The following is a 71258-nucleotide window of genomic DNA, read 5'->3' as shown; positions in this document are numbered from 1 at the left end:
CTACCGAGTACAAAGCTATTAAAAATATGACCTTTCTATTTTTCACACCTTGGCAAAAAGCCAGATAATAACTTTGTTTGACTTGGTTAGTATGATAGAGTGCTTATTCAGATGGAAATAAAATGACTTTTCTTTACTGGAAATTATACCTTCAAGTCTAGATGTCCATCATCGATGCAGCATACAGACAGACACGCTAATTCAGGCCTGAAAGCAGCCCAAGCTGCTGACGGAGTAGAACCTTTCCATTGTCTCGAGGGGGAAAATGTATACTTTTGTACAGATGTCACCAACTTAAAGTTGTAAAAGGTAAAACTATTGTTTTAGGACAAGAAAAGTATAAAAAGGTGATTATACTATATTATCAGAATATCAAAATGCGGCTTTATTGCAGCCTTAAGAGCAAAATAATATTTTCTCCTTAGACCACCATCTCCTCCTTGGGACTTTTACACCAAGCAAAGCAAATACATTTGGATACACCCATCCAGGTTTTAATTTGAACATTATAAAATTTAAAAAACGCAGATTTTATTTTCCTAAATACTGGATCAATTTTTGAAAGTTAGCAAAACCTGGAAGTGTTGCTATTAGGGCTTACAATGAGTGAAAAAAGTATTGGGATTTGTTGTCTAGGGTTAGTAGGTTAAGAAAATAGGTTCCTTAATGTGCATCTGCAGGGAGAAAATGTGTCTATTTCAGGATCTGTGGAAGAATTGTATACAAATACTCTTTTTCTTTGGGGTGCAGGCAAATACCGGGTCTCTAGGGTTTCCTTCACTGTGAGAAACCATGTAGTAGAACCGTGGTATTGGTCCTGTTAGACTCCATCTACTGAGATGGGTTATGTGGCAGATTGGTAGAGAACAACAAAAAAGTACTTTTTCCAAGGCCTGATTACTCTCTTTTTATTTTTTGCTATTGGAAAATGGTGCAAACTTGAAAGGGTGAAAGGAGGAAGCAGGGGAGAGTTCTGGAAGGAATTGGAAGGCACACCATGCCCTCCAAGGCTCCTCTGGGCATGCTCTGTCCATGGATGTGCCCTCCCCTCCTGCAGTGCTCTGCTTGTCGGCTGCATGTGTGGACTCGGAACGCCTGCCCTTTGCCAGGCGCTGCATCACCTCCAACCGTGAAGACATCGTTCAGACCCAGGACTCACTGGTCATTGCTCAACTGCTCTTCCCTTGGAGGTGTGACTGAATGGATACTCGGGGCCAGAGGTTTGTGCCGTCTCAGAATGGGGGAGTGTGGAAGGTGCATGTGGCTCTTCTCACTGTTACACCTCACCTAGAGGGGTTTTTCCTAGCCCCACACCCTTCGGTGTCGTGGATCCAAAATGTTAGTGACCAACGGAGTCTACCTCTGCCAGAGAGCATGGCTAAGGTTTCTTTAAATAGGAGGCTAAGACATTTTCAACTCCTCAGCCCCTAGATATTTGTCAGAGAAGAGGTCATTTTCCTGAGGGCCAGAACCCACCCATGTGGAAATCGGGGTGCTCCCATTCGCAGGGCACTGATGGTGGGAACACACAGAATTCACCAGCATTCCCATGTCCTTTGCATCTGTCATTGGGAACCTGTGGCCCCCAGTAATTTTAGACCACCAAGGGTGGAATCCCGTGGGAGTGATGATTCAGGTCACCCCACCAGTTACAGTTAAAGTCTCCCCAGCTGAGGGGCTGGCAAAGTGTAGGGGAAATTTTACAAATCTGGTGGCAGGAGAAAATAAGAAGTACACATTTAGACTTTGTAATCTGCTTCAGAACTGAAGACAGTGGCAGCTATATTTTAAGCTGATTAACTACACCTTTCCCCCATTTTTCTTGTCACCCTACAGGAAAGACATTGATGGTGGCTTACGTTTCAATAGAGGACCGCAGTGGGAGTGTAAAATCATCATTCAAAAATACCTCTGCCGATGGTACTCTGTGTTTCTCTTGTGTTGAAAACTTGAATGTTTCATCCAGGAAACAACAACAACAACAACAACAAACTAATGAGCATGGAAAGAAATGAACAGTGCTGGGGCTCTCCACCTGCCTGTCCAGATGCCATCTCCATGGTTGCCCTCTGCTCTGCATCCTGCAAGCTGACCGCTGAGGGTTGCCTCACTTCTGGGTTCTGCTGGCTTCAGGCAATCAGCATTAGCAGGCTTATTTCGGGGGACAGTGTAGGGACTTCCTCACTGGCCTCTGTTCAGCCCTTGCTATGCTCCTCCTTCTGAGATCCTGGCTTCCTCCTGGATGGCTCTTCTCCCTTGACAGTAGAGCCCCTGAGTTCAGATAATACTACCTCCCTTCCCATGAAACATCGCTCCCATCTATTACACGTTCTGGGAAGTTCACCATCCCTGTCAGGCCCCCGAACATTTACATTTCCTTATTTATCTCTTAGAGGATACCCTATTTCCTGCTCAAACTGGTATGCCTAACTTCTAGTCTTTGTTCTAACATATGCCTATAGGCCAATCATATAATTGCTCTGTAAATTTGAAGAAAAATGGACTTATGTCTGAGCTGTTTTTAAATTTAAGATCTCATGATTCTAACTTTATTTAAAAAATATCCATCACCATTAGTATCACCCCCTTATTGACATTCAACAACTAGAAATTATAATTGGTGGATATTATAACATTTATTGTTTATCAAGTATTTAAATTGTCCTCTAGTGGCAACAAACTTAAGAGAATGAGAAAATTCTATTGATCCTGAAAACTCAGATACTTATAGGAAATGCTAATATAGTCAATCATAGAAAAAGTTGCCATCATTTTTCTTTTTTTAAAAAAAGACTTTATTTATTTATTTGAGAGAGAGAGAGAGACAGAGAGAGAGAGAGTCTGAGTAGGGGGAGGGGCAGAGGGAGAGGGAGAAGCAGACTCCCTGCTGATCAGGGAGCCCGATGCGGAGCTCGATCCCAGGATCCTGAGATCATGACCTGAGCTGTAGGCAGACGCTCAACCAACTGAGCCACCTAGGTGCCTTGTCATCATTTTTTCAAAGTAATTTTTACCTCTAACAAGGCAATTTTTCTAGGTATCAATGCCACTAAGTTTTAAAATTAGGTCACAAGTAATGTTACCTACCAAGGCTGAGGTAGTTGGTGATTAACAGTTGTTCAATGAATTAAATAAACAGGGTAAGGGCTTTGTTTTAGTAGAGAGTACATTGCATCAGGTCTAATAAGACCAACAGAAAATTAAAACTACTAAAAATAAACAGTAGGCAGGACTCCTGGCCATGGCCAGTTTAGGGGATAATCTAATCCTTTCCTCAAAAAGCTGCCCTAAAACTGTTTGCCCCCCACACCCTGCTGCTGGTGGAGGTTCTGCCAGGGTAGGACAAGCTGTGAAGACCTGGAGCCTCTTGATTGTACTCAGTGCCTCAGTTGATTTGGAACAATGGATGACATAAAATAGACAGCAAAGGAATTAAAGTGGTACATTCAATCATTCAAAGAAAGATCTGAGAAACAAAAAAGGCAGGAGACACAGGGAAAATAGTAAAATAGCATAGGTAAATCCAGCCATATCAATAATTATGTTAAATATAAATGGTCAAATCACCCAAATAAAAGGGCAGAGATAATCAGCGCAGACAAATAAGGATTTAAATATAAGCTGCTACAAGATACACAGCATAGATTCAAATAAATTAAAAGAAAAAAGAATGAAAAAATGCATACTATGCAAACAGTAGCCCTAAGAGAGCTACATTTGCTATATTACTAATTAATAGAATGATTCAGTGGAAAATTAAAAGTATGTAGAAGACTTAAACAATGGTATAAACCAATTCAACCTAATTGACAAATATATTCTATATAATAACTGTGAGTTCACATTGTTTTCAAGTACAAATGGAATATGTGATAGGATAGACAGTGTGGTAAGCTATAAAACAAATTTCAATAAATTTAATAGGACTGAAACCATACAAAGTATATTCTCTGGCCACAACAGAATAGAAATCAGTGAGAGAAAAAAATCTGGAAAATCCCCAAATAATTCAAAGTTAAACAATGCTCATCTGGATAACCCATGGATCAAAGAAGAAATTACAAGGGAAATTGGAAAATACTTTTAAGCCAATGAAAACAAAAGTATCACATATTAAAATTTCTGGAATGCAGCTAAGACAGTACTTAGAGGTCAATTAATAGTTTTAAACACTTCTATCAGAAAATAAGAAAGTTCTCAAATCAGTAAGCCAAACTGCCACCTAAAGAAAATAGAAAAAACAGAGCAAAATAAAGTAACACAGAATAAAGATTAAAGCAGAAATCAGTGAAATAGAAAGTGAATAAAAATCAAACAAAATGACAAGTCTTTAGATAGACCGATCAAGGAAAAAAAGACAAAATCCTCAAATTATTGAAATCTGGAATGGAAGAAGGAACATTAACATCAATGTACAGAAATTAAAAGGATCATAAGGGAATGTTATGAGCATCTTTATCCCTCAAAATGAGACAACTTAGATGAAATGGGGTAATTCCTGGAAATGCACACATTGCCAAAGTGACTAAACAAGGAACAGAAAACCTGAATAGACCTATAAAAAGTAACAGAATTAAACTAATAATTAAAAAGATCTTTCCACAAAGAAAAGTTGAGGTTCAGATGGTATCACTAGTGAATCTATTAAATATTTAAAGAAGAAATAATTGTCATTTTCCACAAAAGCTTTTGGAATATCAAGGAGGAAGAAGCAACTATTACCTCACTCAATAGTTCCCATGTTTACAGATGCTAAGTACAGAGATATGACAAGAAGGAAAACTATAGACCAACATCCCCCATGAGTATGGATGCAAAAACTATAAACAAAATATTATCAGACTGAATCCTGCACCATATAAAAAGGGTATGTATATTAAGACCAGGTGAGATTTATTCTTGTATTGCAAAGTTGGCTTAAAATACGAACATCAATCAATATAATGCATCATATTAATCAAATAAAGGTCAAAAACTGATCATCACAATAAATGTAGAAAAAAAGTATTTGGCAAAATCCAATACTCATTCATGAGAAAATCTCTCAGCAACCATGAGCAGAACAGAACTTTGACAATTTGAAAAAGTATATATATGAAACCCACAACTAATGTCATAGTTTATCATAAATGATTGAATGCTTTCTCATAAGGGCAAGAACAAGGAAAGAATGTCCACTTTCTCATTATATTCAACATTAAATTCAACATTATATTGCTGGGTCTAGTTAATGTGATAAGCACAAAGAAACAAACAAACAAAAAACAACCAAACCAACTAACAAATAAATCAAGGCATCCAGCGTGGAAAGAAAGAAATCAAACTCTTTTATTTGCAGATGGCAGTATTGTCTATGTGGAAACGTAAAGGAATTGATGGAAAAAAATACTAGAATAAGTGATTTTAGCAAAATTACAGGATACAGGATTAATATAGACACATCAATTGTGTTTTTATATGTTAGTAACAATCTCTGTTTATAAGAGCAACAAAAAATAAATAATTAGGAATAAATTTAACAAAAGGGCAAGACTTGTATGCCGGAAGCTACAAAACATTGCTGAGGGAAATTAAAGGATATCTAAGTAAATAAAGAGACATTTCATGCTTATGGATTAAAAGACTCAATAATGTCAAGATAGCAGTTTTTCCCAAATTGGTTTATGGGTTCAGTGCAATCCCTCTCAAATCCCAGAACACTTTTTTTTTTTTTTTGTAGAAAATTACAAGTTGATCCTAAAATGTATATGGAAATAAAAAGGACCTAATAACCAAAATGATTTAGCAAAATAAGAATAAAGTTGGAAAACTTACACTGAGTGATTTCAAATTTACTGTAAAGGCACAGTAATCTAGATAAATTGAACAGTATTGCGTGTTCAGAAATAAATACTTACATTTATGGGGAACTAATTTTTACAAACGTGCCAAGACAATTCAATAGGGAAAGGATAGTCTTTTCATCAATCATATGATTACATGCAAAAGAAATGTACTGAGACCCTTACCTCACACCATACACAAATATCAACTCAAGATGGATCATAGACCTAAAGATAACATCTAAAAAATTAAAATTTCTAGAAGGAAACTTAGTAAAAAAGCTTCATTAGTTAGAACTTGGCAAATAATTCTTAGATACAACACAAAAGCACTATCCTTAAAAGGAAAAACTTATATGTGATCAAAATTTGAGACTTTCAAGTTTCAAAAAACACCATTAAGGAAATGAAAAGATAACCTTCAAATCGAGAGGAAATATTTTAATTTTTGATATCATATTTGATAAAGGATTTTACCCAGAATATATAAAGAAACTTACAACTAAATAATAAGACAAAATCCAATAAAAAATGAGTAAAATTTTGAGTAGTGATTCCTCCAAAGATGACACACAGACAACAAACAAGAACATGAAAAGATGCTTAATGTCATCAGTCATTAGGGAAATGCAAATAAAATCATAATAAGATAGAACTACTCTCCCAGTAGCCTAACTCTGACTAAAAAAGACAGAAGACACCAAGTATTGGATAGAATATGGAGATACTGGAAACCTCACGCATTTCTGCTGGGAATCTAAAAAATGTACAGCTACTTTGGAAAATGGTTTGGTAGTTTCTGAAACAGTTAAATATATTCTTGCCATAGAGCACAGGAATTCCACACCTAGGAATCTGCCAAGGGGGATGAACACACATGGCTGTATCGAGACATGAAAGGGAATGTCTGCAGAGGCACTGTTCATTATAGACGAGAGCTGGGGTCAATAAGAATGTCCATCAACATTGAGGGATAAACAAAAGGTGGTGTATCTGTACCATGAAACACGATGCAGCTAGTAAAAGGGGTGAACTTCTGATAGGCACTACAGCATGCTGAGTGAAAGCCGGTAGATGTAAAGCACTGCGTATCATCTGATTCTATTTATACGAAATGTCCAGAAGAGGCAAATAGAGACAGAAAGTGGATTAATGGATGCTTAGGGCTGAGGGTGGGAATGGGGATTGACTATGAGTGGGCATGAAGGAACTTTCTGGCTTGGTGGCTGTGTTGTACAATAGGATGGTGATGGTTGTTCAACTTGACACATTTCCTAGAATAGTTGTACACCCCACATGGGTGGATCTCAATGGTGTGCAAGCTATATCTCAGTTACCCTTCAACACAGCAAGTGCAATCTACTGTGGTTTGTATTGTACCACTCGCAGGCCACTTTTACTCCAGCAAGAATATCAACAGTGTTATTTTGGGAACGCTTTTGTTACAAAACCAGATTGCGCATAGCCCACTTGAGCCTATGTTTTTGTTACCAACCATGGGATTCCATTCTTGGCACCAAATCCCACCCCCTCCTCAGACTTCTCTCCTTGCATTGCTCCTGCAGAGGGTGTGGTTTCTGCCTGGAGCCTGCAGCTCGCATTGTTTCACCCTCATGGCCTTTGCTATTGTTAAAGAACAAGCAATTTTAGCGGAGATTGCCTGCTTTATGGGTGGGTTTCGTGTCTCCTTGAATAGATTGGAAGCTCAAGTGCAGACCCAGGGACTAAGCCTCTTTGGTCCTTAAGGGTATCCAGCATGCGGCGAAGACACGTCCTAACACCAGCTGATATTTACAGAGCATCGATGAACGATGGCATCTACTCTTCAAACAACGCTATTGTCCACTCATCCTACTCGGGATGCAAATGAAGGACAGCAAGGAGAACAAAACTACCGCTTTGCCCGTGGTAACTCAGCTGGTCGAAGATGGATCAGGATAAGAACCTGGACAGCCTCCAATTTTAACCACTAAAGGCCGTTTTGGATTCTCCCCACCATTTCTGATGGGGCTACAGGTGTGATTTGAATCACACTGATCATATGCATTATGGTGCCACCCTGCCCTCCCGTCTACAAATGCAGGCGGGGCAGTCCCGGAGCTGGTAGTTTTCCAGATGGTGCTGACGATTCTCCGTGCGGCAAAGCACACACAGCGGTGAAGCCTCTAATCACAGACCAAGTGAACCTTTGCGAGGTTATGACAATTCTCTACCTTGGAAAATAATGTTGATTGATATGTTTTTAAGAGACTGACATATGTAACTCTTTATTAAAAAATTATTAAATAAATCCTTGAAATAAAAAGGCAGTCATGTAATTGATAGTTATGCACTGCCTGACAGCGTAATTATTCATTACCAATATGCAGGAACAAAATGACTGCTAATTTCATCTTCAGAGTCTGTAAAGGTAAGAAAGTACTTTAAAAGGAAGTAAACTATGAAGAGAAGCCAGCTTTTGTAAGTGCTTGAGCTTTTTCTTGACTTGGAATATAAAATCTAAAGGTTAAGTGACAGGTGATGTCATGCTCTATGTATTTAAGGAGAGGCAAGTGACTAATTAAAAACATGTATACCTCAATAAAAATTAGAACATAAAAAATATACATGGAGAGAGGTTTCCAGCACTTTATTCCCACTGTTGACATTTTTTTTTTCTGAGCCCTCTGGAAAAATGTGAATTTATCTGTAGCTGTTCAGAATTGGCAAACTGCCTCCGTACATTATTCAGAATTAACGATGAGTCCTGAGATCTGAATCCCGAGAGACATTTTCCTAGCTTGTTTTCTGTGATACAAAAACAAGTCTGGCGTTAAGACAGCGGGGTTTACGGACTTAACTCAGGTGCTGGGTCAAGTGGTTGCACTGAGGCCTAGGTCAACCCTTTATCCTCACTGGGGGGAAAATACCCTTCTCCATGAGTAACTAGAATACTGGCGGTCAGTGTAACATCCAGACCAAATGACCCATCACCAGTGGCTGGCAGCGTAGGGCTGGGCCCGCAGGAACCAGCTTGCAGGGACTTAGGTCCGGGCCTCAGGCCATGGGTCGGCTTGATGCAGCCATGGGCATGTCTTGCTGAGGAAATAGGACTCGGGAGGGCTGGCTCTGTGTGCTAAGGTTACATTGTGGGGCCATGGACCGGCATGCGTTGGGGGCCCCACTTGCCTCTTTAAGAATCAGGGAACTATGAAGAGTTTTAAAGCCTAATCAAATTGTCATTTAGCAAGACTAAGCTGGAGGCAAGATACAGGGCTGGGAAATGTGGATTTCCAGCACGACTCCACACCTGGTCTGCTGCCTTCAGCCTGTCTTGACCTTCAGGTGTGACCTCCTCTCCTGCCTGCTTGCCCCTCCTCCTCCACCTGGGGCTGGCTGCACAGACAGGAGTCAGGCCATCATGGAGGCAGACCAACTTCAACTCAAAATTGCCCATTGCTCCTGGTATTTTGTGGCCAAACCTGGGCTCAACAGGAAAGAACGACCTACATGGTCTGCCGGGGCCACCGGGAAGGTGGGTGGGGTGGCCAGACTTCCTGGATGTCCTCCCTCGATGTGACCAATTAAACCTATTCACAAGGTAGCCTCCGTATTCTGAACCTGCCCAACCTACATCTAGGCTAACGAGCTTCAAGGGTCTGCTCTGCTTACTTATCTCTGTTCTCATTCATCAAAGTCCGTGGCGTGCCTCCTCCTAATGACTTCCTTCTCCCTGCCGTGGCCTGCCTCCCCTCTTTGCCCACCGGTGCCCGGGTCCCCCCACGCCCTCCCACCAGCGGCTCCCGAGCCTCTGCTCGGCACACGTGCGAGGGACACTCGGCACGCCCTGCAGTCCACTCCTCCAGTGGATTGTTGGCTCCGAAAGGACTCGGGCTGAGCTTATCCATTTTAATAGCTCGATGTGCACAAGAAGGGGTCGACGAGCTTTGGATTGATTTATTGATTCAGAGGCTGCTTTTCTAGCCAAAGTGACTGAGGATTCGAATCCTGGAAGACTGTGTCACAGAAGTTGAGACATGAGAGGACCTGGTGATCACGGGGCCCTGGCCCCATTTCGGGAGGAGGGCGGATCCGTGCACTCAAAAAGATTGCCTTGTCTTCCACCAGCTCTTTCTCTTGCTTGCCTTTCTGTCCCCATTTCTGTTCTGTCTCAGCACCGTCTCCCCTGTGCTGGATCATAAAGGGCACAGCCCGGTGTCTAGCAAAACGACTATGATTTTAAGCGTCAATCTCAGGCTCCGTGCAGACCCTCTGTCAAAGTATAAAAGCACAAGCCTTTTCATAGAAAATGTTGTATAGAAGTTCAGCCGCACAGGCAAGTGTTCGGTTCTAAAGCTCCTGATGGAGTTGTCGTAGGAGATGGAGACGTCAGGACACTGGCTGTTTCACAAGATGCAGCCGCAGCGTGGGGGCAGGTCTTCCCGCCAACCTGCTCTGCAGCTGCTGTCCCGTTGAGACCCGGCTGACCAGGGGCTTCCGTCCTTCCCGCCAACCACTGGTCCTCCAGTCCACGGACTAACCGACGTAAGACTGTGTGGAATGCAGCTTCCTAGAAGCCGGCTGTCTTCATGACCACGTTTCTTCTCAACGAGGCTTCTACTACAGTGTTGGAAACGCCGAGCCCTGCGCTGCGGCCCAAACGCCCCGCGTGGGCAGGCTTCCCCGACCTTTCTCTCCTCCCCCTGCTGCTCCTCTCTCGCTCTGCTCACTTCCGTTGGGGTCTCATCACACTGTGGCCCCCTAGTATGTGCTCTACGTGCTGTGTCTGTAGCAGATACTAACGTGCGAGGGACGCAAACCCGTCCCCTTCCACCACACCATGCTCACCCAGAACACGGGCGTCCTGCACCAGCTCTGTCCCCACCCCTCCCTGCTCCCACCCTGTGCTCCCCCCATGGGCCCCTGCAGGGGTGCAGTAGTCCAGGCTGGGATTTACTGAGTCATCTACATGAGGGAGAGGCACGCGTCTGAAACCGACCAGTGTGCACTACAAGTGATAGGACGTGGATTTACTGCCAAACTGGTTTTCATACATAGTGACAGCGTGTTGGAAGAAGCAAAAAGTGAGTTGTGCCGGCCGGTGGTTGTGAGGTGCTGGCCGTCTCTACATCCAGATGCTGCTTGGCCACAGGCGGAATCTCATCAGCTGTGTATGGTGGGTACGCTCACTTCCTCTGGTAAAGCTCTGTGGACTCTGTAGAATGACCAGGACCAACCATCAGACTTGCTAGGAACTCACTGGGGTGCTAAGCTTGATGACCGTGTAGGGTGCCAGGGAGCAGAGAGCAGGTGGAACAGGTGGGGACTGGCCGAGAAAAGGAGAAATCCCGCTACGTGGCTGCCCACCCTGCGCGACCGCACGGACCCTTCCTGGGTCAGCTCGGACCTTCTCCCTGTGGACTCCAGGCCCAGGGGAGGGCCAGCAGGCCAGCATCCCCCTGCGGCTGGGGGGGGGGGGTCCTGCTGTGGTTGCGTCATGGGAAGGTAGGAGGCTTGGTGGATCCTCCAGGACGTGGCTATCCTCGGAGGGCACTGGCGAGCAGGGGCGAGAGTGAACATATCAGGAAGCCGCGTTCCCAGGCTTCCTCTTGCTCTTCTTGATGCGCTCAGGGGGAAAGGTGCACTTAACACATGCATCGTGAAGGACCAGCGGGGCCTCATCAGTGCGTTATGATAACCGAGCGTAAATCCTCCGCACGATGGGTAGTTCCATGATTAATTGTGCTCTGCCGACATTAGGCTGCGTTATTATCAGCTGCTTGCTGTTCAGCACTTCCTAGGCTGTTAATTATTGTTGTGTGGCTCTAAGGAATGTTTTCAAAACATTTTGGAATTCTGCTGCAGTGAGGGCACGGGGAGGGATTTAATAAACCACTGTTCTACATGAAGAAGACAAACAGATATTTTAAAACAGGAAAATAATTTAATTACAGCTTTTGTCCCCAAGCTATTGCCGACAAAAATGGATTTCTAACATGCCACCGAACGGCAGAGGTGACTCTCAGCCACCCTGGGTTCCAGTCTGTTCCGCGCACGAGCGGGGACGGACCGCTCCGCGGCAGGGGAGGTGAGCCAGACCCAGGGCAATGGGCTGGAATCCTGAGGGCCTTCAGCAGGGATCCTTACGTTGTTAACCAGCCCCTCCGCAGACCGCCGTGGGCCCAGAAAGGCTTCACTGGCGAGTCCACTTCTCTTCTGCAAATAATGTGCAGATCAGACTCCCTCCAAGCCTGCTCCTGGCTCTCTCCCTCCTGCTGGACGCTGGTGTGCCCTGCGGGCCGAGGCTGCCCCGGGGCCCTTGTGCTGGTCTCCAGGGTCTTCCTGGGGTTGGGGCTTCCCTTCCACATCAGTCCCTGCTTCTCTGGTTCGTGGCAGCGCCAGGCAAGCTGCCAGAATTTTGCTTCGTTTCGTGAGGGCCTTGGAGACCGGGGTGAGGACAGAGTATGGCAGAAAAGTACAGAATTTTGATGTTCTCCAGGCTCTGCCATGAGCCAGATGGAGGCCGCCATCCTTGAAATGGGGAAGTTCCTTCATGAGGAAACACATCAGACCCCGCACAAGCTCCCCACGAGCACTTTCTTCCCAGCGTCCCCAAGTGATGTGTGGTCCAGGGTAGCATGCTCCTTTTTACGGCAAGTTTTGTTTTTAGATCTTCGTTGTCTCTCTCAAGTCACATAAAGACCCCGACTCGAAAGCCTCCCCAGGGTCCACACCGTGTCTGGGCCTGCGACACAGTGCTACCTCCACTCTGGAGTTCTTCCTGTGGCTTTTACACTGAAAAGCTTTCCTAAAACAGTTGTGGGCTCATTCCTTATAATGGGGTTTGTTTAGAACCATCGTGTTGTTCTGGTGTCCACAGTGGGTTCTAAAGGATTTTTTATTTTTTATTTTTTTTAATTTTTATTTATTTATTTATTTTTTTAAGATTTTATTTATTTATTTGAGACAGAGAGAATGAGAGACAGAGAGCATGAGAGGGAGGAGGGTCAGAGGGAGAAGCAGACTCCCTGCTGAGCAAGGAGCCCGATGCGGGACTCGATCCTGGGACTCCAGGATCATGACCTGAGCCAAAGGCAGTCGCCCAACCAACTGAGCCACCCAGGAGCCCCTAAAGGATTTTTTAAAAAATATTTTATTTGTTCTAGAGAGAGAGAGCGTGGGGGGGGATGGGCAGAGAGAGTCTCAAGCAGACTTCATGCTGAGCGAGGAGCCCGATGAGGGGCTCGATCCCACAACCCTGAGATCACGACCTGAACTGAAATCAAGAGTCGGACACTTGCCCGGCTGTGCCACCCTGGCGCCCCCACAGTGGGTTCTGACGCATCTTCTCTAACTTTACCTCCTCTTCCCCTCCAGCCAACCTCATCAGGTCCCGGCTCCTCCCACGAGTAGCCACAGGCAGCCACGTATTTCCAGCTGTGTTCTCTCCTTACCCCTCCACGCCTGTCCGTCCCTTCCGAGGCCCGGCTCCGTCTGTCCCCCTTTGTACGGCTCCCCCTAGCTGTTCCATCCCAGAGGGTCGTCTCTCTTCTCCAAACCCCTCTGGGCTTGCGATTTGGGACACACAAGATGGCACAGCGCAAGTTCTTTCCAATGACTCCAGGAGGGGAGGGGTTGGGAAGCGCTCCCATGTTGTGTCCCCCGCTTGCTAGCGACCCCGGAGGCAAACAGAGGGGTTGCTTTCCAGAGGCTGCTCTGTGATCCCACAGGGTAGCACCACCGCCTCACCCATGGCACTCAGTGGCTATCTACTGCAGGAAGAGCATGACGGTAAAATAAATTCCACAGAGAGAGTGGGTGTAAGGGCGACGCCAGGGTGAGGACAGAGGGGCTGTGGGCCTTGCGTCAGACCTCCACGGCCACTGCATGCTGCTGGCCAAGTCCTACAGCTCATGTACAAGAGGTGACCCATCGCTAGGTAGTTGGGCTTCACGCGTTCCAGTCCAGGAATAGGAGATACTTAGTTCCTCACGCATTTCACAGATATTCACGGCGGGCCTGCTATGGGCACGGAGCGCTCCAGGTCGATGAATTAGATGGGTGGGACTCCCATTCCAGTGAGGGTGGGGCACATGGTGAGGAATGCTCTGGAGAGGGAGACAGAACACACGGAGGGGCTGGGGAGCGGGCGCACGGCTTGGCAGGTGGAGTCACTCACCTTCGTGTCCGGGCACGTCCTGGGAAGAGCAGTAGGACAGGGTCCAACTCTCTTCAGTGCTTACAGTAAACTCTCAGTCCCGGGAAGTGGGTTGTTTGCACTTCAGAACAGAAGAAGGGACCTTGGCCTTTACCCTGGCTCAGCTATTTGGGTCTTATTTGTGGGCAGAACTCTGAGCTGGGGGTGGAGGAAGTGCTTTGTGTGGTGAGAAGAGGCTGTGAATGTAGGTAGTGGTCCTGGATGTGTTGATTTACCACGTGCTTTCCCGGGGAGCCTCGTGCCAGGCTGTGGAGTGTCTACAAAACCGGGCAGGAAGGATGGGCAGGTGGATAGACACATAGACAGATGGAGACAGACGAGTCTGGTGACGTTTTGTCTTTTTCTTGGTGACTTTCAATAAAGTGTAGCACAACACGAGGCTATCCACAGTAAATATTCTCCATGCCCCTCTGGCTGCTTCATCTAGGAGACTAGGACTCCCCCCGTGTGCCCTTATAAAGCAGAATATGGCATGGACGTGGTGATTTGTGAAAGCAACTGTGAGAATTTTATCGGATTATTATAGTTATTTTGGAAGTCATTTTGTGTCACAGAACTTTTAAATAACAATTATTCTCTGCTCTGAAATTGCTACCAAAATTGTTGCTGCGCAGGTCTCGGGGGCGGGGCTGGCCACACGTGTCGTCCCACAGAAATGTGCCTGCGCATTTTGCAGTGGCAGGACTGAAAGACATTTTAATGAAAGGCTGTTGGCTTTCAAAGTTATAAATCTGAGAAGCGTAATTGCTTTTTTTTTTAATATTTTATTTATTTATTTGACAGAAAGATAGAGAGAGAGGACAGGTAGGCAGAGAAGCAGGTCAAGGGAGAGGGAGAAGCAGGCTCTCTGCTGAGCAGGGAGCCCGATGCGGGGCTCGATCCCAGGACCCTGGGATCATGACCTGAGCCGAAGGCAGATGCTTAACCGACTGAGCCACCCAGGCGCCCTGCGTAATTGCTTTTAGCAAATATCTAAGCTTCTAATAGGGCCATAAAGGAACCCCTAACTAGATGAGAAACTCATCCTTACGTTAAACATGAAGAAACACAACCCAGAGCTTTCCAATCGCGTGCACACTTGAAACTCGTGCACACTCGGGCACACACGTGCTCACACACACACACACACGGACTCCAACCTTGCACATGCCCACATGACTGGTCCTACGCAGAGGTTGGGGGGCTGAGTCGTAGCCCCCTCGGAGACAAGTCTGCCGGGCACGGCCGGGATGTGACCGACCACAGACCCTAGAAGTCCGGGCCTGACAGCGAACCCTCTGAGACCTCTCCAGGACACCTGTACGGAGACCCCTCCTACTCACCGACAGAACTGCCTGGGTGGCTTTTTAAGGACCAGACACCTGCCAGAGCAGCCGTTACAAGAACCAGCTGCCGCGTGACGCCCCTCCCAGGGTAGCCTGACAGCCGTCTTACCCCCCCATGGTCTGGAGTGATTTCCAAAATGCTTCCACGGGAAGCCCTGTCACTGGCCCCTCTCGACTGGCACACAGGAGAGACCAGCCTTCCAGCCGTCCTGACGGCTTGGGTAGCCTGGCTGTCCTGGGAGGCACAGTGACGGCCCTGGGACTGCAGTCCAGCACAGCTAACTCCAGCTGGCATGCCTCTGTGTGCCCATGGCTCTTCCAAAATCGTGATCTGAAGCCAGTGGGAGCATCCTTGGGGTCACAACATCCGTTCAGCCTCGAGGGGGTTTCTGGGTGCAGTTTTGATTGGGCTTCCTGCTAGCATGGAGTAAGCAAGACCTCACCCTTCCCCATGATCTGTACGCTTCCTCTACCCCCCTGAGTGGCCACGCAGTGGCCGTGCAGCTCTGCACTTCCTGGGGCCACAGTGGGGTCCGCCACATCAGGCATCCACTTGGGGGTTCCTGCTCCGTCCTCCCTCCCTGTCCCGTGTCACCATCAAGCACGGTCCCCTGAGTGTGTCTCCTCCTCCTTCAGCACCTGTTGTGTATGGACGCACACATGGGGCCGTGCCTGCTCCACAATCAGATCCCAAGTGACCCATAACTGCCCTCAACAGACTAGCTTAAATTTCAACCCAAATTTCAGCAGAATTCGACTTCAGCGTGTTATATTTTGAAATCAGGGCACAGACACAGCCCATCTGAGATGTCTGGTAAAGGAAAAGCAACAACAGGGACACTCTTCTGAAATTCTCTATGTGCCCGGTCCAATTTAGGCAGGTAACAAAAGTGATCTCGAAGACCTGGTGATTCTCAACCCTGTTGTTCTAGGAGAAGGACCCACCAGCGACCCTCCACAGTGAGTGGACAGCCTGCTGGTCCCAAACCAGCAACATTCTTCCGTGCAGCCCACTCCTCCCGTCCAGGAGGGCCTTTCTGCCTTCTGAGGTTTGCAGGTTATAATTACTCCAGTTGTAGATGGGGGTTGAAGGTGGTTCTGCCAAGTATGGACATACACTCAGCAACATTTTTGCACTGAATTTATGTTTATCACAATATTTCAGATTACTTCAAGAGCTTCAGAAGAACACAATCTCCACACAATCTTCCTAGTTGACATGCTTTAAAGAGGCGTATGCACATGTAATAGAAGTGTTTTAATAGAATTCATCTCATTACTGGAATGGCCAATACTGGCTAACTGAAAGCAATATAAATGTGCAAATATTCATTAATAATCCAGCTTTAACTGGCTCTAATAAGCTTTTCATAAAAACCAGTAGTTACTCTCCAAAACAAACACTTCTTAATTTTTTGGTCTATGTTCATTCTAGTCAATTCACTGCCACAGCTGGATGCAGTTAAGCAAACCAATCTGTATTTATAGAAGCCAATTTTCGTGGAAACCCTGGAAGGCGGGTATAAACTTAAACATTCCTCCAGGATCCGACACATATTAACTAAAATACGTGTATCTGTAGAACTGAAAGATCAGGATATACACTGGAAGGGTTTATGGCATCGTTACAGTTTTGCATTTATGTTACGTTAACACCTTCCAGTTATCACCCATGGTTGCTAAGGTTTAAGAATATACAAAATTTTAATAGGTTATTCAGAGACAGATCATCTCCATTCATTATTTAAACCTCTTCCCAGGGTGAAATGTTCCTACGTGGATTCATTCAGTAACAAGATTTTGGAACCCATCTGTCTGCAAAGTGCTGGGGATGGAGTAGCGAGCTCGGCAGGTGCAGGGCCTGCGGGAACAGGCGGTGCCTGCTGCTCGGCAGGTGCACCTTCCGGACGGCTGATAAACCATCTGAGGGACCTCCGTCTGAGACAGGGAGGAGCCCAAAGATCACGTTCCCCGTGCTTCCCCCCAAAGCCCTTACGTCAGATTTGCCCTTGGAGAGAATCAACCTAAAGGTCGTCCCACTCAGACATCCCCACCTCTAAAATTTCCAAAGAAAAGCCTGCACTCGCTGTCCGCTGAGACCCATTCCCGCAACGGGCAGTGTCTCTCCCCTGCAAGCCTCACACTGAATTCAAAGCCCTCCTGCACCCTGCAAGTCTGTTTCCTCCCGGAGCAGAGACAGCTGCTCATGTTTCCCTCACAGGATTAAGAATCATCACCAGGCCACTCCCCATTTCTCTGCATTTCTCGTGGGGGGATTCTGGTCGCTTTCATCTTTCCTGAATTTCCCTCGGAACAGGCTTTGGCTTTTCTCTGAACCTCTCTCCGTTTTCGTCTCTGGACGGTTCTTGGTGTTGGTATCAAAGCACCGCTCCACTTACCCGGAGGCCTCTTAGCGAGCAAACGAGCCGCCGGGAGCCTTGTGCGGAACCCGACCTTGGTGGGGATAAATAAAGGCCGGAGGTGTGTACCCGTCGCCGCTAGGAGGCTCACGCGGGGAACTCGCGCCCTTTCCCCAGGGGGCTCTGAGGGGCGCATTCGGAGCCCTGCCACTCCTTCTCAAGTGTGATTCTATATTAGGTAGGGGCTTGCAGCCTGCGTAAGGTGAGGAAGAGCTCACCGGGAGCCGGGGATCCAGCGGAGCCGCGGGGGAGCTGCGCGGGGGCTGATGGGAAAACGAGGCGGAGCGGTAGGCGCGGTCTCGGGAAGCCCGCCCGCCAGGACGGGCCGGAGGCTGCGGGTGAGATCATGTGAGATCACGTCACCGTCGTGCCCGCCAGCAAACTCTGAGGAGGGGGTATCTGAACTTACTCAAGGCGAATATATATACATATATATATATATAAATGATTTCCGTCCAACAAGTTTTGGTTTCGTTAGTTTAACTTTTGCGCCTTAAAGGCACAGTCCTCTTTTTCCGAACGCTGCCATTAGGATTTAACGCTCTCTCGGCGTTGAGAGGCCGTGGTTGAAATCTCTGACGTGACTGAGCGGAGCCGGTGTTGCTGAAGAAGCCGTCTCACCCCGAAATATGCAGAGGCTCTTACAAGGGGCTCTGCTACGGATCACACCAGGCACTGTCGGGGGTAGTGTATGCCCTGTTTCTAGGGCACCCTTTTTTTTTTTTTTTTAAGATTTTATTTATTTATTCATGAGAGAGAGAGGCAGAGGGAGAAGCAGGCTCCCCGTGGAGCAGGGAGCCCGATGCGGGGCTCGATCCCAGGACCCTGGGATCGTGACCCGAGCCGAAGGCAGACGCTTAACCATCTGAGCCACCCAGGCGCCCTAGGGCACCCTTTTGATTCTGTATCTTGCTGGTCCTGGGGGCAGGAAAGGGTAGAAATTTCACGACCTGGGCCTCTACGCATGATGCTCGTGACAAGTGTCATTCTTTAAAAGTACATCTTTCCTCGATCAGAGCTGTGATCACCCAGAGCTTCCTCCATCTGGATGGCCCAGGGAAGGTGCCGGGCTAATGGACTCTGCTACACTCTGGAAAAGCAAACGTGCTTTCCTTCAGTAGATGGTGAAGAGTATTTCTCAAGTAAGTACATTCCATGTAGAGTTTTAAGGTTTTCAAATACTTTTACGTGAACGAACTCATTTTTCCCCATGATACTAAAAAGTGAAGCAGTCAATGGCAGAAAGTAGGGAAAACATTCCATGAGGTAACCCCACGTCCTCTGTCAGTCCAGTCTTCCCCTACGACCGGTATCCCACCCCGAGGACGTGGGTGTCATCTAAATCTGGTGTCATCCTGATTTTCCTATGATGCTGTGTTAGTAATTTCTCTCAGTAACTTGCCTCCTTACGAAGCCGGCCCGTCAGAGGACCTCTGATTGTTCAAGCAAAGCAAGCCGCCTACCACTCCAGGATGCCTCCTTACGCACTTTTGCTACTTCTCTGAAAATAGTTTGAATCACAGATGCCAGATGGAAAGATAGAAATTAAAATGGCAAATTTATGTGTCTGGTTTTGAAAGAAAACCAGCAAATATTTTTGCAGGATGAGCAGGATGAGCAGGGATAGTTGGAACTCCTTCCACCAGCTGATAAAGCCTTTGAATTTGGGGGACAGAATGGGCCTTTGGTGACCTTGGAGGTTGTTGTCGACCTGGAGGAAACTTTGCAACAAGGAGGGAGGTTGTTCTGAGCCTGGAGGGAACTTTGCAACAATGAAAATTTTCCTTTCCAACTTCCAGTGGCTGCCATGATATTTCCTGAATTACCCTGTCAAGTTCAACACCCAATATAAATGAGGCAACTTTTAATCATTCCAGGAGAGACGGGCGACAGATGTAGATATAACACTTCAATATATGGAAATAGCCTTGAAATGTCATTAACTTTTGAATTAACAATGAGCCTTGATTGTTTGAGAAAAGGTGACATATTTCCCCATTTAGAGTTTGGGACAAGAAGTTAATTTAAATGCCAAAAATACATATATTTGAGCAACTTGGTGTCAAATAAATCTTTTAGCATTAATATAAAAATGGCATTTATAAAAGCTATAATGAATATTGATAAAGGCATGCTTTCTTAAACAGTTTTACTCAATTGAGACCTTATAAAGCTCAGTCTATTGTTCTACCTTCATTAGTATTTTTTTTTCCAGGCCAATTATAGTGAAGGAATTATATTTTGAGCTAACGTTTCTCAAGCGTTGACTATGGGATGAACATCGTTCTTTATGCCCCAGGTGCTTGGAGGCAGCCGATCATTTTACTATCCTCATTTCCCAGGTCAGGAACGGAGACCTTGGATCAAGTGTTTTTCTGAGCTCATGCATCTAATGAGCAGTGGCTCCTGGTCTAGCCTGTTCTCCTGGAAGCTGCCAGACCCAGGAGCACTGCTCCATTGTTGGCTCTGTGTCTACAAGACAAAGCAATCAGAGCCACGCGAAGCCGAGAGAAAGGCACAGATGTCGGCGGCTAAGCATCTTCTCTGTGCTTAATGCCGTCGCCCTGGGTTCTGGTGTTTCTTATTCCCGTATCCACCTCCAGGTAATAATGTGCCTTTTTTTTTTTTAAACCGAAACTACACTGACTTGCCCATGGTCACACAGTTTGCCAGTTGGGAAGGAGCAGTTTCTGTGAGTCTCCGTGAACTCCCGTGTTTTGGACTATTGGGACAATTATCCTTCATTACAGTCAAGGTTTTTTGTTTTTTTTGTGTGTGTGTGTGTGTTTTTTTTTTTTTGCAGCTAGGGTAGCAACAATATTAGAAGTACATCCAATAGTTAGAAAGTCCTAGAAGAATGGGAGGAGCCATGGCCCCGTGGACAAGATGGTCTTCCTTCCCTCTGCCCCGGCGTGCCGCTCCCTGTCTGGGACAGCTCAGACTGTGGATGCTGGCGGCTGGAGAAACCACCCCCACAGCTGCAAGGGGTCCTGGGACACGCCATGAGCTTTGGTCTGAGCCACCCTGTTTCTCAGGTATTTTTTCCTCCCTCTTTGCCTTCCTGAGCCATTTGGCCCCTGGACTAAATATTTCTCATCAATGATCAATGATCACCAAGGTGAGGAAATATTCGCTCTACACTGCAAAAAGAAAGTTCTGGGTACCACACCTGACTTCCGCCATGCCCCAGATTATAAAACTTTAGGAGCCCCAGGAGCAGGTTTGAATCCTCAGACTTGCCCTTGGAACACAGTGACCTTCCATGCATCTCTTTCATAGTGAAACCACAGACCCCACAAGGTGCCAGGTTCGGCAGGGTCAGAAGAACATCTCAGCCCACTATTCACACATGATCGGATGCCATTGGCTCAGGGGCACTTTAGCTATGCTTACACACCTCCAGAGACAGGGAACTCACCGCCCCCAAGGTGCCTTTCCTGTTTCTCCTAAGGAAACCCATTCTGTCTGAAGGCAGTTTGTTGGAAACTGTTCTTCTGCAGAAATTCAGCTTAACTGTCTTGAATTTTGTTTGATAGTCATGGTCTAACTCCTCAGATGGACAGGATTAAATTTAAACTCTCTCCTAAGGGCTCAGGTTTTAAGGGGGGCATGCGGGATGTGGGGGTATTGCTTTTCCCCTTTAGTATGCTAATCACTAGTGAGATTGGAAGGAGACTGGTGAAGGATGCCAAGTGAGCCAAAACGCACCCCTCTGCCTTTTGGTAAAGGTTAGAGGCAGGCATCAGACCCTGCAGTCCATCAAGGCTAAGAGGCTCAGGTGGCCCCTTATCATTTTGACATGAAATCGTGACGAAAACAAAATTGAGGGAGAAACTGCAAGAACCGTGGCTGCTGTAAGCTAAGTATCACAGGTAAAGGGCCAAACTACAGTGAGACCGTTGTTGGCTGGACACTCACCTGGCTGTGTTTCAGCTGCGTACATACAGAATACGTATTATGTATAGTTGCACATGCACACGTGTCCGCTATCAACAAGTACTTTTATGGGAAGTCCTCTGAAACATCAGCGAACGGTAACAAGACACGTTCTCCGCCTTTGTATGTCAGTTGAAAAATACATTAGTGAGAAACTTACTTACCGAAAAGAGACTGATGGTAGAGAATAAAGTTGAACAGAAAGTGAAGAACATAAAAAGGGATTTCTAAATGAGGCAGTGTGGTAAACAGCTCATGCCAATAGGGCAAAATCTGCCACTTATCCTCACCTGATAAAAATAGCAAGATCCTAAAATTTATTCCTAGCTAAAGTTGATGGATGCTATGAACACAGAAGGAGTTTAGCTTCTAAGTGAAAAACAGAATTATTTCTATCCTCACGCTGAGATGCTTTTTTTTTTTTTTAAAGATTTTATTTATTTGCGAGAGAGAGAATGAGAGACAGAGAGCATGAGAGGGAGGAGGGTCAGAGGGAGAAGCAGACTCCCCGCCGAGCAGGGAGCCCAATGTGGGACTCGATCCCAGGACTCCAGGATCATGACCTGAGCCGAAGGCAGTCGCTTAACCAACTGAGCCACCCAGGCGCCCTCTATCCTCACGCTGAGATGCTTTTACTGAAAGGTGAGAATCAGCTAAATTCAGAAAAACTTTAATAAATCACAAACACCTATTCAACAAGAAAAGTACCCGTAGTTAATGTGGACGCCGCGACTTACGAATGTTGGTACTCATTCTGTTATTTGGCACCTGATATAAAATAATTCAATAAAATAGATCTTTGGGTGCCTAAATCTACATCTGGCATTGGTGAGGAGTAAACTACTTCCAAAACAGTTATAAAAGCCAGTATGTTTCAATCAAAGCAACACTAAGAAATAGGCTGGCTCATATCCAGCCTCCACTGCAAACCTGGAGTAACAGAGTTCATTGCTTATTGCAATGTCCTAGAAACTAATGGCGCGGACAACTCAACGTGAGTGCTTAAAACTGCAGAGTGTTGTTTCAGCCACAGTGTGTTTTTTAAAGGGAGGAAAGGCCTGCAATTCTTTCTAGAACATAGGAGCTATTGGGTTTTACACTGAAAATTACAGTTAAAAGAGCAAGCTGAGCTCCATGTTATTAGCTCTTGGGAGGTGTTTGCTCAGATGGGGCAGTTCCTTGATGTTCCTCACATCTTTGTTTTGAAAGCACTGCCATGGAGAACTCTGGCCCCAGATGCTTCTGAGCCCCTGCTAATTAAGCAGCCAAGGATCCTGCCTCCTTCTCCTTCCCCCATCAGCCTGCTAAGATGCTGTAAATGTTTTTAAAAATCTGCTTCGAATGGTTACATATCATTATACACTTCACCTCAGTACAGAGAGATTTGACATTTTTTATGGTTTGTTCTTGATTTTTTTTTTTTAGACCAGAAAGTCATATTCCCCATTTTTGTGTCATTAATGGCATCTTTTTTGATAATTTGGCCCTGAAGCTCAGAAATCGAAATCAGGACTTGCATGGGATCATAAACTCACAGAGGACATTGACTTTGTCCATAATCTTTCAAAAGCACTCATAGTGATGCTTGGTACATGGCAGGTGCTGAATAATTACTTGTTACATGAACAATCAGCTTCTATCTGTTAACTGTGAATATTCTTGAAACCAGTGAACTTGGCCCTAGAGAAGGAATGCAGGCCTTCCTAGTTTCCATGTCTGTGTGGGGTGAGTTAAGTTCTGGTAAAAACCATCCACATGCACATTTTCGCAAATCTTTTTAAGTATTTATCTAATTATAATTAAACAATCCCCAGTTTTCATTTCTCAGATCATATATTATTGCCAGTCAGATCATTGGATCAGAATAAAAACACTGTATTGATATAATTTATATAAAGTAAACAAAAGCAAGGGAAAACACATTTATTAGAGTCGGTCTACCAATAATAAATGCAATCTACCTTGGACTGTTCAGAATATCAGATTAGCTCAAGAGCATCACCCATGAACATGCACAACTCAGTCCCTTGGCCAGGAGCCACAGGGACACTCTGGGGGAAATTCCAGGAGGTTAGGCTTCCTCTAATTCTAGGAAAATGCCATCCTGCTTGGTCCTTCACTTATTCAGTCAACAACAGCATCAGCATTAACTGATCTCCACTGTGTGCAAGCCCAATTATCTCAGGCAATCCTCTAAATTAACAAGGATATAGGAACTCTTCCCCACTTGACAGATGTGGAAACTGAGCTGTCTGCATACTCAGTCAGACCAGGGAGCTGGAATTTAAAACTCAGCTCCCAGGCCAGGAGGCTGGAATTTAAAACTCAGCTCCCATAAACTCTAACATGTCTGCTTTACCTAATGTGTGACACCTAAAGTAAAACATGTCCTAACACACAGCACGAGGTAGAGTGAGACACAGTCCTGCGTGTGGCACCTTAATGATTTTAGAGAGGAGGTATGGAAATCTCCCTTCCGTGGAGATTTCGAGATCAAGTCTTTGCAGCTGCAAATTTAGCCACCTGGAGGTTGAAGCTTAGTGACCCTTCCTCCTCACCCTCACTCTGTGTCAACACTACAACCATCCCATGCTGAATCCCTTAGATTCTCCCAGACCAGAGAACAGGGCTGGGTCACCGGGAAGGGGGGGTTCAGGGATCATGTCGTGATTTTATTCCCAAAACACAGTGATTGCGCCTCTCAGGAGGGAAAGGAACATGTGAGTGAGGCAGAGGGGGACAGGGAAGACAGGCACCCCCAGGGGCTGCCTCCACCGGCGTCAGCACCACGGACAGCTCGCCTGGCCGCCCGCCCTTTCCAGTCCCACGGGTTTGATGAGAGGCGCTCTGCCCAGCTCTGCAGAGACCCCACCTCCTGCATGGGCAAGCCCAATTCTGAGAAGCACTGGGAGCCGGCAGCGGCAGGGAGGAGGTGCCTGAAACCTGCCATCGGTCCGGGAGGTGCCCTCCCCCCCGAGCGTCGAGGATGTGAAGGCTTCATTACGCCCGCTCCCCTTGGCTCAGGAGAACCCAGTGCTCCGGGTTGCCTCGAAGGCAGGGGGAAAATGGCTAGTGCAGGGAGCCAGGCTCTCACGATGCCGCTTATACAGGCCGAGGATAAATGATCAAACTCCCTGTGTCAACCGCAAAGAGCTCAAGCACAATTTTTAAATGCAGGAAGTATTTCTCCAGGGCTCTGATTTTTCTTCCTGCAGGCTGCGGCAGCATTTGCGAGCGTGCCAAGCTACGCCACTGCTGATTTACTGCGCTAGGAGCAGCACTCCATCAATGTCCCCTGGCTGCCACCAAGCTCTCCTTGTCCCTGGGCATCCTGCTTACAGAAGAAAATTATTCACTTGCTTGTATGTTACATGCAAAACAAACTATTTTTAGCTGCCTACATCTATCACCTTGCTTGGCTATGGAGGCTCGGGTGGGGGAGCGGAGGGAAGGTAGCACAGGGCTCAGGCTTTTCCTTGAAAAAGCAAAATGAGCACACACCACCAGTGACAAAGGTTATCATAGGCAGTGACAGAGAAATGTGAGGCTGCTCCAACTGCCGTCACGAGAGCTTTGTCTTGTCCTGCCTGGCACCAGTCCCGAGCGGACAGTCAATGACAATGCCGCGGTGCATGCAATTTTTCTTGCCTGCACGAGAAGAGAGCTGCACAGAGCTCCCCGCGCTGAACAGTCTCACACTTTTAGAAAGGGCAGGGAGCCTTTTAAATGACTTTTGGATAAAGTGGTAGGTGGCAGTGGCATCCAACTTCTCTTTTTTGAGGTCTGGGATTTTTCATTTTGCTTTGTTCGTGTTTAAGCATGTGACAGGAGACCGATGCCTAGAGTTTCTTCAAGTGCGACTCTGTCATGCTAATTTTCACAGCCTCTTTCAAAAATGCATTGAATGTCTAGGCAAACACACTGCGAAAGAGGGAGGCAGGATGTAGGATTCCAGTTTCTGGTCAAGTAGGATCTTCACGTGGTTACTGGATGTACAAGAAACAGATTTTTGGCAAAAACCTCAACATGTGGGAAATATGCTCCAGAAAAGAGAGCTGGCCAGATGCCTGCAGGGGCTAAGGAAGGGGCGGGCAGTAGAGGACTGACTTGGTGTCAGCCGCCATCGCTACCCTAGGTCTGCTTGTGGCTCAGCTCACTGGGTTGGTTCTAACGTCTCAGGCGGGGCTGAAGCAGTGGAGAGAGCTTGAGGACACCCAGGTGGAGGGATGAGATGCACTTGGGGTAGGAGATGCACGCAGGTCTGCAGACCCCAGAGAGAGCTTGTCCACTGGAACTCTCATCACCCCTGTCTACATCATTGGGTGGCAGCGGATGGTAGAAGACACCCATGTAGTCACTCTCCAGGTAAAAGCCTCACCCCCGAGTTCTTGAATTAGGAAGAAGATAGCACATACCTGAAGACCAAGTCAGATCACAGCAGCTTCCTAACCTGGTCTAAGGATGTTTTCAAACAAGACTAAAACTCACACTAGGGACTTGCGTGCATGTCCACTTCACCAGTGGAAAGACCTGCCCAAGACTCTGTGACTTCTGATCCAGCTCTTTGTGGGACCATAACCTGACCCTTGCCTGCCCCGGGCTCCCTATTGTCCCCTCTCCATCCCAGCAACGTCGTGCTGCTGATGTTCCCTCTCCTCTACACCATCCATTGTAAGCCCGCACACCAACACCCATGATCTCTTCTTCTGCCTGAAACATCTGTGCCCCACTCCTCATTCTCCTTCGTCCACTAGTTTATTCATTCACAAAAGCAGCCACTCAAGCCGATTGACTCTGTCCTTGCCTCTGGGGAGCCCACCTTCTAGCAGGAATGACAGACGATAGACACACAGTTACAACCGTAAGAAGCATCAGGAAGGACACTGTGGGGACAGACTGTCCCAGCGCCAGCCTTGTGCAGGGAGGTCGGGAGAGTCCCCAGTGGAAGTGGTATTTATGCTGACTTGGTAAGGCTGGGTAAGGGTTTGCCCAGGCTAGCTTGAAGCTTGTAAGGGATTTCCATTAGAATAGTTCCAAATTTATTGACATGGCCTAAATTCTCTGCAAATTATGGGTTCTCCATACCAGCCTAACCTGAACCGGTCCCTATTCCTGCTGCACTTGAGCCCTTTTGGGCTTCATCACCCAGCCGTGTGTGGATGGAGCCTCCAGCCCTCCACATGTGCCGAGATGGGGCGGACCCTGAGGGACTTCACGTGGCTCTGGTGTTTCCTGTGCATGCTTGTGCATCATCTGTGTCCAGAATATTACTCTTACTGAGTAAGAAGAGAGAAAATAGACACTTAAAGAAAAGCCCCCAATGACTCTGGAGGCTGATTAATGTTGGGAGAGGGGCTTGCCTTTGAGGCCGGTGGTAGGGGCACTGGGTTTGAGGCCTGGTGGGCTCCCACTGCTGGAAGTGGGGTCCATGAAACCCTGCTTTTGAACCCACGGGCAGGCAGAGAACCCCGAATCTCCCAGTCCCGCAAGGAGCGGCGCTCTGGAATCTGGAATCGAAGGCCCTTGATATCATCAACCCCTTCTCACTGTGAACAGTTCTGTCCATTTCTAAATTCTCTGCCGTCTGCCGGCTCACTCTCTCCAGGCACCCCCCACCTTCCCTCTTCTTTGTTGTAATGTGTGTGGGGAGGCCCGTGTCATATACTTTTAAGTGCTGTGGGCTCCTGTGGATGCTACAGATGTGTGCAGGTGTGGCCGCTTGTCCCGCTGCTGTCTGGGCGCCTAACCATCAGGAGCTGCCCCCCACCCTCCGGGGTGTGCACGTCGAGCCTCCATGCAGGGCCAGGAATGGGGAAGGCCTGCGAGTTTGGGAGGAGAAACCCACACACCCACTACCATTAGCATGCCCGCGATTTCCGTGGTCACTGCTAACGTTATTTATTACAGCTTCACGTTCCTTTTGAGGCATAATTAGAAAAGATATATAACCGTAGAGACCCTCGCCAAGATAAATGAATAGTTTGAGGCTTTTTCATTCCGATGCCTTTTTCAGAAACATTGGGAAGAGAGAAGGTTTTAGAGGTCTCTGCAGAAACTTTGCAGGAAAGGTGGTGAGATGGCATGCGTCCCTTTGGTGGTGGCTCCTGGTGCTGCTGGCCCCACGCGAAAACAGAGCAAGACATTCCACTTTATTTAGCGAGGGTGCGTCAGAGCTGGAAGGCCTAATTTATGATCCTGAAATACCATTCAGCTGATGCAGGAAATTCTAAGTGCATATGTACACGTCTTCTCTAAGAGGAATAATTTAGGGAAATCCAACAAGATTGGGGTTTAAAGACATACAGCCTTGTTAGCAGGAAGCTTAGAAACAAATACTTTTTTACGGTTTTAAAAGCTTCTGCTCCCATTTTTCTTTCTTTCTTTCTTTCTTTCTTTCTTTCTTTCTTTCTTTCTTTCTTTCTTTCTTTCTTTCTTTCTTTCTTTCTTTCTTTCTTTTAGGAAAGTGTGACATTTCTCTGGCCTTCTGAGCTCGTGCGGATGATTATACGAGGTTCAGGCCAGTCCTGCCCTGCACTCTCCTCTTTGCTCCCTGAAGTAAGCCCTCTTCCTCAGTGGTACCCTCTTCAAAGGAGCATTCATCTCTAACCCTTTCTCACAAAACCAGGCACAAAGCATCTTTCTTCAACTGGACGCTCCCAGGTATGGGGTGGGGAGTGCCTGGTGCTGCGTTTCCAGCTGGCTCTTCCAGCCATTTGGACCAGCCCAGGGACACGCTAGCTAGGAACCGGGCAACAGCGCATTTTAAAAACACTTGTTTCTATGAAATATTTGTTTGGCTTTTTCTCATGCTACTTCCTTCGTTTTATAAAACTGCTGCATCCTCCCTCCCTGATCTATTAACTTAGAAAATAAGTGTGTGCCCAAGATGGGGTCTGTACTGATCTTCAGTCTGGAGATTGTGGCCTCCTGGGACCACTGAGTCACACAGCCCATGTTGGATGCTATTTGAGCTGTCTTCCTATTTTACATGCATATGCAGAAGACAAACCTCTCCTTACAATGTCCCACAAGATCTAATAATAGTGATGCCAACATCTCGGAAGCAAAGGGAGAACCCTTTACGGACTGCTTTTTTATATGTCGTCTGTGTTGGAAGCATCTTCTAGCCCTGGGCAGTGGAGCCAACACCACTGCTCCACAGAGGACACGCCACAATCCGGTTCCCAGGGGAAACTCACGCGTGGAGTGCTTACGTGGTGTGTGTGGTGACCCACAGCCTGTAACCTCTTCACCACGGGCTGGGGCACTGCTCACACCTGACCTTGCCAAGGTGCGTTACAGGATGTCATCATAGGTGGTACTTAGAGCAATCTCCAGAAGGCAGATGCTCAGGCGAAGCCACCAAATCGTGGACCCAGCTCTCAGATCTAAACTGAATCACAGTGACTGGGACCTTCCCATTCATACTTGCTCAGATCGACATAATTTGCTCATGTGGAACAAGTTTCAGAAAAAGGAGAATTTTTCTTAGGGCCTTTGAATTGTGCCCAGTGACTCATTCGGTTTGAGACCACGTCATACATAGATCAGCGCCACTCACAGACTTTCCGAGGCCCGACAGGACTGTGAGTGCGCTGTTGGGTATCCCCGCACACAGGGAATGGCCTGTTCTGTCCTCTCATACACACGCCCCCGGCCTGCACCACGTTTGCCTCTGTCCTGACCGCAATAACGTCTCCCTTCTACGGTCCCCATTGCTTCCCGGCAGCTAACGTGCTCCATATAGCGTTAACATGTATTTCCACTGCTTGCTGATGCTTTATAGGAGAGGTGGGCCATTGAAGGAATTCTAATTTGTTGACGACTTCACAGGAAATAATCCTGTAACCTGGGTCAGACTGCCAGATGCAGTGGGGAGCTTGTCTGGGTTTGACGGGACAAGCGCCCTGGAGCCCATGGGGCGAGTCTCCCTCTCCTGGCTTTTCCTCCACCTTCCAGCTCACCGACCCTCGGATCTGCTTGGTTTTCATTGTACCATTGTAGAAAGTATGTTTTGGCACAGGCAAGATGGTCTCTTAGGTTCTACCAAGTTCTCAGATCTGTGACCTGCACAGATCATGCCCCAAATCACCTAAGGCAATTTCTGAGAGCCCGTGGACACACTGGGGACAGTGTTCGTGCACATGGTCTCCAGCCGACCAGCCTAGCGGCAAGGCTGACCTTCCCACGAGAGGGGGGACTGCTTGTGAAGTGTTGTACCGTCATCTGATTATGGACACGGCTACAGACTCTCTCTGAGGGACTTTAAAATGTCAGATATTGGTGGGCAATTAAAATAGTGTTTATTTGCTGCTTCGTGCAGAGGGGGCGCCCCACAGAATCTGTGATAGTTGCTTTGGGGCTCTCCATACCCAGCTTTGTCCCACGTCCTCCGCACCGTTAACCAGCAGCTCCACACGTAGGGGACTTGCAGGTGGGCTCATACGCATCCACGTTTTCTGCAAGGAGGAGAAGCCCTACAGTCTGCAGAAGCCACTGGCTCTGGCCTGTCCACTTACACGGGAAGAGCGTGGCGGGTGTGCGGTGGGACCTGCTTTTACTCGAGTCAGCATCCTCATCCTGAGGAGGTGTAAACACCTTGATGAAGTGCTTGACAAGCCAAGTACTTTAGAGCTTGTGATAAACGAAAAGACACAAAAGGGAGAAGAATAAGGAAGCGGCCTCGTAAATACAGCCAGGGGAGCAGACCTGTAACGCACATCTGAAAAATCACAACCACCTAAAAATGCAAGTTTTCCCCACGTCTCTCCTTTGTGGACTTCATACAGCCCCCAGCACGGACTAGTCAGCTAAGGGGGTCTAACCGTGTGCACAGCCCCCGCTCTCGGCCCCCACAGTGTCCCTTACTCTCCTAAATTCCATGGGGCACCCTCCCCCCATGACTGTCAGCAAGGACCCTTCAGGACGGGGAACTCCGGTCCTCCCCCCGCCTGCCGCAGCCTCCCTAGGGGGCACACAGGCTGGACGTTGACTCCACGGCGGCCGGGGGCGAATGTGACATGCTTAAAAAAGCCACACATGCCTGGAGGATTCATCGTCACCATGGGTCGGACTCCTTAAGTGGTAAGGCCACCAGGAAACGCTGACAGGTGTGTGTGTGTGTGTGTGTGTGTGTGTATGTGTGAGAGAGAGAGTGAGTGTGAGTGTGTGTGAATGTGAGAGTGTGTGAGTATGAGAGTGTGTGTGAGTGTGCGAGAGTGTGTGTGAGCGTGAGAGTATTGTGAGTGGGAGAGTGAGTGTGTGAATGAGTGTGAGTGTGTGAATGACTGTGTGAGTGTGAGTGTGGTGGAGGCAGCCCTCCACTCTATCAGGACGGGGCTGACAGGACAGTATCAGCCCGACCTTCAGAAGCCCTGTCTCTCCTGGACAAGACCCTCTCAAGGATGCCGGGGGTGGCGTGTTTCTCATTGGTGCCAAGGAGAACCCCACGCGCCGCCGACGCCCAGCCCTTCCCACGTGAAGCAGGGCTGGGCTCCGCATGGCGCTGGGACGCCAGCGTGCGGTCAGGGGCCGCAGGGTGACAAAGGACCTCTCTGCCAGGTTCGGAGCTGTGACAGTCTGCGCAGCCCCCTCCAGATGGGCCTAATTAAACTACTAGCCAATGAGCGGGTCTGACGGCCCCATTAGCAGCCCTCCCACGCTCACACAAACAGCTCAGGAGGAGGGTCTTTCTGGAGCCGCGCCAGGCTCGCCCCCGCTGTGCGCCGCCCTCGGTCTTGCGAGGCTTGCGGAGACGCCTGGGCCCCTGCCCGGCAGGTCCCTGAGACAGCGCAACACAACGGCGGACTGCGCGGGACAGGGGGGCTGCCATCCTCCTGTTCAGCTCCGCGATGGCCCGCTGCCCCGCGTGGTGACAAAGCCGCTTCACCTGTCTGGCCCCGTTGCTCATGAATCCGGAGGCCAGTCCTTGGTTAACTAAACGCACCTCTCCCAACACAGAAGCTCGGGGCAGACACTGTCCTTGGTAGTTACTGCCATGGTAGAGACGCGCTTTATGCGCAACGAATGACAATCTAGGAGGCAAAGTGGGCGCCTGGTCCAGAGCTCAGTGGCCCCGGGTGCATCGATCCAAGGAGGGAGTGGGTGCTCGGTCCCACTGCTACGAGGAGTCTAAGAGAACAGATGCGCTTGCGGGGGCTGGGGTCGCAGATCGGGGAGAGCAGCTCCAAGGGCACAGGCCTCCAGCTACCCCACGAGCAGGTTCGGGATCTCCCGTCCAGCACGCTGACTCTGGGTGACTGTGCCGTGCTGTGTCCTTGGAAGCTGCTACAGAGCAGGTCCTGCAGAAGTGTTCTTACCGGAAAATCCCCACCACCATCAAAGGGGCTGCAGGGGGCTCCGGGAGCTGATGGGCATGCCGTGGCCTTGGTGGTGGTGGTTTCACAGTGTGTACGTGCCCCCAAACTCACCGAGTTGCGTTAAACACATGCAACTTTTTTACATGTCAGTCAGACCTCAATTAAGTAGTAAAAAATTAAATTAAAAAATAAATATGAAGAAACAGGGGGTGCCATGATGTGTGCTGTTTCTTCCGTAAGCCTTAGGAGCCTTACGCCCTGGCTGTCCCCGGGGGGTTCCCGCCTGGACGGGGACCCCAGTGCACCGCAGTGGGAGAAGGGAGCCTGCTCTCAGTGGGAGACACTGCTGTCTCATCCCTCCGTTTCAAATGCTTATCGTTTAAATGTTATCTTAGGAAACGATCAGTTGGAAATGTCAGTTCGTGAGAAACAATCAAGAAAAATACGGATAAAAAGCAAAGGTAAAAACTGTGGAAAGAGCCAAGATGTCCATCGACAGATGAATGGATAAAGAAGATGTGGTATATATATACAATGGAATATTATGCAGCCATCAAAAGGAATGAGATCTTGCCATTTGCAACAACGTGGATGGAACTGGAGGGTAATATGTTGAGCGAAATAAGTCAAACAGAGAAAGACATGTATCATATGATCTCACTGATATGAGGAATTCTTAATTGCAGGAAACAAACAGGGTTGCTGGAGTGGGGGTTGGGGTGGGAGGGATGGGGGGACTGGGTGATAGACACTGGGGAGGGTATGTGCTCTGGTAAGCGCTGTGAATTGTGCAAGACTGTTGAATCTCAGATCTGTACCTCTGAAACAAATAATGCAATATATGTTAAGGGGAAAAAAAAAAGAAGAAGAAGAAGAAGAAGGTAGCGGGAGGGGAAGAATGAGGCGGGGAAATCGGAGGGGCAGACGAACCATGAGAGACGATGGACTCTGAAAAACAAACAGGGTTCTAGAGGGGAGGGGGGTGGGAGGATGGGTTAGCCTGGTGGTGGGTATTGAGGAGGGCACATTCTGCATGGAGCACTGGGTGTTGTGCACAAACAATGAATCATGGAACACTTCATCTAAAACTAATATTGTAATGTATGGGGATTAACATAAGAATAAAAAAATGAAAAAAAAAAAAAAAAAAGCAAAGGTAAGGGACAAACAGTAAGTTAACAGTAACACACGATGAATAAAATGGATTTAAATGGGAGCAGACTGTCCCGTCATCAGGCTGTGGCATCAGCATGGCTCCTCCCACGACCTGGACCCTGTATTTTTCTAGTTGTGGTGGGTGAGTTCCGGCTGGTACCTGGTATCTCTGATGCTCTGGGAGCACACGAAATATGCAATGAAATCTACTCTGGCCCTCTGGCCACTCTCCCAGGAAAGGGGGGCATCTCTGCCCCCACCCCTGCTCTGGCCCCAGCCCAGAGAGCTCAGCCGCCCGTGATGATGGTGTAGGCTGCCCAGGGCAGCTGCTTGAACACCCGCTGTGTACGTGGCCTGCAGGGACAGGGCCGTGAGCAGAAGGGACTGACCTCCATCCAGCGTGACACTCAGGCTGGCTCTGGGGTCCCCTGGAGCTGGTAGCACCCACTTTGTACCCCGGGCCAGGCTTTTCCCTTTTGTATTCCTTTCTTCCCCGATGATATGTGCTCCCAAGGGAGGACCCGTGAATTATAAATACCCAGTTTTGTTCTATGGTGTTATTCTCTAACAGAGGGATCCTTTGTGCAGGAGTGTCTATTACCAGTAAGGATCACTTGATGGGATTGGGGTTACTATTATGTTATTGTTCATTCTTTTCCTTTTGCCCTCGGGGGCAGCACATTTCTCTCTTCTGTTTCTCTTTGGGCCTTTCCTGTCCTCCTGAAATTCAGCCGTCTGCAGATGGTTTTCCCAGCACTGGACAGCATGGACAACAAGAGCTATTTATGACCTGTTTTTGATAATGACCCGGTGTTGTTGATCCTGACCACCTGTTTTCTCTCTAGGGGAGTCCCCTCCTACCTTCCCCTCTATTTTTAGTCCTGGATTAGACAAATAAACATAACAACCAGTCACTGAATCCTAGTAACCTGTTACTATGGATTTGTATGCAGTACAGAACGGCTCTTCTTCGCCTGGCTTGTTCTGACCCACCTTTCCAGACCCACGTCTTCCAGGAAGTGCTCGCTCACTCAGTCACGGGGCTTGCAAGTGCTTATCCGGATTCCAGCAGCAGGTGCGTCTATGTCCACGTCAGGCTGCGCCATGATGAGAGGCAGGCCGTGCGGGGGACCCTGTGGGCACCTGCCTGGGCCCAGAGACAGACGGGAGGGGGTGAGGAGGGGCGGTGCCTGCAGGGCGCCGGCAGGGACAGGGGGCCTGCGGTGGGAGGCCGCCCTGGGGCTTTGCCAGGAGGGCCTAGTGTTGATGCTCAGTCTCGGCTCGGTAATCTTCATTAGACTGACGTCCTTCGTGTCTCCAGGCGAGACAGCTGTGGGTATGCAGGCTCCACGCACCTGGTCTTGTCTTCAGCAAAATACTGTTGAATTTCTGTGAATTTAGGGCCAGGCCAATGCCATGTGCCTAACAGCCTCAGTAAGTCCTGATAGATTGAACTGATGATAAAGAATTGATTTCCTTTTCCTTTGAAACCTAAGTGGGATGGTTTTTAATATGCTTCTCGGTCAACAAGAATGGTGTTTCGTGCCCCATTTGTGCTCAAGGATGACAACGCCACAAGCCAGCGTGGCCCCTTGGAGAGGAGGCTGCGTGTGCTTTCCGAGGGCGAGGGGGCTCCACAGAAGCTGTGTGACCCCGAGTCTCAGTCCACCGGCTCTGGCCGCTTGCTGACTGCCCTGGACAGCGCCTCCTGCCCACGCATGTCCTTCCTACCTGGCGATCCCCCGAGGCTCAGCTCAGGGGCCCAAGCCGCATCAGGTACAGCGGGGGGAGGCGCATGAATTCATGGATGAAAGAAGTAATGATCACCGTCCTGATGATACTAACTGGCTTCCTGGGACCTGTGTCATGCACCTCCACCTGCAGTGTCCTTAACCCAAGGCGGTGAGGAGCAGGGCAAGTTTCCCAGGCTAATCCTGGAATGACCAGCACAGGGAAACCGAGACCCTGCTGCTCCAGCTCATGGCGGAGTAGACGCCCACAGCCTTGCCCATTTGCACAGCCTTGCCAAGGTCACCCCACTTACCCAGCCCCTCACCCCCTGCAGCCACCTGTCCCTGGGGCACCCCACCCAGCCAGCCCTTCACCCCCTGCAGCCACCCCCAGGTCACCCCACTTACCCAGCCCCTCACCCCCTGCAGCCACCCCCAGGTCACCCCACCCACCCAGCCCCTCACCCCCTGCAGATGCACCCCCACCCCATGTCGCTCCACCTGTCCAAGCTCCAACTCGACCCTTCTGAAATCCAAGTCAGAGGGTTCTGTGGCTGGAACCCAGCAAGGGCTCCCCGCGTTGCTCAGAACAGAAGCCCCAGGCCTCACGGTGTCCTACAGGGCCCTGGGTGGACTGTCCACACCCCTGCCCCATTCTCTCCAGCACCCTGCTCTGACGTGTGCTGGTCTCTGCTTCCCACCTACTTCCCCCTGCTCCCCTTGGCCAGAGGTCACCTCCTTCGGGTCCTTGCTGAGACCTTGCCATTCCTCAGGGCTGCCCGCCACACCTCGACATTTCAAGCTTGACTCCCTCCATGTCCCTGTGCCCCGAGCCCTACCCGGCTCCCCCAGCTTGCACAGCCCTCGATGTGCAGAGTCTTGTGTATTGCTTGCCGTCCGCCCACTCCCTCTGGGCTATGAGTCCCATGAGGGCAACGTCTCTCATGTCCGGGATGTGTCCCCATAGAGGCTGCTCCTGACACCCAGCCAGCACTCAGGGGACGAAGCCCCATCTTAGTGATCACAGCAGGGACACTGCCAACGGAGAGTTCTAGGGGCCTGAGCTCAGAGACTGCAGTCCCCCTCCTTCTTCCCGATTCTACAAATCCCCTCTCTGGGGCTGGTGGGGGTCCAGACCCCAGCTCTCAGGGTGACCCTATGTGTCCACGTGGCCACCCACTGTGACACTTCAGGGTTGTGCTCGGCACGCAGAGCTACACTGTGTTTCATGGTCCTTCACTCGGTTACAATGTGATGTTCCCCCCAGGGTGGGGCTGGAGTGACAGGGGGACTGCAGGGGTCCAAAGAAGTCTGTCCTGATCCTGGGGGCAGAGGTGCAGGGGACGATGGATGGCAGCTTTCTTCTTGGGCCTTCTCTAGGGGCATTCTTGGGGAGCTCAGTGGCTGTTAGCCCAGCCGCTCAATCTGTGACCACTTGTCATAGTCCTGAGAGAGAAAGTGCTAGAACTGGAGATTTTCCTAAAACAAAGCACAGTGCTGCAGAAATCAGGTGCACTTTGGAAACCCCAAGGCCTGAAGGGGCCTTGGCACCTTCCTTCACCACCTGGACCGAAGGAAGCCCGGAGAGTCGGAAGTAGGCATCTGAGCTGTTCTCAGACGCGCCTTCCCAGGTGGTTTCTGTAACGCTCGTTGGGCCCATTAGAAGTGAGCACTTAATCGGTAAGCGGCAAACACCTTGCAACGTGCACTTAATTGTAACTAATTTGCTATTGATCAGCCATTTATTCTAACAGAACCATTGCCAAAGTGTCCCGCGTCGTTAACTGTCAAGATAAAGGGGCGCTGACATCTCTCCTACTCTCAAACATCTCTTCCCTACGTCAGAGTACATTTTGATTGATTCCAGAGAGGATGTGCAAAACCACATTAGGAAACGAGGAATTTGGTTTAAAACAAGTGAAAGCTGGAGAGTCCCCAGCTTGTTAGGAAAGCGCCCCCCCACTGGAGGCTGTCCCGGGAGCCCCGTGGCCAGGGTCTGCCTGATGGCCAGCACCTGCTGGAATGTTTTAGATTGCATCTCTGTTCTTAAGCAGCCTCGTGAGCGTCAAGGCCCCCAGAGGAGGAAGGGAAGAGATCCATTTTCCACATTCACATTACATACAAGCTTATGAATTAGTAGGTTCCTGTAACTCTTGCTTTGAAAGAAACTGCGCGTCCTCTGTGGGAGGTGTGGATCACGCACGCACAATGGTATCTCATGGGTCTACTTCATCTCCATAAAATAATGCATGGATTTAATTTTTCAGGTAACTGAAATGAAGCGGTTTAAGAGTAAGTGCTATATAAAATTTTAAGCATTTTTATTAATATATTTCTGGGATGTTTTACTTACTTCCCTGCTTTTTTAAAGAGAATACACATAATGATCTAACCTTTTGAAGGCACGTGATTGCCCATATGGGTATCAATTAATATCCTGGAAAGTATTTTAAAATAATTTCCTTTGCATTAATAGAGTGTTCCAAACAATTTATGCTTATCTGAGGACCCCAGATGTCCTCAGACACTGGGATTCTCAGGCCCCCCACTGCCCATCACCTGTCACCCGTCATGGGTCCAGAGAGAGACAGAGACGGAGGGAGGGAGGGATGGCCCTTGACCACACAGAACACTATGCTTCCCGATGTTATAAAGTGTACAACTTTGTGACCGATGTATCCTTTATCCTTGATTTCACACAAGGTCTTGAATTCTTCACATTTGCAAGTTGGCCAAACCATGAGCATGGAATTTGACTCTGTCCTAGAACACAATTTCTTCAGGCGAATGTGCTCACTGATATCAAATTAGTTGTAATGATTATAACTTATACTTTTAAAGTAACGTGCTTGTCATAGGGGAGCATTTTAAAATCATTCCCAAGGAGGGGTTCTCCTGCAGTGCAGAGGGCGCTGGGGTTTCTGCCCCGCCCAGGAGTGGAGGCCTCAGAGGCCGGGGGAGGCAGGGCTCAGCCGTTGAGAAGCGGGCGGCTGGAGGACAGAATCTAGAAACTCCCTCTTCCCGAAGCAGTGCTGTCCGTGACTTCTTGCTTTGTTTTGTTTTTGAGCAAAGGTGCCCGCAGAGCACGGGGCCCCTATCTGATGCAGCGATGCCGTGTTCCGAAACACTACATTTGTTGGCGATGCGTAGCACAGAGTGCCGACTAGTGCACGGCTCAGAGGAGGTCTTCCGATTCTGCATCTCTAGGTGGCGAATTTCTTCAGATCTAGACTCTCAAAAAAAAAAAAAATATGAAAGCAGTGAGATGTTATTAATCAAAGCTCAACGGCATATCTCAGCTTCAATAAGCTGTTTCTGGCCGTGCTGCAGATTTTAATTAACGGGTTCCTCACTGCAAATAGGAAGTGTAGTTAGCCCTGGGAAAAGAGAGCAAGGAAAAACTCATGGAATTTGAAAAATCCATATTCTTTCATGTTTAAGATTTCTTTCCTCTTTTTAAAACTGCAATAAAACTAACACTCTTTTTTCATCTTATGGAAAATTTTCAAATCCTTTCTTCTCTCCTGCTTCTCTCTGGCCTCTGGCAGAGTATGGAGACCGTACACCGTGCCTGTTGGCCCCAGAACGCAGCCTCCGGGACAGACGACCTCGCCGAAGGTGGCCTCTCCTTCGCCAGAAACAGTTACCAAGGAACACATCTCCGAAGACTTCCGAGGATTTAGGTGCAGTCTTTCCTGTGTGCTGAAGGCACCTTTAGAACTCCAGAATCAGAAGTCCAGAATCACGAAACCTGCCTTTGTTTGGAAGACGTCGGTGGAAAGACAGCAGAGTCCCTGGAAACCCAGAGACACCGTCTCTGTGTGTGTCTCTCTGTCTCTGTCTCTTTGTCTCTCTCTCCCTCTGTCTCTGTTTCTCCCTCTCTCTCCCCCTCTCCTTCTCTCTCTTGCTCTCCCTCTCCTCTCTATCTCTGTCCCTCTCCCTTTCCCTCTGTCTCTCTCTGTTTCTCCTTCTCTGTCTCTATCTCTGTCTCTCTCTGTTTCTCTCTATCTCTGTCTCTCTGTCTCTCTCTCTTTCCTCTCTCTCCCTCTCCTTCTCTGTCTCTGTCTCTCTCTCCCTCTCTCCCTCCTCTCTCTCCCTCTCCTCTGTCTCTGTGTCTCTGTCTCTCTCTCTCCCTCTCTCCCTCCTCTCTCTCCCCCTCTCCTTCTCTGTCTCTATCTCTCTCTCTCTTGCTTTCCCTCTCCTTCTGTCTCTATCTCTGTCCCTCTCCCTTTCCCTCTGTCTCTCTGTTTCTCTCTGTCTCTGTCTGTTTCTCTCTCTCTCCCTCTCTCTGTCTCCCTCTCTCTCTGTCTCTATCTCTGTCTCTCTCTGTGTCTCTCTGGCTCTCCCTCTCTCTCTCTGTCTCTCTCCCTCTCTGTCTCTCTCCATCTCCTTCTCTGTCTCTGTCTCTCTCCCTCTCCTTCTCTGCCTCTCTGTCTCTCCCCTCTCTCTCTGTCTCCTTCTCTGTCTCTCTGTCTCCCTCTCTCCCTCTCCTTCTCTGTCTCTCTCTCTCTCCCTCCTCTCTCCCTCTTCTCTCTTTCCGTCTCCTTCTCTGTCTCTCTTGCTCTCCCTCTCTGTCTCCTTCTCTGTCTCTCTCTAGCTGTCTCTCTCTGTCTCTGGCTCTGCCGGCTGGCTGCAGCACGCCCTGGTGACGTGGGTCTTGGAGGCCCCCGGGCCCAGGCAGCGCCGTTTGGGACACAGCCACAATGCTGCTCGAGCTCTGCGAGACCCAAGTCCCCACCTCAGTGCAGTTAAGCACACCGCTATTGTGTGGGGCACTTTGAGCTCCATCTCATGCACCGTTCTGTGTTCGGCTCACATTGTTCATGTTGTTATCTTGTGAAATCACGCTGAATTCCCACTTCCCTGTCTGAACTGCCATGGCGCTAGCCAAGTGGGAGAAAAGGTTCTTCGGAGATTGATTTTTTTCCCAGACACCATGGTTCTGTTCAATTGAATTCACTCAAGTTGTGGTTAACATAAACACCACAGAGAGTAGGACATGTCAAATTAGCAGCTTTGCAAATCTCCTGTTAATTGTCAGCCTAATTAAAAAATTGCTAATTATAATGTTTATAACTTCAAATAATTGCTCAGCTATAAAGTAGGGACTGTCAGGTGTAAACAGGGGACTGGAGGGGAAAAAATCAATCGACATCTGTTAATTTATTAGCGGCAGTGCACCAAATTGAAAAATGGATAGCCTATTGCACCGTAAATCCACGTTGCGATAAAAAGACCAATTCATTCAGCACCTGCTTTAATAAATGATAATGGCCATCTTTACTAGCTTGCCCCAGGGCGTCTTTGCTTATCAAATTCCCATCCTGTCTGGGACGTGAAGAAAGGCACATGACGGATCTCTAGGAGGGAGAGCCATTGACAAAACGCTTGCCCCGTTTATCAGAGAGCACAGACCCCTGCAACTCGACTGAAGAAAATCATTTAACATTTGGTGCTGTGCAAAATTAAAAATGAAAACCTAAAACGCACAGAGACACACACATTCGGATGCCAAACGTGGGGGGACTCTCTCTTCCCTGAGAGAATTCTGGAGTGCTGGGGCCCATAGCTCGCTCCCTTTGGTCCAGATTCCCAGAGCATCGCTACCTGCTGGACACCGTGGACCGGGCAGCTGGGAACGCCAGGTTCTGAGATGTGCTCTCCCACCGTCTGGCCCTTTGTAAACGTGCCTGCTCTGCAGGTGTCTGTGTGGCCCTGCCCCGGGCTGGGGCAGGTCACCGCGCTCTGCTCCTGGCCCACCCCGGGCACTGGGGACTCCCCAGGGTAGGGGCCCCTGCCTTCACCGCCCTCTTCCTTGTTCCCGACCTGTGGAGGAAGGACGCAGAGACCCTCTCTGTCATGTCCCTCCCCTGATGCATGCAAGGCACTCCCTGAGCTTCCTGGAGCAAAATCCTAGGTAAATGCTCACAGATGCTTCAGTGAGCACTGGGGTGTTGTCCACTCTTGAGTCGCCAGACGTTTGTTGAGAATCTTGTTCTATGCGGGGAATTATCTTAAGACAAGTGAAACAAAGATGATTACCGATGTCCTGTCCTACGTCTGTTCATGGGTAAAACCTGAAAGGAGGTGGCCACTGTGTCAGCCCCCTACCTGTGATGAGCAGCAAACACCTAACAGCAAGTGCTTCCTGGACTCGCTCACGGCCTCACGTGGTCGGCCTACAGAGGGCCTGGTCAGGGACGCAGACGCAGGGCTGGGGTGTCTCATGATCACTTTCTCCCCGTATTTCCTGGACCCAACCTGGATCTGAGCAGGTGCAGGGAGCAGCAGAACGCCGAGGGGAGGGCTCTCTTGCTTCCTGGGCTTGAACTTGGGGGTCCCTCCTTTCTTCAGTCACGCGTCCTGGCGCCACCAAGTCATGTCCCCAGGTCACAGTGTGGTGCTACCTGGTGGAGGGGGACTCCCACGTCTCTGCTCTGCCAGCCAGTGGTTCACCTCCCCACCAGTGGAGAGAAAGGGTGACGGCGACCATCACCGTGGGCCATGTTTGGATTCCATTCCTTCTTCATTTTTGTGGATGCCTCAGCATCTGTCTTTACAGGTCTGAGGAGGCACCCCTGGTTTGGGGCTGCTCCCAGCTATGCGGTGAGTGCGGGCAAGCTCAGAGGGGCCCGGGGCCCAGCCGGGGGAGGCACAGCCTCCATGGACGGGCTGGTGGATGCAGTCCCCACACAGCGGGCATCTGAGCAGAGGGAGATCCCTCGCAGAGAGTGACATTTATTGAGTCAACACCTGCCAGCAATAACGTGCTCATAATCACTTTTCAAAACATCTGTTAGATAACATTAACATTACTCCCATTTACAGAGGAGACACTTTAGGCATTAGTGTTCCCAAACTTGCCCTAAATCTACGTGGAAAGGGATAGAGGCATGGTGTGGACTTGGGGTCTTCTCTCCACTTCCACTAAACCACAAGGTTCCCAGGAGGAGAGGGCTCGGAGAATGGGGAAGGGATTGTAGTGGGGTAACAACGGATGCTGTAGCAAGTAAATCAAAATCACAGCAGTTTGGCACCACTCATGTGTGCTGAGCTGAAGAGCCACCCAGAGGTGTCCACACCCGAGTCCCTGGAACCTAAATGTGTCACCCTGTGTGGCCAGAGGGGCTTTGCAGATGCAATTAAGAAAAGGGGAGGCATCTGGCTTATCTGGTGGGCCTAACCTAATCACCCTGAAGAGCGAAGCAGAGAGAAGACTCAGCGAGGATCCAGGTAGGGAGGCGGGCGGTCCACCCACGGCTGCTGCAGGGGTCACAGGGATCGCAGGAAAGAATTCATCCCATGGCCTCCGGGAGCGAAGACTGGCCCCTCAGCCCTGTAGCCTCCAGGAACTGCATTCAGCCAACGATCTGAACGAGCTGGGTCCGGGATGAGCCCCCCTGGCCGGCCCAGCCATGCCCAGACTTCTGACTCTTGGGCCTGTGAGGTGATAAAAGGCTTGTTCACTTAGTGATCTGCATTTAAGGTTCTTCCATGTCTTTTCATGGCGTGATAGCTCGTTTCTTTTCAGCGCTGGATCACATTCCATTGCCTGAATGAATCACAGTTTATTTATCCATCACTTGCTGAAGGACATCTTGGTTGCCTCCAAGTCTGGCAATTATGAATAAAGCTGCTGGAAACATCCAAGTGCCGGTTTGTGTGTGGACCTGTACACAGTAAATACAAAGGACTGTGATTGCCAAATCGTAGGGTTCCAGTGTGTTTAGCCCTGTGAGAAACCCCCGAGCTGTCCTCCAGCGTGGCTGGACATTCCCACCAGTGATGAACCGTGAGGTCCTTCAAAGTCCTGCATAAAGCTGATGTCAGGCTTCCCTGTTAGGAGGTGTCAGGGCTCAGAGAAGAGCATCCCGTTAATGACGTCTGCCGGGTATTGAGCGCACGCCGTGTGTTACGCGTTTGATAGTCACTGGCCCGGCCGTGGCCTCGGGGACCACTGCGCGCCCTCTTATCTCCTGTTTACTAGTAAGAAACCCAGGACTGCGAGGTTACCTGACTTTACAAACATCACAACCATCAAACATGGAAGTTGAAACTCCAGTCTGGCTGACTCTGGGGCCCGTGTCCCCGCCACATCAATGCGGCTCGCGTCTGCAATGCCTTCGCGAGCTTTTTGGGGGCAGCTCTGCACCATGCTGGGCTGTGGAGGCCTCCCTGCCTCCAACAAGATGGGAGAAGAGCCAGACAGGGAAAATAAAAGAAATCACGTACAGTGTGTGGGGGGGGGGGCACAAAGCCCAAAAACCCAATCCCAGAATCTACAGTCTCGTGTGTGCACCTTGTCCAGGTGGAAGCAGGCCCTGTGTCTTGTCATCAGAAGTGCATGAGGCATCAGAACTTCTCCCACCTAGGGCTTCTCAGTTCCCAAGGAAGCAGTGGAATCATAATTAAAAAAAAAAAAAAAAAAAAGCTTAGGTCATTGCTAACTTCTGATTTGAACATCTTTAATTTTGGTTATTTCCCCTGGCTCCTTCGCTTATTGCCCTAGCTCTTTCTTTAGTATTTAAAACTCTGCATAACAGTTCATATAAAACCTTCACCCCCGTTTCCAGCCAGTTTAAGAAGCACACAGGGCGGGGTTGTGTGCAGACAGATGCCGGGCTCAGTCCGCTGGGGCAGGGTCACGTACAGATGCAGCACTGGGTCCCATGGGGGGCCACCTACAGAAGCCGCACTGGGTCCCATGGGGGGAACGTTGCGATCGGAAGCCTCACTCCGTTGGGTGGGGCGGAGTCACGTGCAGATCCCACACTGGGTCCCACGGGGTGGGGTCACGTGTAGATGCCACCCTCGGTCCAGTGGGGCAGGGTCTCGTGCAGATGCAGTACTGGGTCCCGTGGGGAGGGGTTGCCTGCAGATTCCGCACCGGATCCCATGGGGCGGGGTCACGTGTAGATGCCACGCTTGGTCGGGTGAGGCAGGGTCAAGTGCAGATGCAGCATTGGGTCCCACGGGGAGGCTTTGTGAGTGGAAATCGCAGTTGGTCACTGGCGGGGTACCAGGGAACCAGCGTGAGCCCTGGATGTGGGGTACTCCCAGGGGGTCTGGGGAATGCTCATGTGCATAGAATCCAGCCAGGTTAGAGCCGGAGCGGACCCCAGAGGTGACCTCGCAAAGTGCTCTGAGAAGGCAGCCGCCTGAAGCTCAGAGGCTAGGTAGCTTGGCTAGCCTCTCACGTGGAGCATGGGGCAGGGGTCAGTCCCCGCACCTGTCCCCATGCCACGGCCGCGGGACCACGGACGATGAAGAGAAGGGCCAGCAGCTACGCAGTAGCACAGAGGAACCTCTCCTCCCGGGAGTGGTTGTCCGGCTACAGCAGAGCAGGGGCAGATGGGGTCTCTGGAAGCTCCCCAGACAGGAGACTCTTCTGGGGGGCTCTGCTCCCCAGACAGCGGGCCCCACACCCGCAGCTTCTTAGATTGGCGGGATCTCGGAATCTCGGGGCTCCCCTGAGGGCGAGCGAGGGATGGAGAACATCCCAGCACAGAGCCAAGCACACGTGAAGTCACAGCCACCCACTGGGGATGAACTGAGTTCCCGGAGACCACAGAGCCTGCAGATGAGGCACTCCCTGGGGAGCAGCGTGTCCCCAGGCTGCCACAGACCCCGGGCCCAGGCGGTGCATGCAGGCCAAGCCCTGGACGGATGCACAGGGAGCCAGTGAAGCCTCAGGACACAACGGAGATGACCTAGGTCCCCGGACGGACGCTGTGTGCAGAGGCAGCTGCAGAGCCTTACGATGTCATCACTGCACGGACCTCGCTGGTTAGGATAGTGCAGGGCAGGGAGGAAGGGGCTCTGTGGAGCCAGACAAGGGGGAGGGAGCTGAGGGTCAGTGCGCGCGCCGTCTGTGATCCGCATGCGGCCTGTCTGGGAGCAGCCTGCAGGGCTGGAGCTTCGGGAGCAGAGTCTACAGGCCGCCTGGGACCGGCCCCAGGAGGGCCAGGCGGGTCTGGGACATCCATGGAAGACTATTCCCTGCAGCAGCATTCCCCGATGGGAACTCCAGGGGAGCCCCCTTTCCAAGGACACACACGCCTTCCCATCCTCATTCCGGGGGTCCCACAGTCTGCCCTGTTTCGGGTGCCATCTTCCTCCTCAAAGGACACCCCCCAGCTTGCAGGACAATTCAAGTGTCGGGTCAGCAACAGTCTTGTCAATAACTCAGGTCTGTAACGTCTATTCCAAACCTGATCTTTAGCTTCTTGCTTTGTCCTGTTTTGCCAAGGCCCCTGAGCGTTGGGAATGTCTGGATCTCAGAGACGTGATGTACCCATAAGCTGCCATTGTTTTGAACGAATGTTTTAAGGAATCTGGGACCTGGGGAGGCCAGCGTTGAACTGCACCAGCTTTAACATGTACTGTTGTGATTACCTGACATTATCTGTTCAACAGCTGAAACCTCTTGGGGGGTTGGGAGACCTGGTCGCACGAGAGTCACATGGGTACTTTCTGGCAAAGCTGTAGGTGTTTATATACTTTTAGAATTTGTGCACTCTGAAATAGCCCCTGTCCCAATCTGCTAAAAACACAGAGGGGTTTTTTGTTGTTATTATTAGAGAATTAACATCCGTATTAGTGGTTGAATCCAGGAAGCGGTTCTGGATTCTTAGTAGGTTACATTTGTGTGGGAAATTACTTGCGTAGATTGTCCCAAATAGAATTTAAGTTGAAACCATAGATTTCACAATCCTGTCTCATTGGAAAGTCCGATGATAAATCACACTTCAAATTAAATGTCCCATGATAATTAGTGAACTAGTGTGAGCTTAGACCTGAGATCTGTCTGACTCTTCACGCGCTCTCTTTTCTTTAGGTAATCGGGACTGAAGCATGTGTTTTATGAGGGTTAGGAAACATGTGAACATTTCATTTAGCTATTTTTAAAGGACTGTACAGACATTCAAATTTGGTATGTTGGAGTTGAACGCGCGTATCATACAGTGTAAGTAAAATTGCACACAAAATTACAAATGGGGTTCTTTGTAAACATCTTTGCTAATAAAAACATGTTCATTTTGTAGATAATACCAGAGATGGGCCCAGGAAAATAAATCATGCATTTATAAACAGCAACTGCTTGAAAGAAGCAAACTAAGCAATTTTCACGTCTGCACCGGAACCGAGCGATCCTTGTTTTCACAGCTGAATATTCAGAGGGCTGTTTACCGTAATTGGAAGATACTTGACAGTTTAAGTAGAGCTCACATTTAGCTTCAAAATAGGCCCCAAATTATTTGTTGCAAGCCCTTTAGATAAATAAGCAAGAGTGCTGCTCAATTGTCCTACAAAGCCACAAATTAGAGGCATTTTGGGGTTATCCTGAGTGATTTCTGAAAGTGATGATAAAATTCCAGTTTTCTTTTGTATCAGTCCCCTCCATGAGCTTCAGGAGTGCTATCTTCCCAGATCAAGAACCTTCTGTGAAAATAATCCTGAGGCTGTCTGTAGAGAACCGGAAGCCCCCAGGCGGACGGGGGCCTCACCGCGTGGCCCTGCAGGCAGCATGCTGGGCCGGATAGAGAGGGCGGCTCTCCCTCCACGACCACACTTCGTGGTCAGCCTCCTGGGCTGGCTTCCGGGTGGGGCCTTGTCCTACCAGGCCCAGTGTTGCCAAGAGTCCCGCTAAGCCAATTTGTAGAGAAGCCCACCAGGCCTCACTGCTAGCCTGAACCTGGGTCCCCAGCCCAGCTCCTCTGGTCGTGGTCCAGGCCCTGTCCGCTCCGGCCGCGGCGGCCACGCTGGGGGTGGGTTCGAAATCTCCTCCCAGAGCATGTGTGTTTATAACCAAGGCTTGCTCGTCTGTTTAACTGGCCTGGTGTGACTTTTCTTCTCTGCTCTAGCGTGTATAGCATTTGGCTGTGATGATGGCTCCGTTTATCCCAAAATGAGGTGTGAGGGTCAACACAAGCCTCTCCATGTTTACACACCCACGTGTGCCGCTCGCTCAGCAGAAAGCCCCCTTACGTGGAGACAATTTACCTATATTTTGGGTAGACTTCCAAAAAGCTAGGGTTTGTGGTTTCCAAGCTCTCGATGCCTTCAAATGCATGGATTAAAGCCACAGAGTGTCCGTGGGGCACTCTGACAGGACGGCAAGTGTCCATCGGCACACAGCTCGGAAAAGCCTGGGGCGAGGACTCACAGGGCAAGAGTGGTCTGGGCCATATAACCAAGAGACGGTTATCTTTATAGGTTTCAAAAGGTCCGGTTTCTGTTGATCTGATAGCCAGTTTTCGTAAGGATGAGCCTCTGTCTCCAAGAAAAGATTGATTTATGTCTCTGACACTTTTTTTCCAGTAGGTAAGAAGGCATTTCAATCTCAGACAGATTTTTTTTTAATCAAACCATCTCCCCCATTTCACTGCTTATGGGAGGGACTCTGGACACAGCTGGACGTCTCTGTTGTGTTCTGGAAGACACGCCTCTGAGAGTCCCTGACGGCAAAGTCCCACCACGTAGGGCAGAACTGTCATCCGTGCTACTGACCTCATGCCGTGGCCCGGGGAAGGTCAGTGGAATAAGCCACTTGATTGTACCCGGGATGGGTTGATCAGGACTGTGCGTCCGCCCGCGGGCTCCCGGAGGGACAGCCGGTGGAGGAACTTGAAGGGAGCAGGTGCTTTTCTGCCTCCAGGCTTTGTGGCAAGCCAAGATCTAGACTGCTGGGAGCCTGAGGATGTGGGAAGGAGAGAAAGGAGGGCATGTGTCTGTCCTGTGAGGCGGCCAGAGTGTCCCAGATGGTGGTGGGTGGGCCGTGGTCACCGGCACGGACAATCCCCGCAGCCTGGGCAGGCCATGCAAACGCAGAACTTGAGCGCATGGGGGCTGGGGGCCCTGGCAGCTGTGTGGAGCTTTGGGAGGCCCGATGGTGCTCGGCACACCTGTCCTCCCGGAGGAGGGAACACCGATTCTAAGCGGGAAATGGAGGTGTCTGGCGGGACTCAGCCCCAGGGACGCAGGACCCGGACGCCTCTCAGGTTCCAGCAGGGAGGGCGCGGCCGCAGTGAACGCTCAGCCCTGAAGATGTAGCGTGGTTGGGAAGCCCGTCCAGTACATACCGGCCTTTCGTCCTCTTTTCTTAGCACCCCGTAAGCTTGGCCGTAATGTTGTACTGATCCCATCACTGTGAGTCAAAAAGTTCACATTGGGAGGTTTGGCATAGCTGGTGATGAACCCAAGTTTCTCCTCTAGCTCTCGGAGATTTAGAAGTGACCTAACACTTATCTTTGTCCCAAGGGGACGCGGGTCTTCAGAGGGCTAGCTTCAGCAGGAGATGCATTCTGCTGGGGCCCCATTATTTAAAACATTTTAAATTATATGTCAGCTTGAAAACCAGGAATTTTTACATTAAGATTGGGGTTATTGGTGTCCCTTGAAAGACCGGAAGATCTGTGCCCTTGGGTCCGTGTCTGCCCTCCCCACTTTGCACCCACCTCTCCCCTGCCCCTCCCACACTACGCTTGCCCTGCTTCCCTCACGCCCATGATCCGCCTGGCACCTGGGACACCGAGGGTCCGGGGGCTCCGAAGGCCTTGGCTTAGAGATACCCCACGGATCCTCTGCACTGTGCTGGGATCAGACTTCAGGTGTCCTGAATCATCCAGCATATTTTGCTTCTTGGCATTGCCCAGGCAGTTAAGACGTCTGAGCAAGAGCGGTGGCAAACACAGCGCTGTTCACAGACGGCCGGGTGCGGGGGTCGGAGGATAGGAGGGCCACCGAGAAATGCGAATTATATTTATTGCGCATCTACTGAATGAGACAGCTACACATCTCAGCCTTTTTCTTATTTTGATTTTTCTAAATGGAATTCAAATTCTTCATATGGAAAGAAATCAAAAGGTCAAATGGGTATTTTCGTGTTCCTGCCATGCATCCGCTTTCCAAATATAATTTTCCAGGCCTGCTGTCTGTTCTCACAGCTCCCCTCGTTTCTCCTCTTCTGGGGTGCGAGCCTGATCCGGGGGCGCCCCCTCCGCCCTCGCGCTCAGTGTGTGGGACTCCTGTGGGCCCGTGGTCTGCTCTCTCCCTCCTGAGGGCTTCCCGTCTCTCAGGTCCCAGCAGAGGGGCTTCCCCGCTGCTGGCCCGGGGGAGGGTGCCTGTGGGGTCTGGGGTGCTTCTCCTGCTGATGAGGCTGTAATACCGGCCAGCTCCAGCCTGACGAGGCAGAGACTCAGTTTGTCGTCACACTGAGAGTCTTTAGAAGGAGCCGCCTATGGTCGCTGGTCTGGTCCTTCTGATCACACATACTGTAGGGCTTAGCTGGTCCGAGCAGGACAGAGCCCACTAGCCCCACCTGGGCCGTACGTGCGGGCCCTTCTCTGGCTGTGTCTGTCCCCTTCGTCCCCACCATCTGCATGCAGTGTCAGATCGTATTCTCAGCCTCTTAGCACATCCTTACCAGAGCATCTGTCCACCTGTTTAGCTGCATGAGCGCCCCATCTGAACCAAGCCTGGTGACCTGAAATCCAGGGGCACCTAATAGATCTGTGTCACTGGAATGAATGCTCACCTGCCCAAATATTCATGTTATTTTGGCTAAGATGACAAAACCTGCCAGAAATCAAGGGTGGGAGGAAATGCCTACACACTATCATTCCCTTTTCCTTTCTGTCTCAGAGGGCAGAGGGGCGCCCCTACTTCAGGACTGTTTCCCCCTCGCCGGGGGCTTCCTTGGGGTGCAGGCGGGCACAGGGCAGCACGTGGTCAGCCCCTCGGCTGCTCCTCACCCCGTCCTCTCCGCAGAGGTGACGTCCAGACTCCTGGGACCTCCCTGCAGGCCGACCTCAGCCCTGCACCAGCTGTGAGGACGGAAGCCTGATTTTGGAGATGAATGCCGCAGAAAAAGAATGACGTTCTACAGCCCCCAGCTCTGGCTGCCACTCTGCACTTGCTCTGTGAACGGGGAATGAGCCACGTCTGTATCCTTCTTTGCACCTGGCGACATGCGGGCTCCTGGTTAGTGCTGTGGATTGCTTCCACGGTACTGATGAGGCATCTCTGACCAGGGAAGCTGGAAGGAGAGGAAGGTCCCACCGCCGAGAGAGGGTGTGTCCCCGACGACAATGTCGTGTGCATGGGACAGTGATGTCCCAGCCAGCCCCGGGCTCCCAGGCCTCTCCCCTCCGCTCTCCTCCGTGCTCCCTGCCTTCTAGCCAACCCACACCCAGCAGCTTTCCCGCCTGCGTTCCTGGAAGGGGAGGACAAATCATCTTACAAGTGGACCAGGAATGCAGAGCATCTCTCAGGTCGGTGAGGGGAGCCCGTTGTTAGCCTCAGGCTTCCCACTGTCAAGAGATGCTAACCAGCCTCAGGTGGACGGGCTAGGGGTGGGGGCTCACTGCCACCCAAGTCCAAACACATGCCGTCTCAGCCTCCCATTGGCCCGGCTTCTCCAGCGCTTGTGCCCGGACCTGGGAGCTGGGCACCAACTTTAAAAAGGCTGTGATTGCGGCGCTGGAGCTCCCAACTCAAATTCTATTAAAATGAAAAAGTGAATACCTTTCAGTGAACATGCACCAGATGCAAAACAAGTGATCTGGTGGGTTTTTGTTTTAGGATATCCTAAGAATCCTTAGAATACCATGTCATTTTTTTTTTTTTCTCATGGGAAATATTTGTGACACCAATGCTTTGGAAAAAGTGTGAAATGATGAATATTTTCTTTAGTTATTAGCAGCAGTCAAGGAATAAAAGGACCCACATAACTTTTGTGCCATGAGGATACTACTAGGAGGAGAAAACAGAAGACAGACAGCAAACACTATGGACTGCAGTGTTTACAACATTAAGACGACCAAGAGAAATGCCGAAGCCCTGGATGTGATGGAGAGCATGGCGCTGGTCGTGCTAGCACTTACTGAGCACCGACTGTATGCAGCCTGGGCACGTGGCTGGTTCACAGGGCCGCACGTGGGTGTGTGGCTTGGGTCCCGGCTCAGACACGTCTCGGGAGAAGATGACTGCCCGGTGTCGGATGTCCCCGCGGCCTTCACTCCCCCGTTTGTAGGGATAAAGTCAACGACGGAATTTACTCTTTAGGGTTTTTGAGTGGAGTGAGCTGGTATTTGTGAACTGCTTAGAACATGGGCTAAGCGTGCCACATGAAGGAAAACAACGTGTTAATAATCTGAATTTTCTGTAGGAAAATTTTCAGCCACTGCAGTGGGTGAAGTGGAACGGGAAGTGTGAGGGAAGAGGGAAGGCATTTAGGAGCGACCCTTCTGGCCGTCTGCCCAGGCACGGGGTCTGATGTGTGAGTGCTTTTCATAACGTTTTCTCTTTCTCTTCTTCAGAACAAACGACTCTTTGAAAGATCCATTTTTCAAATCCTCCACGTTAGAGCATTCGCCCGTGTGGCAGCTTCCAGTGTGTGAGTCCTCAGTTTCTCGCCGGAGAGCGATGTTCGTGCTGAATCTCTGTAACTCAGTTACATGCGCGGGGAGCGGCTGCATTTGGCGTCATGGATTTGCGTGGGTGGCCTTTGGAAAGGTTTTAGTGGCGTTCAGTGGGTGGCACTTGTCTTCATATGAGCTTGACCAATATTGAGCCAGCTTTTGCAGTAAGAACTCTGAGCCAAAGTTTATACAACGTGATGTGGAATTCTGACATTGGCGATTTGATCAACGGCACGAAAAGTGCTGGCCTATACCCGTGAGTTATTATTTGTGGCAAGCCCTTTGCCTGCGTGTCAGCGGAAGGGATTATGGAGCGCATGTGGGTTTTGATTTCCCGTCTTTGGGTCATTCCATGATACATCTCCCTGACGTGACCCGAGGCTCAGTTCTACTCCCTGACCAGCTGCAAGTGCATAAAAGGAAAATGGGGCTGTGGGAGTCCGATACTTGAAAACAAACCAGGGAACGTTCAAGTCCTTCAAAGGAGCAAGTCTCTCTGAAACTTTTCCTGCCATTTGTATAATGATGTCAGAAACTCAGGGCTGGGTTTTGGATTCGGGCCGTGTGGATGGATTCTCACCTGGAACCTCCAGGTCGACTGCTGACGGCAGCGTCTGGAGCCAGCTTCCTTCTCTGTGCCAACTAACACGGTAACACCACCATTCTCTGCACCGTCTTGAGTGGTATTTAGTGCCGCACCTTGCACTTGGTAGGCGCTCACGGAACAGGAAAGGACCGTGGGCTCTGGCAGCCTGGGGAGTCTGTCCTGGAGAAAGTAGCTGTCACAGGCTGTAGACACACAGCCTGACTCTGAGTGAATCAGGCGGTTCCGAATCCTCCCAGATGTGCAACAAAAATGCACGTTCTTGGGAGACTAAAGATTGGCCCTGTTGGATGGAGGTGTGCACCTGGGGATGCTTGGGCATACAGCTCACTTTGGCAGAACGCTGCACGTCTGCCTGGATGTCTGACTCCCAAATCACGGCCTGGTGCACAGGTGTTTCTGGGTTATAGGATCCCCGTGTGTGTGGTAGGACACACATGCCATCAGAGACCTGTGGAAGGCATGATACGGAATGCACTGGCATGCGTCACTGGGGAGTGATTAGGGAGTCACTGGAACCCGCTCTGGCCCCAGAAGACGGGGAGTCCCCTCGGGGCCGGGATGGAGCCTCCTCTGCACTGCGCTCGCAGACCCGAAGGCTCGAACCCCTGCAGCTGCTGTGCCCACGGTCAAGGCTTCCTCGGATACGCTCCAGCGCGCGACCATTGACTTTTATAGACTTAGGTGTTTTCGTTAAAAGCTCATGAAAATTTTACGGTGCGATCTTTGAGGCACACTCTGACACTACTTTCAGAGAAAAATAGCTCATTTGTTTTAATAATGTATCTCAGAATTACATACGACCATATTAGCTGCTAAACGGCCTGTGGGCTGTCGTCCTTTCTACTTCAGCTACTCAGGAGTTTGGGGGAAAGAAACAGAAGGTCTCAGGAACACTTTGGTGATTGTTTTTAAGCTTCTCAGGACCCTGCTTTCTCTGACATCCTTGTTCCTTATTCCAATTTATTATTATTATTTTTTAAGATGGAAAAAGAGTATTTGCTAAATGAAGTAATGCCCACTGAGGATGGGGGGGAGGTCAGGAGGGACTGGGATGCACCCCTTTCTTACTAAACTGTTCTTCTCATGTCCCCTTCCCCCAGTAAGAGCCCTCGGTGCCGTGTTCTGGAAAGGCACGCAGGCCAGGCAGACGTCAGGCAGACGTCCCCTCACCTGGCTGTTCTGGCAGCCCCGTTGGGGCCCATCCGTGGAGGAGGCGTCATCATGAGTGGGTCACCACCCACGCCCGGGACCCCACTCTGCTCCCCGAGTGGGGGTTCTGTCTCCCACGCCCCCCCTTGGTGCCCCTGAGCATGGCACCCCGAAGATTAAAGTCTGGGACAGAGAAGTTTTCGTAAGAATGGACGGACCCGCGAGCTCTTTCCAAAGGATTCCGTCTCTCTCCAGAAAAGAGAGAGAGTGTGTTTATTTGTAATTTTTATTAAAAGAATAAAAACTAAAGGGGCAGCTCAGAGCCGGAAACTTGCCCCCGGGGTTCAGACACCATTGCTGCTGGGCTTCCCCAGGCTCACTTTTTGAGCTTTATCCCAGAGACTGCCTGATTCCCTTAAATGAATTTGCCATTAGAGTCTTTGAGGTAAAGTAGCAGACGTGACCGTTCAACACTTCAGCAACACGATTTTCCTTTAGTGTTAAAATACTAAAATGGGCATAACCGGTTTGTTCCAATGGGGCCGGACATTTTCTCTAAATGACAGAATGTACCGGAATGAGTGCAGCCGGACAGGTTTTATTTCAGGAACGAGGATGGAAAGAGGTATGTCTGTGGTGGGGGCTGGAGTCCCACCAGGGAGGGGAAACTAAGGCAGCCGGGAGCCTGCCGGTGAAGGAGCCCGGGAGCTCTGTGGGTAAGGAAGATGGAGCAACACAGCCCGGCCCCCTCAACGCTGGCCGCACCAGGCGGGTCTCCTCCCGCCTGTCCGTGAGTCGCCTTTCACAGCAGAACCATGTGCTGTGCACCCACCACGGTGGGATTCCTCCCCACCTTCTAGGGACCTCCGCCAAACCCAGGTGTTCCGTAATTCCAGGGCCATCCTAGCAGAGTGGCCCTCTCCTCCTCCATCCCCGTCGCCCCCGCCGACCTGGCGCACATCCCAGCCCTGTCCCGCTGCCCACTGACCCCTGCCAGGCGGCCAGTACACCAGGCTCCCCGGGCCTCCCCCAGGAATCCCAGCTCGGTGCGCTTGGTACTCCTGTCTGTTTTTGTGCCTCCAGGAACAACACTGACTCTCCTTTCAGGGACGGCAGAGACCTGCACGCCAGGGTTGTGAACATAGCTGCTTCCACTTCCAGTGGCCGCACGAATGTCCCTGGCGAGGGCAGTGCCCGCCGTCGGCACCAGGAGCACAGTGGGTGACGTGGGTGGGGGCAGTCCCTGCGTGGGCCCAAGTCTCAACTGCATGAGCCTGAGTGGACCCCAGTCTCCTCCAGCTGCCGTATCCAGCATACCAGCACAGAGGTGCTCGCCAGAGGGATCCCGGTGGGTGAGCGAGTGCAGGGGGTGGTTGGGGCTCACTCTCCTCTGCAGCCCCTTGCAAGCTCAGAGCCCCACCGACCTGGGGGATGGCCCACCCAGTGCAACCCCTTCCTGGCAAGTTCACAGACCTCATGGGAGGAGCTCATTTCTTTTCACATGGGCACCTTCTGCGCGGGGTGGGGAGGATCCAACTGTGAGCGTCTCCATTTGCAGCTCCTTCCTAGCAGAGTGCCTTTCCCTCTTCCTGCACCTCAGTCGCCTCCATATCCTGTTTTCCACTGACCTCTTTCCAAATGGCTTGTGCCTTGCATGTCTTACAGCCTGGGGCATTCAGAACTCCTGGGCGCTCTTGGCTCTCCTTGGCCAATGACCTCCAGAGCTGCCCCCCAGAGCTGTCCCCGGAGCTGTCCCCAGAGCTGACCCCCAGAGCTGCCCCCCAGAGCTGACCCCAGAGCTGCTCCCAGAGCTGACCCCACAGCTGACCCCCAGAGCTGTCCCCAGAGCTGCCCCCAGAGCTGTCCCCAGAGCTGTCCCCCAAAGCTGATCCCCAGAGCTGCCCCCCGAGCTGTCCCCAGAGCTGACTGCCAGAGCTGCCCCCAGAGCTGCCCCCAGAGCTGCCCCCCAGAGCTGTCCCCAGAGCTGCCCCCAGAGCTGCCCCCAGAGCTGTCCCCACAGTTGATCCCTGGAACTTTTCTCAGTGCTGACCCTAGAACTGCCCTCCTGAGCTGGGTGTCCCCTCAGTGGCTCCAACAAAGCAAGGGAGGCCGGTTTTCTGTGTGTCCATCTCCGACACACCCACTGAACTTGGACACGATGGGATTTTGCCGTCATTTTCCTTAGGCTCCATCAGGCACGATTTGGAACAGCTCTGACAGAGAGAGACATGCCCTGTGACATTTCTGGGGAGCCAGCTTCCACAACAAATATGGGGCACTTGCCATTTCATTTTTGCAAAGAGAACTCAGGCCATGGGAAGATCAAAGACTGAGGGGGCGGTCCTTGTCATTTATCCTCAGAGGCGGTGACCACATGGCCCCGGTTGCCTGGGACAGTCCCGGTTTATGCCTATTGTCCCCGCATCATTATTAATAGTGCCTTCTTTCAGTTTTCAGCGTGTCCTGGTTTGGATGATAAATCGTGTGAGCTCCTCCGGGCAGGAGGCCTGCGGTGTGCACACTGTAGCCAAGGGGTCCTCGTTTCCCACACCTTTCCAAGCAGAGCTAATTAGAGTTCGTTTACATAGAAGCACTAACGAGAGATTTACTCTGTGCTATTATTTCGGCTTGAAATCTGTCCCGACCGAATGGCTGATTGCAGTCGAGGTGACAGGGTGTCACTCAAGTGCAGCTCCTGGGCCCATAAACCCTCATCTGTGTGACCCGGTTAATTGAGGCGTTTTTATGTTAATGCCTCACGATGGCCACTGAGGGGAAGGTTTCACTTGCAATATCGAGATCGCTCTCCACCCCCAGCACTCTGGATTCCAGGTTTTAGAGCCACAGATCGTGCCGACTTGCCTTCAGCACGGAAGTCATGCTTCGATTACCTATTATTTAATGGGCTCTGCGCTGTGCCACCAAACGTGAGACACGTGCCCCATGGACGGCTCGGTGTCTCCCTTTCTCCTTTGTCATGAGAGTTACCAGCCGTACTTTCTGCCTGACATGTCTCCCTGCTCCCCCTTGCAAATGTTCCAAGGTAGGAATCTCCCTCCGCACCCATGCCAACCCGAAGCAGGTGCATCAGAGGGCGGCTTGGCACCAAGCAAACATGCCCGACGCAATCCAAATGCTGAGTCCAGCACTCCAGACTCCACAGTGCTGCGTCCTCTCTGTGTTCTTAAAACTCCTTTATCTACGCTTTCTTTCTTGTGCGAAATCTGCAATTCAGACAAGCTAGTCAGTGCTCTGGTCAGTTCCGGGACCTGCATCTCCACACTCCACTCCTCAACTCTGCCATGTTTTTCCCATGGGATTTATCTCCCTCAACCTCCCATTTCCAGATTTGCCCATCGAAACCCCGTGCACATGAAAGGACCAGACTGGCTACCTCCATAATGACTTGCTGATCATCTTAACCAGGGCTGGTCCCTGGACCCGGCAGGATGGGTTAAATCACTCATATGCCATTTTTTTTCATGCACTGCTGTCCCCTGTGACAATTTCACTTTAACCCTCTGCTCTGGTTTTGTCGGGAGGAGTGGATCCTTTGCCAGAGGTAACTCTATCACGAGCACCTCTGGGTTAGGCCAGGCCCCGGGGTGAGATTTCAGGATACGGGAATGTATTTTGAAAGTAAAAATTTCTATTCCCTGAACTCCGTAACTGGGGACTGCATCTGCACTGATCATATAATAATCTGTTTCTTTTTTCTCCAGAAGAACACAGTATTCCCACACACATGGTGATGGCTGAGTATCTATTTTGCGGGGGTTGGGACCCCGCTGGAGTCACCCCTTAAAAATGCCATAAGAGACGTGGAAAATGTCAGGTGTCAGGGCATCATGAGGAAGTATAGCAGCCCCATCTCACAAATGAAGTACAGGCTTTGGATCATCCTGACTTACATGAATAAATCAGCTGATTTGTGTTGCTCAGGGAGGAAATGTTTACCTTGGAGTAGCAAAGAAACAGTTTTTGCGTCTAGGTCACTTTGGCCGGAATGAAATGCTCTCCAATCCGTTTCCTCCAGGCCAGAGCATGTGCAGCATGACTTCCCGTGTTCCTTTTCCCAGAAACTTGCATAAGAAGATTCCCAAGGAAGTATCGTGGTGGAGCTTACCACTTCATTTCTCTCTGCTCTGGGAAATTCCGGAACTTAAAGAGGCAGAGTAATACAGCTAAAAAAATAAAAAATCGCCCTAAACCAGGAATTAGGGCGCACAGATTCCAGTCCTTGGTCTGCAATAAATTATCTGTGGCTTTGGGCAAATTGTTTGGCCTCAGGGTCATCCTATCTGCCCCAGAAAATGAGGTGATGGAATCGCATCGTCCTGTGATTCTCCAGTGAGGTGATGCTCCCCAGGACCCCATGCCTCCAACCGCCACCTGCCACGTTCATGGCCTGAGCACATTTATGTTCTGTGCAGACTATCCTCCCAGACGCTGAATCCCAAGTGAAAGGCAGCAAGGCAGAGCCATGGTTTGGGGTCAGCAAAACTGCACTGGGCAGGTCATCTGTTGAGGGGGTAGGTCTCATGGGAAGTGCTCCTACCGCAACACAACACAATTAGATTAAGGGAAAAAAGATGGACAGATGTCAGGATGATGCCCATAGCCTCTCTCTGAAGCTTTAGAGACTAAAGCATGAATGGGGAGCGAGTGGGTTAGGTGAGGGTCTAGTTTCCCTTCATTGTTTTCTAGGAGCCGCTAAGGAACTACTAGAATCTGCCACGAGGGTGATCAATGAAGAAAGCAGCCGGTCAAGCAGTTCATATTTTAAGGACAAACACATACACAGAAAGCATCACCTGAAGGTGTGTCTTAAAAACCAACCAATCACACAAATGGACGAAAATGATCCCACCCAAAACCCCAAAAGCACCATTCAGTATTAGGCAGTTGCTTCACTTTTGCCCCCAGGCTGGTCACTGTCTTCTGTCCCCTGGCACTCGATGGGGTCAGCTGCAGTATCTGCAGGCCAACCTGGTCTCCACGTCCTGGCCATTGCAGTCCTGCTCCTTTGGGCTCAGAACGTGCTATGGATGCTCACAGCCACCCTGGCAAGGAGACGACGCCTATTAGACTCTCTAACACCGTCCACCGAGGGCGTCTCCCAGGGGAAGGGGGTGAGAGCACGAGACATGAAATTTAAATGCCATGTGTTTACTTAAATGGACGAATATTCAGGTCAGTGGGCAATGAAGACACCCTGATGCCGATGGCTGTCCCTGTTTTCAGGATCGTAGCTGCAAGGGCTGTGGAAGGGGTAGGCTGGTGAACAGCGTGCCAGATCTTCAAAGTGTAGGCCCAACTATCTAGGGCAGGAAAAGGACTAGGGAGTCAGAGCTAAGAAGCATATTGGTATCGAATGTTGCAATTAATCATAGGTTTATTTGAGTGGAAACAGTTGATTAATGCTATATACATAATTTTGTATGTTTTCAGAGTTTCTTATGGGCTATCCATCATTCCTGGTTCAAAGATGAGGACTGGATCTTGTTCAAGGTCCCACAGCTGGAAATAGGAGGCATGAGAACTCCTACGAAGACATGTCTGAGCACAAATATGGTTCACTTTCCAACTTTGCATGAATCAAAGTTGGAAAGTGATTCTTGGTTCTAAATTAAACTTATTTCTCAGAACATTAAAGTTATATCTTGCATAGATCCCAAATCGACCAAGCCAGTGACACTTTTGGATCATGATTCTGGAAGGGGGGAGTGGAAGATGAAAAGAAGGAAAATGAGTGTTGACCCACATTAACAACCCACATAATTTGTGTCCAAGAAAGGAACACGAGTGACTGTTGACCTAAATTCGGTTAGCCTCCTCACTGCCATGAGGCTGCAGGAAGCTTTGGTTGTGTGAGTCAGGGAGCTGTGACCCTCCACGTGTTCCTCCACCTTGGCGGGGACACACACAGCCAACAGGTGGGAAGCAGGACATGGGATCGGCTTAGTCCCAGGGCCACCTGTGTCTTCGGCCCAGGACGGCTACTGGGGGAAGAAAACACTCAATGTTTCAGCTCCAGCTTTGCTGATATCCTAGCACGGACTCCAGATAGATCATGACAACATGTTTTACTGGGCTAGCTTTACACAACCATCCTGTTTTGAAATGGAGAAGGATAGAAAGGAGAGAAAAAGACACCGTGAGTTTCCTCAAAGACACTGTGGTGTGGGACCGATAGCTCGGTTTGGATGAGCAGAGAGATGCAGGTAAGATAAACCGTAGTGTCAGGCAACGGTGGAGCGGCGCCACCAGGCAGCCCAAGGTTCGTGCATCCTGCAGACGGTGCTTCTCCCAGTGAGAAGACTCTCTGAGCTGGCCCTTTCCAAAGACCGAGGCGGGTCGGCATGAAGCACCTCCGTCCGTGAGTCAGAATCCTACAACTTCACGTGGGAGTCTGTGTGCTGGGGTAAGAGAAGGTGTGACCAAGCTCTCAACAGGGAACAAGTGTATTTTCAGACTCTAAACAGCAAAATTTAATGGCCTTAAACAAGAGAAGTAAACTTCTACATGAAGTACAGACTCCCAATTCCTCCCATGGTCTCCTATGGTCTTCTGTCATTCTAAGATCTTGAGTCGAAAACACTGTCCTTCTGAAATCTATGACAGAAAAATAGGCTTATTTCTGAGAGATTTTTTTTTTTTGAGAAGACAGTGAAAAATGGAAGACATGATTCTCAGCTACTAAAAGATTTTTTAAAAAATGGCCTGAACCTCTAAGAAACCATAAAAATATTTTCTGGAGCTCAAAGAAGCAGTAAATGCAAAGAGTTTGTCATAAGGTTCAAAGTGGAATTTTGTATTGAAAAAATGTATGTGTGTCCATATGTGTGCACGTTGCTCTCTCTCTCTCAGTGGAAAGTGTGAGTAGACTATAATAATAATGGCCAAGGGACACTTTTCTTAAGATATTTAGGTTTCAGACATCACCAGAAATAAGCATGACATCAATTTCAAACAGAAAGCTCTAGACTTCCCTTTTCTCTTGTCCCTTAACTGAATGTTTATATATCCATCTGCTCTTTAACCACTCCTGGGCCAGACATTCTTGATTGTTTTATAAACCCTGAAAGCCTGTGTGGACCCAGAGCCACGGTCCCTTTCTGCAGGGTGCGTGAGCATGGGGGAGGGGATGAGGACGTCGGTGCATGACGTCAAGGCTCGTGGCCGAGAAGCGATCTGGTTCAAAGAAGCCACCTGGTGAATTCTGCACAACACACGTGTACTGAAGAGATCCTAGAACAAGATAATGTATTTGTCTTCAAGTGCCTAATCCTTGAGAAAATGTAGAATTCTCTCTGGAACACATTTCAATAAATTCTAATTTCCTTATACAACTGAACCCAATACATAACTCAAAGCACTAGTTACATATTTGCTTTCTATTTTAAAATGTGGGCTAACCTTTTCACCTCTGTGTGCAGCAGAAATTGAACAGAGGAAAGGGAGGAAGATTTTACAGTTTTTAAACTATAAATACCCGCACCTCTTTAGAACACGCACGTATCCAGAGAGCCCTGCACAGCTCTCTGCCAGTTGGAGCGAGGTGCCTGGTGTGCATCATGGCACAGAACACAGACGCCTCTGTGCGCCCTTGAAGACTGGCTGCTGGTGGGTGCTATGGGGGGCTTCGGTCCCCGCGGGGAGGGGCTCACCGGGCCCGGCCCACCTCCGTGTAACACCTGCCCAGCTGGGCACAACCCCAGGCCCACTCACGGCAGCTCAGACTTCACGGAATCACCTCTCTCAAGCTGTGTTTCCCATTTTAATCACATCAGGTCCGAAGGAATGAACACGTTTAAGTGAAATGAACCTCGGTATTTGCGGGCTATTAGACTTCTCACCCACCGCTTAGAAGAGTGTCTCCGAAAACAAAACCAGAAGCAGACTGGAAGCTAGTTAGCCGGGACGAGCGCTGTAATGGGAGGGCTGGAGCTGGTGGCCGGGGCATCGATCCGCGGGCTTGGGACGTTCCCGTGGGCTGCGCGGGTAGTTGAGTGAAATAAATGGCTTGGTCATAAACTGGTTGGAATTAATCAATTGAGCCGACCAAGGGTGATGATGTGCCGGGAAGTTAGGACCAAATAGGTTTAAAGTAATCATAGTTTGAGAGGTACAGCTGCGGCACAGATTTGCAATCATGGAATTGATGAGCAGTTAATTTGCGTGAAACTAGAAAAAGGTCTCATGGCGTTGAGGTGGTGAGAGACAAAAGCTGCAGGGCGCTGAGGGCTCCATCAGTCTTGTGTGGATAGCAGCGGCAGATGGACGGATGGACGCGCGGCCCCGGCAACCGGGTGGGCTTTGGCCACGGTCAGCAGGTGCGCCTGGCACGGAGTCGGTCCTCAGATGCACACGTGACGTTGAGGATTCGGTTGTGCCCACGTTAAGGTTGAGGGCTCCTAGACCCTGGCATGCAGCAGGGACAACAACAGTACCACACTAGTCACTGTGAATTTAGTGTTAGCGTCTGTATGTGTTTGTTGGCGATTCTCTTCACAAATAATGAAAATCCCAAAGGGTAAGTATATTGAACTTTGACATTTGAAAGTTCCAACTGGCTAATCATGACCCAAGTCTGAACGGAAGCCATGATTATCATTTTTTTACATATATTTACGTCCTACCAACCTGCTTCGCATCTGCATTTAACATACCTAAGCCCAAGGTCTGACGCCCTACCTCCTCCCAGCGCGGTCATTTCGGTGCCAAGCTGCGGGCTCCAGAGGGAAGCGTTCCCTCTCATCTCTGTTTGAAGGAGGAGTTTCCAGAAATACTGACTTATCTAGGAAACCATTTGCATATTCTTATCACGGCTCTCTGTGGTGTGTGTGGCTAAAACCTGTTAGCAGAATCCATTGCATCACAAAGCTCACATAATAGTAAAGCTGCTAAAAATACTAGTACAAATAAAACAAATGCTAAATCATCATACTAACTGAAGCTGCGAAAATTCTCAGGTTTAAAATTTGGTGCTATGGAAACCCCCTCACCCTTCTCCTTGATTGATCTGGTAAGACAGGATTCATAAAATAGATTTATAGCAATAAATATAGCATGTATTAAATTATTTAAATAATTATACCATTCTCTTTGGAAAAGAGCATTTTTGTGACAAGGATGTTCCTGCCAAGAGTTGAAAGACTTGGGTTGGGCTGGACTTGGTGTTGGCCAATGGCCATGGACAGTCAGGAGTCCTGACAGGAAAACTGGGGGCCTGGAGAGGTGGCTGCCATTTGCCTTCACTGGTTCCAGATTAATGACGTTTGAGTAAGAAAATATTAAAGTCACTAGTGCATACAAAGTGACAGTTCTAAATAGAACAGTTTAAATGTTTGCATGTCACATGTGTCATTTAGATTCACAGCCTACTTTTAAGAAGGCTCAGCAGCTGCACTTTGTTTATAATATCATGATTCTCTTCAAGTACCCGGTAGGAGGATGTCTCAAAGACAGAATCATTTGTTTCTAAAGATTTTATTTATTTATTTTAGAGAGAGCGAGAGGGAATGCATGCGTGTGTGTGTGCGCGCGGGGTGGGGAGGGGCCGAGGGAGAAGGAGAGAGAATCGGAAGCAGACTCCCTGCTGAGCGTGGGGAGCACCGGGGCTCGGGGCTCCACACGGGGTTGGATCCCGGGACCCTGAGATCAGGACCAGGGCTGAAACCAAGAGTCGGATGCTCAACTGACTGAGCCGCCCTGACGCTCCAAAGATAGAATCATTTTAAGCAAAGCAATGTCACTTACTCTTCCCACCCCAAAAGCCCCAAGACACCAGGCTGTCTGCCCGTGTGGCCGGGAGGCTGGGAGCCTGGGACAGCTCTGAATTGCAGAGGGGCCTGTCCTGCTTGCTCCCTCCTATGCTGGGCTGGGCTGGGCTCTCCCTTAGCAAACCCTGAGGGGTGCCGCCTTGGGGGCTCTGCAGGGCCAACCTCTGTGGCCTCGCCGACTTCCCTCTACCCTTCCCACCACTTGGTTCGGGTGCAACCTGGCTCTGAGCTCCCGGACTCTGAGGTGGGCAGCGGAGGGCCATATGAGCTGCCATAAAGCCGGAGCCTTCCTGCAGGTTGCACTCGGATGCTGAGCTCCTGGGGCACGGTCTCTTCCTAAAGGGCACATCATAGGTTTAGAAAAGACCACAATGGAGCAAAAGCTGTGGACCCACCTGGGGCCTCCCACACCTGTCTCCCTTCTCCCCAAACCCCCTTATGTCGGTCCTGCTTCCTCCGTCTACCCCTCCCCCCAGTAAACAAAAGAACTGAGGGTGATTACTCATTAAACAAATGGGCCTAGAAATAAAAGGTAATTTAATTCACCGGCTCAATTTGAGAGGGAAATTGTGGCACAGATTAGCACGGACTCTTACTTAACCTTGTTGCACTGTGCTCAAGCCCTTCCTGACATCACACGGTGTTTTTATAAGCTTCTGTAGCACTCTCATCACCCAAGTTGAGGGATGGAGAACTCTTTAAAAATATTTTAAAGTAAAAAAATGTAGTCATTGCAAATTGAAGACATATTCACAAAGAATATATAAAGAACATACATGTAGAAAGTAAGGCACCTTACCTCCGCGGTACCCCTCACCCTAAAGCGAGTATCGACAGTGTCTTGTGTCCCTTCCCTGGAGTCCTTTATGATACAGGGTCACTGGAGTTACAAGACACGGGGTATAAGGAGGAGTCCCCACAGGACACTCAGCGACCCACCTTGGAGAATGTTCAACATCAGCACAGGCAGACCCGCCCTGCTGTCTTCACGACACACGTATACCACGGCTGGGGGACCGAGCTCCCTTTAACCACCTCCTCCTGACGGGCACTCGGGCTGACGTCCGTGGGCTTTCGCTCCCACAAGAAATGCAGCAGTAAACATCCCCTGCAAAGCTCGCTGGTTGCACATGTGCCCGTGGTGGTGACGCGCATTGTGAACTCTGAGGGAGTTAAAGTGGCCATCGAGCAATGTTCACAACAGTTGGGTCTGGGTCTCTTTTCCTACATCTCCAACGGGGAAGCCCCCCTCTAAGGAAACAATGATCTGAGAAAGAGACGAACTTCCCTTGCAAAGCTTGCTTCCCTAGCTGATACAAAGAGGCGGTGGGTATGCGGAGAGGAGCATCTCACACTCATGGACCGGCTACTCTTGGACAAACGCCCTCTGAAAGAGCCCAGTGAGGGGAGAGATCAATTTCCACGGGGAAGTCACGGATTCGCGGTTGATGCCACAAGGCTGTGTTGCAGCTTTGTTTTGATATCTAATTAAATGTGAACAAACTGTCTTGAATGTTAGCAACTTACAACATATCTGCTTCAGGATATTAAACACAAATTGTCGTGTGATGGGGGGTTACAGCTGGACCACAGCTTCCGTGTGGAGAAATCTAAACCCTGGATCCGGTTGCGGCAGGGCGCTAAGTGTGGGGTCCCCGGATCAAAGTGGCGGAGCTCCAAATACTCTACCCCATGGCATGTGTCAGAGTGGCCAAGGTGGTGGCTTGTTTCCCAGTCCCTCTGCCACGCAAGGGTTTCTGGAGGAAGACAGGAGAGCAGAAGTTGAGGGAGCCAAAGACGGACATCTCGTGGACCTCGCCCCTCTTCTCATGCCCCGGATCCAGGGCACCGCAGGTCCCGTGCACCGTGCCTGCTGGACGCCTTCCGCGATTCGCCCAGACCTCCCCGAGCACAGGTGCTTGCGCTCTCCAGCCGTCTCTCCCCGCTCCTCCTCCGCCCCCCTCCTCTGCCATCTTTCTCCGCACAGCCTCCAGACGACTGTTCCTAAATGCATATCTGACCCCGGCCGCTCAGCTCTCCTGGATGAAACCTGGCCTGCTCTGTCCCTGTCTCCTGCCTCCCTCTTCCCATCTGGTGCCCCCTTCCATCTGGGAACATGTGCCCCAGACACTCTGGCTCAACTGTGCTGACCCCAAATTCAAATGCTGAGGCCCTAACCCCCAGGACTGCAGAATGTGATCGTGTTTGGAGACGGCGGGTAAGGTAAAAGGAGGTCACTAGGGTGGACCCTGATCCAATGTGATGGCGACCCTGATGGGAAGAGGATTTGAGGTCACAGACACACACAGAGTGACCATCGTGTGAGGACCCGGGGAGGGGATGGCGTCTGCACGCCCAGGACAGAGGCCTCGGGAGACCCCAGCCCTGCGCATGCCTGTACCTCGGGCTCCCAGCCCCCAGGACGTGGGACAATGAAGGCTTGCTGCATGAGGCCCCAGGCTGGGCTGCTTGCTCTGGGGACCCGAGCTGACGGGCACACTGGCTTTTACTGCGGGTCTGACTGTGTCTCGGCTCAGAGCTTCTGTTCCTGTAGATCTCATAGACTCATATGAGAAAACAACGGAAAACAGCTCACTTGCAACGTTCCATTTTGACTACGCGTTGAAAGGATAATATTTGAGTGTACTGGGCTACCTGAGGTTCACTGTTGAAACGAACGTGTTCTCACTGCAGCTGCCGGAAGGTTTCGGTCACTACCGTGTCCCCAGCGCACAGACCGTGTGGGCAAGGTGAGGATTGCGTTGGGGTCGCATGAAGCTCCCCGCAGCTCACCCTCTGGTCTCGGTGGTGGAGCCCTTCCTAAAGGAGGGCAGCAGTGGGCAAGGGGTAGGGGTCATTACTCAGAGCTAGAATCCGAAAGCACTGCATCAACTTCTAGGCTCAACAGTAGAGAATCAGTTCTCCCTAACGGAGCTTATTTAATCTGTGGCACTGGGCGACTCGTGGCGTCCTCCTGGCCATTTGTCCTCGGACCAATGGTGGTTAATGGTCTGGTGCTGCCGAGCCAAGTCTGGCTGGGGAGGGCGTGTGCGGAGACGTGAAGTGCTTATGGAGCCTCGGGATTGGGTTCAGAGACAAGCCCCATGAGCCAGCACACACCTCCACGCCACCGTGTCCAGATCCCCATGCTCCGGAGGATGGTTCTGGACGCCCGTGTAGGATCTCGATGCAAACACTGACAGATGACTGAGCAGGTGTGCCGCGTTACTCAATGTGACAAGCACGATGGTGGGGCTCGGGCAGAATCTGCGCCTCCCACGCTTCATGTATCTGCAGCCAACTGACTCTCTCCTGAGGCCTTTCTAACGTCCCTGCTTCCCCACTTGGCTGCTGCAGGGCTACAGACACATTCCCCTAAAACTACCCATAAACACACACACACACACACACAGGAAATGGGTAACTCCTCCCACCTGCCTCCCCTCACGTTTGTACCATGTTCTCAGAGTCCCAGGCCTCCGGTCTCTGGAAGTATCCCCTGTCAGCCTCAGGAACGATCCCTGGCCGGGTCTGGGACTGCAAGTGGCTTGTCGGGGCAGCTGCCCAGTGTCTAGGGCGAGCCTGCTCAGCTCCTGTGATGGTACGAGGTGGGAAGGAAGATGCGCAGGACACAAACACCCCATAAATTGCCTCTAGTTTTGTTATCTTTGCCATGTCATAAAAAAACAAAAATATAACTCAAAACAGTAACCTAGCATAACCAGATGAATAAGGTATTTTTTCATTTAGTATCCACTCACTTCAAAATGACCTGCAGTATTGTTTTTAGATTAAAAAAAAAAAAAACAAAAAACAGTAGAATCACTGGTAATAAAATTCTTATAAAGTACACTGAAATCCATTCGTTCTCTGACATATTTGACTTGTGTACCAGGGGATAAATGTGTCACAGTCAATATGCTGATATGATACAGCATCCTGTGCACACAGTGACCCGAGACCATCACTGCAGAGGAAAAATGGATAGAAGCTTAAATTAAAAGAAAATCATCTCAAATTTCTAGAGTAGTTTTATTGAGAAAATAGGAGGAAAATAATACATTTCTTTAAGTTCCCTTTTAAGAATGGATTTGGGCATTGTGTGGTCTCCTGTTACTTCAAAAATTATTTTATTTTGTTATTATTTTAAAAAGATTTTATTTATTTATTTGAGAGAGAGAGTGAGCAAGAGGGAAGGAGAGCATGAGTGGTCGGAGGGGCAGAGGGAGAAAGAGATGCAGGGTCCCCGCTGAATGAACAAGGAGCCGGATGCGGAGCTCGATCCCAGGACCCTGAGATCATGACCTGAGCCGAAGGCAGATGCTTAACCACTGAGCCCCCCCAGGCTCAGGAATTACTTGAAAGATCATTGTGCAGCAGTGGTCTCTCTCCTCCAAGTGGGTGGGAAGTCCAGTGGTACCACCCTCCCCAGGGGTCCCCCAAAGTGTGTGCCGTGAGACCCAAGCATGGAAGGGCAGCTTGCACTGCATGGGCAAGAGAGTTAGCTGAAGAGCCTTCAGAGAAGGGCTTCCCGGAGCCTTTACTATTTCATAATCTCATGTATATGGCATGCAAACTCCTTATATAAATGACTTGGTTATTTTTAGAACAGTTATATTTTTATTCAGATTTAATTCCAAAGAGCGTTTCTTTAAAATACTCTGTATGTTTTTATTTCACATATTAACTACAAGGAAATATTGATGAAGGTTCACATCTTGGTGTGAAATTCAAAGCTTTTGAAATCCATATACTTACGAATAGCAAACATTTTCATATATTAATTAGAGGAACATATTTAGCAAATTCATTGTCTTGCAAACTGTCAGGTGGAATACGCAATTAATCTTTTGTGAGGGTCAATGGAGTATAAATAACGTATATGCTTATTTTGTCTCCTGGATGCTGATTTTTAACTTTTGTTTGGTCTTTAATTGAACACAAATGGGGCTTTATGAGCTCTGCACATAGCCTACCCACAAGAGGTAATTGCACTTTCTTGTCGCTGGGGCTTTATCTGAATGCAGAGCACGATGGAACAAACGCAGGGTGATATTTCAGGGGGCGGGGGCTGCAGAGTCTGCTGTTTTGCAGTTTGGTGAACCAGATTCACCTCACACTTGGCCAGTGTATAGACTCTCAATCACTACTCCGATCGGTCAGCCTAGAGAAGATATTTTGAGTAGAGGGAACTGTGAGGACGGGGCCGGACGGACAAACGGGCCAAGCGCACCCACATGTTTAACCCGTCTTCTGAAAGCAGATGTGGGGCCAGGAGGGAGCGGCACAGAGGCGGGCGTGGAGCGAGGGCAGGGTCTGTGGGCTTCCGCATGGTGGTGGTCCTGGGGTGAAGCGTTTCTGTGGGATCGGGAGCCACGCACGTGTGTCATGAGGGTGGAATGCAGAGGCGAGTGCCCACGGGGCTCCCGTCAGGTGCAGCTGCTGGGTGGAGGGCACGAGAGCCTCGCTCCTGCACCTGGAGGGCGGCCAACCCGCTCTGCTCCCCAGATCACCATCCTTTCCACTGCCGCTGCTTCAGCCCAAGGACAGAGCTGCGTCCACGTGCCAGGCGGGTGCTCCCGAGCGGCGTCCCATCCCAAAGTCCCTTTAGGCACCCAAAGTGTTTGGTGGGCAAGTGCCGTGGCTGGGAAATCTGCAGTCCCCGAGGCGAGTGCACTTTCTCCTGGTGCTCACAGTTCTTCCATCAGCGACGTTTGTCAGCGGTTCTGTCCCTGGTGCCCATTCTCCTCGCCCTACTTCCCCTCACACTTTCCCCCTGGTTCCCCAGAGGGCAGTGGAAATGTAGCCCAAAGCAGCCAGGCCAGCCTGCGAGGTCTTCCAAGACTTGAGCTGTATCTTGAAGAAAACCGCAGACTCTGTCATCTGCCCCATGCTGTGCTGCGCTGCATGATACGGGACGGGGAGCCTCCCCCATCACACACACACACACACACACACATGCACACGCGCGTGCGTGCACGTCAGCACATCGTTTCTCCACAGTGCCTCCTTTGTCTTCGGGGTTTACCTGACTTTCAGCCCATGGCCGACATGCACGCTGGAGTGCAAGCGCCAAGGTCTGGGCAAAACAGCTCTGTGACCCACCCATGCTTCGTTTCCAGGACCGGCCGTGCTGGCCCCAGGCTTTCACCGTTTGCAAATGCTGGTCTGCTCAGCAGCCACACATGGACCCGCGGCCCGCTGTTCTTCAGGTCCTGTGACAACCACACATCTCACCCATCTGTCGAAATGGAATATGAAGATGTAAACAAAAACAAAAACTCTTAATAGAGTTTTATATGTATCCATTTCTATTTATCTCCTCCAAGATTCTATAAAGAATCCCAGAGCAGCAGGTGACATTTTGGAATGGGGACGAAATACAAGGGCCCGAGTAAGACTTTGTTAAATTAGGGCGCCTGGGTGGCTCAGTCGTTAAGCGTCTGCCTTCAGCTCAGGTCATGATCCCAGGGTCCTGGGATCGAGTCCCGCATCGGGCTCCCTGCTCAGCGGGAGGCCTGCTTCTCCCTCTCCCACTCCCCCTGCTTGTGTTCCTGCTCTCGCTATCTCTCTCTCTGTCAAATAAATAAATAAAAATCTTAAAAAAAAAAGATTTTGTTAAATTAAATAGATCTGAATCAATCACATGTCAGAGTTTAGGATATTTTTATTTTTAGTATTTTATCTGTGACTTCTTTCTCTTTCTTATGAATAGCCCAAATCATTTATTATCTGCCACGCCGAAGACACACCTTGGAAGCAGGTTGGGGGGGTGGCGCGTGGGCTATTGTTGGCTGCCCAGGGCAGGAAGAGGGCCTTGGGGGCTCAGGGCCTCTGGCTTCATCCTCGTTGGCCAGCACAGGTGATTCTCCTGCCCCAGGTGCTGTGAGCTTGGAAAACAGAGAGGCACGAGCTTCATCCTCCTGCCTTCCAGGGAGAGCAGATCCCATTTCTCGTCAGAAAAACCACATGCTGTTCACTGGCGAAGGCAGGATGCAAACACTTTCCTCCCCGAAGCACCCGAACAGCCCTCGGCTAGCGTTCCAGTTGGGAGTGGGGAGTGTGTACAAGTGAAAACTTTATTTAAGGAGCGATTTCTAATGTTGGAAAGAGGCACCACTATATGTCTTGTGAAAGACTAGTTAAAAGGGAGCAGAGGATTGGAAAATACATTTAATTGAAATTAGCTAGTGAAGCTACAAATTAAGGGGGAAATGACCTCTTTCCTTCTGTCTCTGTCTCTCTCCCTCCCTCTCTCTCTTCCTCTCTTGAACAAGGATGATACCAGAGTAATTTTAAACAAGAGAGGTCATCAAATCAGGGACGTGCCTGTGGCCACCTGCAAAGCTTTACAACCGCTCTCAGCTGAAAGACCAGGGGCTTCTGACGCATCCCACCGCATGAGGTGGTGTGCCATGTGGAGAGATGGAAGATGACCGTGTGCGCCCAAGACCAAGAGTGTGGGTCAGGTGGAGCCCACTGCCCACGAGAACCCCAGGTAATGGCGACTGAAGATGAGCGCTGATATTTCTCTAGGTAACCAGGATTGAGACTCCAACATCTAGTAGGATGAATATACCTGCATTGAGAGTTTGAGCCCCGATCCCCTCAAGAGCAGTAAAGCTTAAGTGCAATTAAACTTGTAGCCCACTCTGTAAAAGCAACACGTTTGAAATATGGTGAATTATCGAGATCATGCTCGTTAGGTGGGGTTTCAGAGCAGGCCTGAGGGGCGCAGGGAAGAGGGAAGGGACTGTGGAGGGACCTTGGCGGGAAAAAACAGAGTTTTCCTCTGTAGCTCCCCCCACCCCCCTGTCCCCACCCCTCGTGCACAGAACCTGACCCCTTTATCCATTTCCCTGCACCCCTCTTGATTACAACCCAGCCTGGCCAAACAATGGCTGCTAATCTACAAGAGGAATTCTTCTGTCCCCAAACTCTCTGACCCAGTGACTCTCCTGCTAAAACCCTGGGAGATACTCTGCCTTGGCTGCCCCAGCTGGCTCGGGCTCAGTACTTGGGGTACATGCTAGAGCAGACAGGGCCCCAGCTTTGTTCCCGCACAGGTCTCAGGCAGGATCTGTTTGAATAACAACTGACTTTGTCCATCCTTTAGAAGACCACTTAATGCCATGTGACAGTGAACATAAGGATAGTTTTGAAAAGCAAATTAAGGCACGATGCAAGGTTTGAGCCACTTGTCACAAAACTGAATTTTAGAAGAAAGACTGGAAGGATATGTCATAAAGTGTTGGTTGCTCTCATGTTCACAGGGCAGGACACCACCAGATTTGGATTTCCTCCTTACACCGTTCTGTGTCTTCACAAACTCCTACAACAGACCTTCAGTATGTTCATAATCAGAACCAAACCAAACCCGACACATGACGAG

The 71258-nt window shown here is 49.9% G+C and overlaps 1 protein-coding gene across 4 annotated transcripts; it reads left to right on the top strand.

Annotated features, from left to right (window-relative positions):
- Window positions 1-33741: 33741 nt before the first annotated feature.
- Window positions 33742-40897, top strand: LOC123842037 (uncharacterized). 4 transcript variants are annotated; one of them, XR_006790346.3, is made up of 3 exons: window positions 33754-34249; window positions 37172-37196; window positions 38453-40896. XR_006790346.3 is itself a non-coding variant. In XM_054507388.2 (2 exons), the coding sequence occupies exons 1-2, from the start codon at window positions 34122-34124 to the stop codon at window positions 39654-39656; spliced, it is 1332 nt and encodes a 443-aa protein (XP_054363363.1). In that variant the 5' UTR covers window positions 33805-34121; the 3' UTR covers window positions 39657-40897. The 4 variants fall into 4 exon arrangements, 2 of the variants coding, with proteins under 2 accessions (XP_054363363.1, XP_064448219.1); XR_010411753.1 differs by lacking the exons at window positions 37172-37196; window positions 38453-40896 and adding an exon at window positions 34737-35235 and having other exon boundaries at window positions 33742-34249; XM_054507388.2 differs by lacking the exon at window positions 37172-37196 and having other exon boundaries at window positions 33805-34249; window positions 38453-40897.
- Window positions 40898-71258: the final 30361 nt, after the last annotated feature.

This window comes from Mirounga angustirostris, unplaced genomic scaffold (assembly GCF_029215605.1).
Source record: "Mirounga angustirostris isolate CCGP_5_RB_7025 unplaced genomic scaffold, mMirAng1.0.hap1 SCAF_5, whole genome shotgun sequence".
In the NCBI taxonomy this organism is placed as follows: Eukaryota; Metazoa; Chordata; class Mammalia; order Carnivora; family Phocidae; genus Mirounga; species Mirounga angustirostris.
The sequence above is the reverse complement of the archived record's forward strand: the minus strand, read 5'-3'. Positions and strand labels throughout refer to the sequence as shown.

What these genes read in the sequence shown, in the direction of transcription:
- LOC123842037 (XM_054507388.2), top strand. Translation starts at nt 34,122, where the DNA reads ATGCAGTACAGAACGGCTCTTCTTCGCCTGGCTTGTTCTGACCCACCT. An exon ending in TATCCGGATTCCAGCAGCAG is followed by an intron (nt 34,250 to 38,452) that starts GTGCGTCTATGT and finishes GGCCTCTGGCAG; the next exon opens with AGTATGGAGACCGTACACCG.